The sequence below is a fragment of the Ipomoea triloba genome, chromosome 6, assembly GCF_003576645.1.
Source record: "Ipomoea triloba cultivar NCNSP0323 chromosome 6, ASM357664v1".
Taxonomy (NCBI): domain Eukaryota; kingdom Viridiplantae; phylum Streptophyta; class Magnoliopsida; order Solanales; family Convolvulaceae; genus Ipomoea; species Ipomoea triloba.
This window is the reverse complement of record NC_044921.1, coordinates 8352971-8424601: the sequence shown is the minus strand read 5'-3', so window position 1 is coordinate 8424601 and position 71631 is coordinate 8352971. Positions and strand designations below refer to the sequence as shown.

Here is a 71631-nt window from a genome sequence, read left to right as displayed (position 1 = left end):
AGTTTTCCTCAACAGAGATTGGGTGATTAAGTGCCCTCAACCAATCTTGTGCACAGACTAGGGCTTCCACAATTTTAGGAGTTAAGGAACTCCTAAAGGCATCTAATACCCTACCACTAGTACTGAATGCACCCTCAGAGGCAACAGTTGATATTGGAACAACTAGCACATCCCTTGCCATTTTAGATAGAATAGGAAATCTATCACTGTTAAGCTTCCACCACCTCAGCACATCAAACTCCCCATTCTCTCTATCTTCCACTATGTTTTCACTAAGGTAAATCTGCAGTTCAGTCTGCTTACTACTTCCACCACTCTCCATTCCCTGTTTTTTTAGCTGGCTTTTTAATCTAGATTGAGGATAACCAAAATGGTCCCTCGACTATGCCGTAATTACCAATTTAGTCCTCGACTACTATTCTTACTTAATTAAGTCCTCCTCAACTATACAATTTTTATCCAATTTAGTCCTCTGCTAATTTGCCTGTTTGTTAACTGTCAAAATTGAGGGCAAATTTGTAATTCAACAAGATTTCCTCTCCTCCAGTGATGTGGCAATTCTTCCCAGTCGATGAGTCGAAATGGTAGCCGATTCCGATGGCGACACCAGTGACCGATCCATTTACTTGCCGAGGGCTCACTAGATTGGAGTTAAGTTCTCCTAGTCGAAACCACATGGTAGTAGCAATGCCACAGAGAAGCCCATGGAGGTCTCCCATCAGTCTATGTAGAAGAGCTACCGTGAGTCGAGATCTTAGAGGTTGCAATTCCGCGGCATCATAGTTTACAGGCGAATTAGACGGTGGGAGTCCCACATATGGTCAGCTCCACATGGACCACACCAAGACTTGTTTCTTTCCTCTTTCTTCTCCCTTTCCAATCACGTACATTTTAGTATTTCACTAATCATCTTCCTGCAAAATTCAGGGAATACGAGAAACAAGTCTACCTAGGCACAAATCCTCAACCTCTCTTCCTCTTTCAATCACTCATATATTTTCATCAAATTCAATCTCACATAGTTAAAAATGGGATTTCGTTAACATAATCAAGATTTTGAAATAAGCTTGTTGTTTAGATATGTGTTGTTAGTGCTACGATAGGGTAGCAACCAAGTTTCAGAGAGTGGAAGCAAACAAAAATTTCAGTCTGAAAGAATACGAAGATGATTTAAAACAGGCAGGCCATTGGAGAGGAGGGAGAAAACTTGTAGAATTACAACTTTACCCTAAAAAACTTGGAACAAAATCAGATAAATCAGCAAACAGTGAGGGATCATTCTCTTCATAAGCTTCAAAGACCCTTTGGTATTGAACAGTAGTGTTGAGCATGATATATGTGTTGTTCCATCTTGTTAGAACATCAAGTTGTAATGCACATTTGGCTTCCACCCCAACCAGGTCAGCAAGCTCTCTAAACTTCTTGAGTCTTACAGGGAAATTCCTCACCCATCTCACAACATCCCTAACTTTTTTAACAGAAGGATCTGCAAATCTCAACTCCTCGTGGACCACTAAGTTCAACATATGGGCTATGCACCTCATGTGCAGATACTTAACCCTAACAGAAGACCCACCCCAAGACAAAAGCTTACTCTTGAAAAACCCCAAAGCTGTGTCATTTGAAGAGGCATTATCAATAGTAACTGAGAAGACATTTTTAATCCCCCACTCAAGAAGACAACTTTCTAGGGCTTTGGCTATGTACTCCCCCTATGAGAAGAAACTGGGACAAAGAAAATGATCTTTTTGTTCAGCTTCCACTGATCATCAATGAAATGTGCAGTAATGCACATGTAATTGATCCTTTGGACAGATGTCCATGTATCATTGGTCAAGCAAACCCATTGGATGCTTACCCTAAACAACTTTTTGAGGCTTAATCTCTCATCTAGGTAAATTTGGTAAATATCTCTAGAGATGGTCCACCTAGAAGGGATTTGAAACCTAGGACAGGCAACTAAAATGAATTTCCTAAACCCATGTCCCTCAACAATCCTAAAGGGAAGCTCATCTACAATGATCATCTCACATAATGCTCTCTTAAAAGCCTCTTGGTTGAAAACCCAAGTCCCGAAACCCCCTTAGATGATTCTATTCCAGAGTTAGAAACAACATTGAATTTGAAAAGGGTCTACCTTGTATCCTTAGAGTAAGGATTTTTGAGGCATCCCAACATATGGTTTCCCAAGGAGGAAGTGCCATGTTTTTTACTCTCACATGCAAAAACCTTTACACAATAAAGGCATTTGCCCTTAATTAATTTACCCTCAGCATCAATGATCTTTTCAAAATGATCCCATACTTTGGACCTAGACTCCACCTCTTTCCTCTTCTTAGTAGAAACAGCAGGATTAGAAGGCATAGGCAACTGAGGATCTCTCTTAGTGCCTTGGGTTTCTACTCCATGTTCCTCTTCAGTTGAGGTTGAAGGGTGTCCAGATGCACTGATGCTTTCCATCTATATATATGGGCATCAGTAAACAAATGTCCAAATAAATAAATAAAGCAGAAAGATTACAACATTACACACAGTCACAAACTGCACAGCATACACATAGCTTCCACCATTTTGTGTGTAAAATGCATACAGATATGAGATGGAAGATATATAGAATTCATAAACATACTGCAGACACACATGGATACATATTCAGTTAGATTACATATTAGACTTCCACCATAAAATCCATTATCAGGTTTGAACCTTCAAATCATCATGTTAATGGAATCGCCCTATCTTTAGGGGCTTAGGGCTCGGGGGCCTCGGCTCATTAGCTCATAATTAGGGCAATAGATTCACACATTCAAGCATTCAACAATTCAATCAACATATGTTCATAAACTTGCTTCCACCAATATGTACAAATTGAAACATAAATACAATATGTACAAATTTAAGGGTCCTATTACCATAAACTTGAACCATATATCAGGAATTTCAGAAATTCATCATATATATGGTTTTGCCCAAAAAATTAGGGCTTAGTGAGTGTGAGTCAGTGAGACAGTGACCCAAAAATTAGAGCTCACAGACTCACAGCCTCCCAGACTCACCATTACAACAAATTTACACACAAATTAGTGAAATCACAGCATCAATCATCAATAACACATTAACACATACTACACAAGAACCCTAGAAAAATAGTGTTAAATTACAGCATCAATCATCAATAAATTACTTGTTTTCTCCAATATTTTCCCAGACAATTGGGGCTTCAAACTGGGGCTTCAACTTCAACAAATCAACATAGGGATACCAGACACGGACACGGCTTCCACCAGACCACCACTTGCTTGACTACTTGAGGCTTCCACCACAACTCAACAGTCCACCGGCGTCTATTACGAACAGCGAACTCAAGTACGGGCTGTAGGGCTAGGGCTGTGCAGAACGAGAAGAACCCTCGAAGTCTCGAAGACTCGGAGACAAGAGAGTGAGAGACTAAGAGACTATCACTGTCTCAGAGATGGAGATAGAGATCACTACTTAGAGAGTCAAAGAAGAGAGAACGGAGAAGAATGGCCTGAGAGAACTCAGAGAAGAGAGAAGTCAGAGATGAGAGAACGGAAGGAGTGAGGGAGAAGAGTCGCGACAGCGCAGCTTGCAAGAGAAGGGTCTCGAATGACCAAACCGTAACCGTAACCCTAACCCTAACCCTACGTATATATATATATATATATATATATATATATATATAACCTAATATGTAAAATCACTATAAATTTGTAATGTTTTTATGATATTATTTGTGTATATTTTCTTATGGATTTATTATTATATGTATATAATATTTTAATTGGATTTATGATTATAGGTATTAATTTTAGGATTTAGAACTTTAGCTTTAAAAAGTTTGGTTAATTTGTTAACCGACCAATTAACCGAAAAAAATTTCAGATCGGTTCGGTTAACGGAAAAAGTTTTAAACACTTCGGTTAAAACAGTTCGGTTAACCGATTACACCCCTAGTCTTGATATACAAAACTAAACTATGAGACATTATCCCAATAATAATAATAATAATAATAATAATAATAATAATAATAATAATAATAATAATAATAATAATAATAATAATAATTAGTACCCATTTTGGTCCCTCGACTATTGAAAATGACATTTTTGCCCCTCTTGATAACGGTTGATGGACGGTAATTGTAACGGAGGACAAAATTGGGTATAATTTTACAAGTTAGAGGACTAAATTAGGTACTTTTATTGTCAAGGGACTAAATTACGCATTACCTAATAGTCGAGGGACTAAAATGGGTATTAACTCATTTATTTGAATTTATAAGATTTATATATTAGTGTTGAAATTGATTACTTAAAAAATTATATTAGGAAATGTCTAATAAAAATAGAAAGAAGAGCATGTATAATTGATATTATTTTAAGTAACAAAAATATACCATAATCAAGTGAAGGGAATCTCTATGTTTAATTACCATAGTAAGATTAATTAAAGTCTTAAAAATACAAGTTGGTAATATGGGTACGCTTAATTTCTTTTAATTATTTCTGTAATACGTGTATGTTTAATTTATAGTTTTGTTAGGAATATATTGTAATTGTTTTGATAAACCAAAAATGTAATATTAGACCCCATAATTTTATTTTGAGTCTTTTATAGGAATTACGCCAAGTACAAGCCTAGTCAATTAAGTGGAAATTGCAAGAGTATAAATTTTAATTTATACTTGTAAATTGTTCGCTTCCACTTTACAAATTGAGAATATTTTGAAGATTGGTCAAGTCTCGTGGACATCCTTGAACGTGAAAACATTTGGTTCGAATTGCATGAATTAATTCTTTGGGAGAATTAATTTAATTCAAGATGAGGATGTTGCAATTAAAGGTCAAAATTGAGAAGTCAACCAAGAATGGGTTCTCTCACAAATAAGTTTAGAGGCCAACTCAAAGCAAGGGATTATTTGGAGATGAGGATGACCTCTTGGGAGCAAAATGGCGTGGCTAAGTAAAACAAGAGGATGACCGTGTAGAAAGTCAAAGAGGAGGATGACCATGCAACACTAAATAAAAAATGAGGCTAACTCCAAAGAGGATGACTATGCACAATTAAGAATGAGGATGACCATGTGTATTTATTTAGCCAAAAGGCTGACCGTGGCTACAAAATGAAGAAGAGGATGACCTTGCTCAAGTTAAAGGTTGAGGCTGACTTGCTTTCAAGGCTAATTGAAGATGAGGATGACCTACATCTTATTTATTATTTAAGGAGGTCAACCTATCATTTATCTCATGCAAGGAGGCCAACTATATTATTTCGAGAAGAGGCTAAGTATGGGGTAATCAAGGAATAAAGATAGGATGACCTATTTTTATTTATTCTTAAGGAATCCAACTGCCAGCATGAACACTTCTAAAAAGGGAAATATTACTTTTCCTAATATGGCATGAGGATGACTCATGAAGGTGAATTAAAATATTCTTGCTACTTGGAGCTGAGATCAATTTGAGAAAAGTCAATGTACTTTTCGGTGACATTAATTAAGCTCAAGTAAGAATCACTAAGCAGATATATTTCAGAGCAACCTGACTTATGGATTATGGACAATTCAATTGTTCACACTACCAGAAGTAGGGGTGAGCAAAAAAACCGGACCGACCGAGAAACCGATGACCGATAACCGAACCGACCAAAAATTTCGGTTTTCGGTCGGTTATCGGTTATTTCCTTAAAAAAAATTCTGTCATTTCGGTTTTTCGGTCGGTTATCGGTTTTGGACCAAAAAAACCGATAACCGACCGAAAAACCGAGGAAGAAACTCATATATTTTAATGTAGCCCACTGGCTCATAAGGTCCAATACTCATTTATATAATTATATTAGTTTGTTGTTATTGTCACTTAGACCAAACTGCCCAACAGTCCAAACACATTGAATATAGAAAATAGAAAATAACCTAATTCCATTTCCCTCTTCACTTAGAGCCGCTAAGCGCTAATTCCATTTCCCTCTTCATCGTTCTGCCTGCTGAATCCTACGACCTGCGAGTCACAATTTCAGCCGTGCTCCCAGCTCCCTACTGGCCTACTCTACGTCGCTGACCTGTGACCTGCGAGTCGCGACTTCTGCCTGTGCGAAGTGCAAGTTGCGATTGTCGATTGATCATGCGGCCCATTAAGTTCTCTAAGTTTTCTTAATCTCAGGCTAATCTGCGTCTCTGCCTACTCAGTAGTACTCAGTTGCTTACTGCTTAACTGCTAAATTACTTAATTCTTATTGCTTAGTGACTCAGTGTAGCAGATTGCTTAGTCACTTAGTGTAGTACATTGCTTACTGCTAATGTGACTATAATTGTGTTATTAAATAAATATAGTGCATTGATACCTCATTAAGAGTTGTATTTTTGAAAATTAATATATATCCAGTGTTAAAATTTTTTTGAGTGTTCGGTTATATATAACCGACCGTAACCGACCGAAAATTTCGGTTTTCGGTCGGTTAGGTTATGAGTATTACTTCAGTTATTTCGGTCGGTTATGCGAAGGGTAATTTTTTTTCAGTTATTTCGGTTATTAACCGATAATCGACCGAAACCGACCGATGCTCACCCCTAACCAGAAGATAAACAAAGTCAAGGAAAGGTGGCTACAAGTTACAAGGTAAAATCATGTCAGTGATTAAAGAAGAACGTTGGAGGATCATCAGAAGCAAAATTCAAATTCATGTGACAAAGCCATCAAAGTTGACAAAAATCATTTGAAGACATTTAATGTTCTGAAGATACATAACGGGCAAATAGCTAATTTAGCTATAAAATCCAAGAAGACTTGAAGAAAAAATAGCACGAGACGAATGAGTAGCACGAAAACAACAAGTGGAACACAGAGATATCGGATTAAGCAAGTGCTAAGTATTGAGCTAAACACGAGAGAAAATCAAGTTTTAGAAAGAAATACTTTTATTTCTTGAGAAGAAGTGTAGAAGTGTAGCTTTGTGCAAAACACTCAGGGAAACTAAGTGTAGCTGTGTGCAAGACACTTGGTTGAGGAGTATAGCTTTGTGCGAGATACTTGGGGAGCGTAGCTTTGTGCGAGACACTCGAGAGCGTAGCTTTGTGCGAGGCGCTCGGGATTGAGTGTAGATTTGTGCAAGACACTCAGAGTTGGAGAAGTGCTAGAAGAGCACTGGTTCACTATTGTATCTGGGTGATTGAAAATAGTGAAATCTCTCATTGGAATGAAAGGAGAAAAGTGGACTAGGAGGATTACACCATCTCTGAACCACTATAAATCCCTATGTCCATTTACTTTACTGCTTATATATTTTGTGCATGCATATCTGATCATCACACACTTTGTCACATTAATTACTCTTGCACCTAGATTCACGTGACACTACATTTGCATGCAAAGCATATTTCATACTTATCATCATCCTGCTCAAACTATTATTAGCTATAATATTTCAAATCGACTATTCACTGCTTAGAATACTCATCATCATCCTGCCCACGTCTGCATGCAAGCCAAACTTTACATACTTATTATTTGAGTTATTCCAGAGGTTTCTAACGTGTTGCATGTAGTGAAGCTCTTCATTTTTACGTAACTTTGATTATAGCATTTTACCGTACTTTATTCCGCTGTGAACTCTATTTGGTTATTTGCTTTGTGCTTGTTACCTAGAGTTGAAATTACCAAAGTGTTATAATATTTTAAATTGTTTGAAAATTCTATTCACCCCCCCCCCCCCCCCCCCCCCCCCCCCCCCCCCCCCCCCCCCCCCNTTTTAAATTTTTTGAAAAATCTATTCCCCCCCCCCCCCCCTCCCTCCCTCTCTAGACTTTTCCCACCCTATTGGGACCAACAAGTTTAATAAAAGTATAATGTGTGAATTAATTTCTTAATGACTTCAAGGGGCCGTTTGGTTCACGGAATCTTAGATTACTCCAGGTAATAGGATTACCTCCAAGAAGGTAATGTGAAATTTTGGGAATGTAAGATTACCTGATGTGTTTGGTTAAAGTTATAGGAATGTAATATTAACTTGTTTAGTTGAAGGTTATATTTTAGGTTATATTACTTCAATTACTTAAATGCCCTCATAGAAATTGAAACGTGCAAATTGCAAGTCTCTTTAATTTTTTTTTTCATAATTCAAAATTTAACAAGATGCTTCTAGTAACCTCCTCCTCCTACTACTACTAATAACAACAGCAACAATAATAACAACAATAAATAATAATAATAATAATATTAATATTAATATTAATATTAATATTAACAACAACTACAATAATCTACACTTATAATAAGAGCCAATAATGTTAGACCCCTATCAGGAACTAAAAAATGTTGGTGTAATAGTCTGCTATAACATATTGCACTTTGTGTTCTTCTTATTGTGCAACCTCCAATTAAATTCCTAATATATCCTAATCTTTTATAATTTTACCAAATTCTTTCCGTTAAATATAACGGAAGTTTAACATTAAATTCTTTAGGCAATTTGTTTCTTTATTGCATTTTTCAAGCAAATTGGCAATATTCTATAATACAATTTTGTATAGATTCCTAACTTAACATTAGAATATTGAAGTCTTAATAAAATTCTATAATACAATTTTATATAGATTCCTAACTAAACTATTATTCTACCCAAAACAACAGTATATAAACCCCTCCCCTTCTCATTGGTATTCACCCAAACCTAACATATTCTGCAACACACCATCTACTTGATGACATTCTATAGGTATGATTGTCAAAATATTATCATGCTAATTCTATTATTTGTATTTACTCATAATGATTACAGTTTTTTTTTTTTAAATCAATGGAGGTATACTCATTAACTAGTATAGCTTCAATACCGTTATGTAAATATATCTATTGTATAATCTGTTCATCTATATTTGTATCCTTGTATGTAATGTTGTGGTTCTCATTATATTCCTCTATAATCTACACATTTTAGTTACTCCTAACTCCCTAATCTATGGTTTTTGAATTTATGTTGTAGTTCCCATTATATTATTTCATAACATCCTTTATGAACATATTTTCCATGGGACAAGGATATTAGTCATGACAAATACAGTAAAGTTAATTGATATTGACACATAAACTGTGGTTTGGAGTTGTACAGTTCATGTCATTAAGAAAAACGGCGAACCAAAAAACGCTATTGGAACGCTTGAGAAAAAGTATATGCTCATCATACTTGACGATGAAACAGTAAGTAAATAATAAAAAATTTCTCCCATTATTATTATTATTATTATTATTATTATTATTATTATTATGAAGATGCCCTCATACACCACTAACATCATTGTAAATGTTATATCTAAATGCAAAGAACTCGGGTTTAATCAATATTGTTTGATAATGACATTGAAATGTATGGTATCACTTTACAAACCAACAAATGGTACATCATCTCAAATGTCATTGTCAGACCTGTCCGGACGAACTATAAAATACTTGATCACAACTACAATTACACATGAATTTTAAATGGTCGGACTGGTGTCCAAACAAGTGACAATGATGACATACCATTTGCTCCCATGTAAGTGGTTTATTTGTTTCTACTTACTTTAGTTGCAATTTATTTATTTACAATTTCGTTATGTTTTATTAAAATATATATGCATTGAGACTTTCTTTGATTTTTATTAATTTAGCATTTTTTTCTCTCATTATTATATGACTACTTTAACCAATTGAAGAGCACTAATTTAAAAATACGTATTGGGCATTGATTTAATCGCGCAACGCGCGTGTGATAACTAATAATAATAATAAAATGGAGTTAATTCCACCAAAGGTCCTTTGTCTTTGGTGGCAATTCCAATTTTAGTCTCAGACTATCGTTTTTGCCATTTAACATCCAGACTATTATTTTTTGGACACTTTTAGTCATTCTCATGAATTTTCCTATTTTTAGTAAGGGTAATTTTGTCTCTTCATATTTTTTTTTATTTAATTGGTTTTCACCGGTTTAGTTAGATTAGGTTAAGCAAACCGGTTCTTCTAATTATTAGATTCAATCCACAAATTCATAACGTACTCAAAAAACCGAATAGAGACCAGAAACATATGCAGCTTCAACCTGATTTAAAGATAGACATCAATTCAAGATAATGTTAGTATTTTCGCACAATAGAGGCATTAGCTTCTTGGTATATTCATGGTCTACATTACGGTCAATAATGGGGCGACAAATAATTCTTTTTATCGATTGCGAACTCTTTTAGGGATTTAGTGATTTGGAACTACATATTTAGGGCGACAAATTTCCCCTTTGTTCTCCTCTATAGTAGCGTTGTACGGTCTTGTTCTTCGCCGGATGAAGGAGGATGATGAAGCCTTGAACTGAAGCAGATGAAGTTGCGTACGCAAGGGATTTGTGGATTGAATCTAATAATTAGAAGAACCGGTCTGCTTCACCTAACCTAATTAAACCGGTGACAACCGGTTAAATAAAAAAAAATATGAAGAGACAAAATTGCCCTTGCTAAAAATAGGAAAAATCATGAAAAGGACTAAAAGTGTCCAAAAAAGAATAGTCTGGGATGTTAAATGGCAAAACCGATTGTCTGGGACTAAAATTGGAATTGCCACCAAAGACAAGGGACCTTTGGTGAAATAAACTCTAATAAAATGCGTACAGTTGAGGTAATACATAGACCAACAATTTTAATAACTTGAACCAAACATGGTAATCTAAGATTACCTTGGTAATCTCAGATCTCTTGAACCAAACGCCCCCCAAATGTAATGTTCTTGCTGAACATTGATGACATGTTTGGTTGGATGTAGTTTGGGGGGAATTACAATTCAGTGAATTCCCAAACTACAGTGTTTAGTTGGAGGGAATTGCAATTCCGCAGAATTGTAATTCCCTCCAAATGATGAATTGCAATTCATGGGGTACGCCCCATGAATTGCAATTCGGTGGAGATGAGGGGCAATTTGTTTGTGTAAAGACAATTTTGCCCCTCCTCCAGTACACTGTTTTCTTTTTTTTTTTTTTTTTTTTTAAATTTTGAAAGAATTATTATTATTGTTATTATTATTATTATTATTATTATTTTGAAAGAATTATTATTATTATTATTTTGAAAGAATTATTATTATTATTATTATTTGAATGAATTATTATTACTCTACTTATTATTATTATTATTATTATTGTTATTATTATTATTATTATCAATATTTTTTGAAAGAATTATTATTATTATTATTATTATTATTATTATTACTACTACTACTACTACTACTACTACTACTACAACATCTACCACAACATAAGGGTATTTTAGTCATTTTGTCGCTTCTTACCTTTCAATTCCCTGTACTGCTATTTCTGCATACCAAACACTGTAATTCCAATTCATACTTTATTCATTGAATTGCAATTCCACCGAATTACAATTCTTTTCCCCCCCCTAATTCCCTCCTCCCAACCAAACGCCCTGTGAACTTAAGACCTCCCACTTACTAAAGCGGTGATCTAACTAACTAAGCTACAAGAGCTAGATAATAATTCCTTTTTATTTGTAATTTAATCACTTGAAATTTTTCACTTTAACTTTAGCGGCATATACTACGTGAAATAATTTGATAGATAGCCATTCTTATATTTTCAAACTAGTAAATTACTCGTGAGATGCATGGATAAATTTTTTTATTATATGTTTAAATATTAAAATTAATGAAATTATAAAAAAAATTCTAATATTTGAACATGTACATTTATTTGAATTTATAAGATTTATATATTAGTGTTGAAATTGAATGCTTAAAAATTATATTAGGAAATGTCTAATAGAAGTAAAAATTATATTAGGAAATGTCTAATAGAAGTAGAAAGAAGAGCGTGTGTAATTGGACCATACTCTAAAATGCAATGCTATTGTTGAGAGTTGAACTCAAAACCTCCCGCTTACTAAACAAGTGCTTTAACCAACTAAGCTACCAAAGCTACATAATAATTTATTTTTAATTGTAATTTAATCACTTGAAAATTTTTATTTTAACTTTAGCGGCATATACTACGTAAAATAATTTGATAGATACTCATTCTTGTATCATTCAAATTAGTAAAATACCCGTGAGATGCATGGATAATTTTTTTATTATATGTTTAAATATTAAAATTAATGAAATTATAAAAAATTCTAATATTTGGACATGTACATTTATTTGAATTAATAAGATTTATATATTACTGTTGGAATTGATTACTTAAAAATTATATTAGGAAATGTCTAATAAAAATAGAAAGAAGAGCATTTCTATATTCCATAATCAAGTATGTTTAATTACCATAATAAGATTAAAGTCTTAAAAATATAGGTTGGTAATATGGCCGTAATATGGGCATGTTGAATTTTCTTTAATTATTTCTGTAATACGTGCATGTTTAATTTCCTTTAATTATGTCTGTAATATGTGTACCATTAATTTTCTTAATTGATTAGATAAAATCTATATTAGTGCAAGTATAAAAAATAGTTTAATAAAAGTATAATGTGTGAATAAAATCTATATTACGACAATTATAAAAAATAGTTTAATAAAAGTATAATTGGACCAAATTTCTAGAAAGAATAATGCTCTTGTTGAAAGTTGAACCCAAAACCTCCCACTTACTATATGGGTGCTCTAACCAACTGAGCTACAAGAGCTAGATAATAATTTGTTTTTAATTGTAATTTAATCACTTGAAAATTTTTACTTTAACTTTTGCGGCATATACTACGTGAAATAATTTGATAGATTTTCATTCGTATATTGTATCATTCAAACTAGTAAATTACCGGTGAGATGTATGGATAAATTTATTTTATTTTGTTTAAATATTAAAATTAATGAAATTATAAAAAAAATCTAATATTTAAACATGTACATTTATTTGAATTAATAAGATTTATATATTAGTGTTGAAATTGATTACTTAAAAATGATATTAGGAAATGTCTAATAAAAATAGAAAGAAGAGCATGTCTAATTGATATTATTTTAAGTAACAAAAATATACCATAATCAAGTGAAGGGAATCTCTATGTTTAATTACCACAGTAAGATTAAAGTCTCAAAAATATAGGTTGGTAATATGATCGTAATATTTGTATGTTTAATTTCTTTTAATTATGGACACAATATGTGTACGCTTATTTTCCTTTAATTAACCACCGTAATATGTATATGTTTAATTTCGTATATGGGTAGAAAAATTTATCATTAATTCCAATAAAAATGATGTCATTTTATTATGATTACTATATGGTAATTAAGGAGTATATATTATTCTTAATTAATATTATGTTAATTATGACGTCCATGTAATCTGAATAATTATGGAAATTGAGCAGTATATATTATTGTTAATAAAATAATATAATATGTGTATGTTTAATTTTGTTTAATTATGGGCGTAATATGGATATGTTTAATTTCCTTTAATTACACACCATAATACGTGTAAGTTTAATTTCCTTTAATTATGTGCGTAATATATGTACCATTAATTTCCTTAATTGATTTGGAAATTTTATCATTAATTTCAAAAAAAATGAGGTCGTTTTATTATGATTATTATATGGTAATTAAGGAGTATATATTATTCTTAATTAATATGGGTGTAATAATATCTGAATTAGTGTATTAATCTGTGAATTGTGTTAATAAAGTAAATCATTGAGAGAGAAAAGTTCTTACAAATCAAAGTATTTTTCACTTCTCCCAGTTGTTTTGATTTATGGATACAGTACAGTATTTCAAGATTTAGTTTAGACAAACATTATTCTTTAAAAGTTGTATTTGTATTAGATGGTGTTTGTACTATAGTATAGTCTTAGTTCAATATCTGAAAATGAAGACTAAAGACAACCAGGTGTGAACTAGATTAGAAGACCAGTTCATGGTACAGTTTAAGACAGTTAAACAGTTAGAGGAAAAAAAAAAAAAAGAACTGTTATAAATGCCCACCATCTACATTCATGATTTCCAAGAAACTACTCTGCATATCCAGTATTCTTTGAAGGGCTTATTAGCGAAGATTATATTAAATGGAGCAACTTGATGAGTCTTATTCAAATGAAGTTGATATGGTGCTTGATGAATTCGGGTCGTCAACCACAATAGTGTACTCGGGAGAGCAACAGTTGAGGGGGAGCCTCGACTTGTAAGATTGGGAGATCTTGCACCATCTCTTCAAGAAACTGCAACACAAGTACGAAGCATGAGGATCAGTGGTGGAAGTTTGAAGTGTTCGCTTTTAATCGATTGTTTGGTAATCACGTTCAATTGATTAATGAATGAAGAGTTGGGCTAACCATATTGTGGTGTCCCTAGATGTAGGAATGGCTATTTCGAACTGGGTTACCAAACCTGATGTGTTCCTATGCATGTTTTACTTTCCTCGTGATGTTATCTTTGCGTGTTAATATCTCCTGCACCATGACTTGAACTAATTCATCGACTATGAAAAATAAGTCTATTACGCGTCTTTATTGTTTTGGTTATTAACACTTAGATTGGTATTGAGTTACTACATACGCAAAATTTCAAATTGGAATAATTATCATAAATTTTTTAATCTCCTTTAATTTTGGATGTAATATGTATATTATCAATTTCCCTAACTGATTAGATAATATATTATGGAAAGTATTAATTCATTAATTGTCATAATTTTTAAGATTTTATTCAAAAGTAATCAAATGAAGTGTACGGGTAATTGATATTATTTGAAGTAAAAAATATATAAAATCGTCGTAAGAAGGGAATCTCTATGTTTAATTACCATAATAAATTTAGATGTTAAATACGATTTGTAATTATCACAGGTTATTTATATGGTAAATAGTATATGGTAATTACCTATATCGATTACCATATTAAACGGATTAACATATGGATCAGTATTATAAAAAAAATGGAGGAAGCCTTTTAATTAAGATATATTAGAAAAAGTATCAATTAATTAAAATATGATAGGAAAATTATATTAGAGAAATTATATTAAGAAATTGATTAGCTAGTATCAATTCTGCTAATTTTTCCTAATTTTATATTTGTAATTACCTTTATAAACGATTTAATAGGAAAATTTAATTAGGAATTTATATTAAGAGTTTTCGATTGTTATTATTATTATTATTGTTATTATTATTATTATTATTATTATTAGGGAAATTATATTAAGAAATTTTGGATTATTATTATTACGGAGTATTATATTATTATTTTTATAATATTAACATAATAGATTTTATATCGAGGTCACAAAATTTAATACTATTATTTTATTTATTCAAATATAGTGATCATCATTTTTAACTAAAAATTATGCATCGGAAGACTTCAACTAAACCTACAATATTGTGCAATTAATGATAAAAATTAGTAATAATGGGAATCATCATGATATACGGAATGATACAATGACTCATGTTTAGCTTCCAACGCATCATTTTTAATAAAAGGAAGAATTTGAATGATAAAACAAAGAATCGAAATGAATAACTAAGGATTTATTCAAGTATAGTAATCACCATTTTTACGGAATTACATGAGCATCTGTAGATGAAGAAGATGAAGATTGCACACTCTGCAATCTATAAATGAGCATCCGTAGATTGCAGGCTCTTCATTTGTTTTACTGAATTATATGAGTATCGTCCGTATATAGAGAAGATCAAGATTGCAGACTCTACAATATGTAGATGAGCATCCTTAAATTATAGCCACTTCATTTGTTTTACCGAATTACATGAGCATCAGCACAAGAACTCATCTCTCTCTCTCTCTCTCTCTCTCTATATATATATATATATATATATATATATATATATATATATATGAAGATTAACAGCTAGTGACCTAGTGTGTACAAATCAAGTAAAACGAATTTAGGTTGTCTTAGTAGGAAGATTTATGGTAGCATGCTCCTAAATCACATCAATTATATTATTTTAACTTATAAAATACATTATTTTAGCTAACACATAAAGTATATTATTCTAACTCATAAAATACATTATCTTATCCCAAAAATTTCATTATTCTAACACATAAAGTATAATATATATTATTCTAATTTATAAAATACATTATTATTACACATAAAATACATTATTCTAACTCATAAAATACATTATATTTTTTCATAAATTTCATTATTTTAACATATATAAGTACATTATTTTAACTCATAAAATACATTATTTTTTTTCATAAATTTCATTATTTTAACATATATAAGTACATTATTCTAACTTATAAAATACATTATCATATTTCAAAATGTTCATTATTCTAAAACGTGCAATTTTTTTTTAAACATCAAAACGACGTCGTTTTAAACCGTAATTTTTATGGATCACAATCCACACAATAATTTGCCGGTTCGAGTCTATTATAACTATTAGGATTGACATATTTGCTAAACGGATGTTATTAATCAGTTAGGTCCTTCAACGGTTAAACATAGTTTACCTAATAATTTGCCTAAAAATACGGGGTGTGCTCATAACTTTGTTTTATCGACCATCAAAGTCCAGTCGAACACTAACGCCGTCAATATGTGGACCGACTCCTAAGTCTTAAACCCCTTAAAGGCTTTTCTCCGTTATAGCCCCACCGGAGATTTCTCAAACTCCGCTAGCAATGGAAAACCAAGAGGTTTTGTACGAAACCCTAAGCCCGCTCTTCGGCGACGCTTCTGCCGAGCAAACGCCGCCTGCATCTCCGCCGCGTTCTGATAACCTTGAGCAATATGTCGTTTTTCGCAACGAAATTTCTCTGGACTCAACGCAATGCCCCTCGCCGGAGGCCGCCGCGCAGGATTATTTTTCTCTCGATGCAGACGCAGAGGTCGATGAACTGAAGCTCAGTTCGCTCTCGACGCCATCTCCAGCTTCTGTACCGGTGCCGGTTAAGGAGCCGGCGAGGACGATTGAAGGAAACTGGTTTCGCGCCAACTGTAGTTTCCGAAGCCCTATGCTTCAACTCCACAAAGGTATTGCCTTTTGTTCGGTTTAGCTTGAATCAAACCACAATAGGCTTCATTATTCCTGTTAATTCTCGCTAATTGGGACAATGAGCATTTAGTTTGCGTTTTATAATGCCCCATTGTGAATAACCGCTGAACAAACTTACTATACAAAAGAAACTGCGAGTCTCATTCTCTTTGTTTCAGTGACTACAAAAGTACTGTCTAAGTCAGGTTTTGGTAATTTGAATAAAGTTTGGTTCCTAACTTGTTGTCTGCAAGATTGCAGAAATATTAGACTTTTGTGATTTCCTATCACCAAGTCAAGAGGAACAAGCAGGACGGAATGCAGCAGTAGAACGTGTGTTTAATGTCATCAAGTATATCTGGCCCAAAAGCAAGGTCTCTCTACCTTATAATTAATTAATATTATGCCACCTCTGTCTTTTGTTCACTATAAGTATAGCCCTGCTGTATGTCTTATCTATGAATTCATGAAGGTTCCTCACAGAGAAATGTCTACTTGTATTTCGTTTCAGCCAGAAGTTTTTGGGTCTTTCAGGACAGGGTTGTATCTTCCATCTAGTGATGTTGATGTAAGTTTGTTCTTACTGTTTACTTAATGTTAATAGTGAACCTATTTCATCTAGGGCTTTCAGATCTGTTGAGGTCCATTTTTTGGATATATGATCTTAACTGCTAGTACTAGGACTTTGATCTGTCTCTATGTTAACCTCTGCTTGGAGTCCAGAAAGAATGCCATTGGCCATTGCTGTAGTGCTGTTAGCCTTAGCTGTTAAAATATCTCTTGGCCAGTCCCTTAGGGGAAATTTAATAAAAGTGGAACAGTATAGAGAATATTAGCATGGCCATTGTGTGAGGATAACACACTAAAATTGAGAAATTGTTCGAAATTATACTTGTCATTATGTGTGTGTGTGTGTGTATCTTGGCCAATACCACATGCAGCTATACAGACAAAAATTTAGATTATCGTTTTCACTTCTAATCACATTCTCAAGCTGTATGGTCTGCAAAATGATCCAAAATCTTTGCTTCTAACCTCTTTATAAGGTGTTTCAACACAAAGGGTTAAAGGCTAGGGGTCTTCCCATTGGGGTTTCTCTCTGATGTACCCCAAAAGAGACCTCTTTATAATGATTCAAGACTCCTTGAAACAAGAACATGTACTTGAAATAGACATTATAATTAGTAGCATTTCTTGCTTATTGATCAAATATACTAAGAGAATTGATATCTTATGGTGGTGAAAAAAAGTGCATTTGGGATGCAGAAAGCTTATGTCTTTGTCATCACAACAATGCTTGTTTGAGTTGGTGTTCTGGTATTGAAATTCAAATAAAAATCTGGATGGCTGTTGACTTGTAGGTTGTTATTTTGGGGTCAGACATCAGAAGTCCTCAAATTGGGCTACATGCTCTGTCCAAAGCCCTCTCACAAAAAGGAATAGCCAAGAAGATACAGGTAGACTCCATTTTGGTGTAAGCCTCACTACCAGGTGACTTCTTAGTCCTGTTCTTATACTTTTGCGTTGTCTAAAATCAGGTGATTGCCAAGGCTCGTGTGCCAATAATCAAATTCGTGGAAAAAGAAAGTTGCATTTCATTTGATATAAGGTTCGTATCCTCTCACTTTGCCTTTTTGTTTTATTTTCTTTGTATAGTTTTGTTCTCTATTTAACTATCGCCTACTTTAACCTGATTACAGTTTTGATGTACAAAATGGACCAAAAGCTGCAGAATTTATTACGGTGTGTTATTTTATCTCCTCTAGTCCCTAGGCCAACTATACTAACAAAAGAAGAGATATAGACTACTGTAAACTCTAGTTCCTAGTATTATTTTGTTTCTGATACATTCATGATTTCTTTCAGGATGCTGTCTCTAAATGGCCTCCATTACGTCCTTTGTGTTTGATTTTGAAAATTTTCTTACAACAACGAGAATTAAATGAGGTGGAGTGGTTTTCTTGGCACATATTGTCAACATTTTCCAAGTTGTTTTGCTGACAAGTGATTTTCTGGTTCAGCTATTCTGCTCTGATATTCTGCTCCCTTACATTGTAGGTGTATACAGGTGGGATTGGATCCTATGGTCTTCTTGTCATGCTCATAGCAATGTTGCGGGTAATTAACTGAATCATGATTTTGAACTGATTGCATTGAGATTAAAACTCTCTGTAATGTATTGTTTTCACTCCTTTAAACTGGTAATCCGAAGTTTTTAATTTTCTAGATGCTATGTTTTTCAGAATCACCGTGATTTTCAAGCTTCTAGGGAACAGAATCTCGGAGTGCTTTTGGTAAGGTTCTTTTCATGCACTCAATCTTGCATTCTTGCCTTGTTTGGCCAACTTTGTACTCATTATCTGAGAAATAAAAATCACTGTAGATGTGTTTATCTAAGAAAGACCACTCTACCTAGTTAAACTGTTAACATGTAGGCAGTCATCATCTCTTGAAGGCAAGGAGGAAAGGAATTGCTTTTCTCCCCCTTTCTTTTGTGTGCAAACTTTGTGGGGTGTTATTCAACTATGGCCAACTCTATTGTGGTCTGTGGAAGGTGGTGAAGCTGTGAATCTTTATCCGAAACACATCATCTGCTAAATACCAAGACACAGGCATTCTCCAGAGGACACACACAAGCTGTACATAAAGGAAAATCCTAGACTGAATCTAATAAACCTAGTTCTTATATTATCAAAATGATCAATCCAAATGGTTTCTTACTTTATACTAAAAACATGTTCTACTTTGAGGCTTGTCAAGACATGCAATAATTACCTTTATTTTCCTTGTCATCACTGTGCCTGTTTCCTTAACCACCTATCCATTAACTATTTTTTTCTTGTATCTCTAAGTTGTGACACTGACAGTATAGTTCTGTGATTTCATAGCTTGATGGATTATTTCCACTTTTGGACTTCTTTAGTTCTTTATGGGGATTGGAAATGATGTGTTCCTCTTATATATAGGTAAGTTTCTTTGATCTTTATGGACGCAAACTGAATACATCTGATGTTGGGCTATCATGCAATGGAGAAGGCACCTTCTTCCGGAAGATCACTAAAGGGTATGTAATTACAAATATCATAGCACACCATTGTTTATTTGTTTCTGTTCATAATTTGATATTAGATCCTGCCATCCTGCAGTAGAAGCAACCTAGAGTGAAATTTTTATGCTTTGCCTTTTCCTGTTGCTTAGGTTCTTAAGCAAGGGAAAGCCATATCTCATATCCATTGAGGACCCACAGGTGTTTGTTTGTTTTTATTTATTTATTTCGTGTTTACATCTTCATGGGATTAATTCAAGAAATCACTGCATGTGGGCATGTGGCATAATTACTTACCACTTTCTCATTTTGTTTTACTGGTCTGATGGGAGTGGGGCTTGGAGTGAAGCCATTATAGATTGGCATTCTAACCTTGTGCCACTCCCAAGGCATTCTCTACTCTCTAGTCAGTTATAGGGGCACGGGGGTTATTTTAATTGGTTCTAATTGAGGGATTAGTTGCCTGCTTCTACATTACTCTTCTCTGGCCTCTGATATTTCAATCCTTGGGTGACAACAGACACCAGAAAATGATGTTGGAAAGAGCTCTTTCAACTATTTCCAGGTTGGTTCCACATTCTACAAGAATATTATTCTCTTCATCTCTCTTCTCGCATATCATACTGTACTAATCCCCATTGAGGGGAGGTGCTTCATAACATGTGTCCCTTGGCATTTATTTGTGTATATTGTTGCGTGAAAAATCTGTTGTGATTTGTTTATGTAATGCTAGAGAACTATTCCAATTCTATTCATCCGAACTCTTTGAATCAACATAATTCTATTCTGGTGGATGGTTAACCCTGGAGCTTTTGGTAATACTGTTTGTATTGAAATCCACCTTGACATATGATTTTTTGTCCTTGCCCTTGTGAATTTGAATTGGAATTCCAAGCTCCCATGTGATAAAGAGTAAGGAACTTGCTGATGATTAAATAACTTGGAGATCCTTTGTTTTATGTGATTTGTATTTGCAAAAGCACTTAGTACTCTTCTCCACAATTTGTATTTCGATTAGCACTTTTGAGGAGTCTCCCAAGCCCATGACCTCTAATAATCTTTGAACCAAATAGATTTTTGGATATCTAGCAATAATCTACTAGCATATCTTCATCTTTGCTGGAAGTTTAAATACACGTCTCCATACTTGTGGACCTGCCGTCCTAGGAAAGTAATTATTGAATCAGTTCACTTATGACACAGTTGCTTCCATTGAAGTCACTTTAAGAGCAATCTACTTGTGATGTTACTGCAGGTTAAATCTGCTTTTTCAATGGCTTTCACGACTCTAACAAATGCAAATGCCATTTTGGAGTTGGGTCCTTCTAGGAGTATACTCGGCATGATAATAAGACCAGACGAGGTGCTATTAGTGCGGAAAGGGGGGTCTGATGGGGACACTACGTTTGATAGCTTGTTGCCAGGTGCTGGGGAGCCCCTGCCCCATAGTGATACGCAGGACATTTATTATAACTGGCAGTTAAACGACGAAGATGAAGAACTGCTTCCTCGAGGCAATGGTATTGTGGAAGATATGACTCCACCATCCTCGAGTAAGAAGAGAAAGAAATCAAAGGAGAAGCAGTCTTCTAAGAAGAAGATGAAAGACGATGGACACACAAGTAGTAGATCAAGGAAAGAAAAGAGTTCAAAGAAAAGGCGCTGGAAACACGAGGGTTCATCACCACACTACGCCAAGTGATTCAGTTTTTGCAGTGTTTTTCATCTGTGGTGTATGTCTGATAATATTCCATGACCACAAGCTGGAGACCTGCACAAGTTGGTTGGCAGAAGGCTCCTGGACTTGTGCTGCACATCTCCAGCTCCAATCCGGCAGAAATGGATATAACTTAAAGAAATTCTTCCAAAATTTTGATTTGATGTTGTATAACAGAGTGCTGGTACTTTTATCTTGCTTTGAAAGTATTAACTGAGGAACAAAATTTATTTTTCACAAGTACTCTATTGTTGTATTCAGATTAGAAAAAAAGAGAAGCTTTTCTTTTTAATAATCCAAAATTTTCAGCTTTGTCATACTATATCTTATATCCCATATCCCATAAACTTGTACCAACGTTGTCGGATTATATCTTATATGATTATATATTCTATGAACCTGCTCTAAAGCCCAGCCCTGTGAAGAAGGTATGCCCAAACTGAAAAACAACAAATTTTGGTGTACTCTGCCCAGTAGAATTGACTAGCAATAAAGAATGAATCTGCGCAGTAGAATTGAGTCAATTGACTAGCAATAAAGAATGAATCTGCGCAGTAGCCATTGTATTTAACGACAAATGTGGATGTTTTGATAAAAGAGGACTAAAAGTGGAATACCACCTACAGGATTAATATAGTCATCTTTTCTTGGTATAAAATTGTCAAAAATTTATATGTAACTGTTAAAATTTTGATTTTTTGATTTTGTTTTTGTTTTTCTTTTTAAAAAAAAATATAACAAATTATTTATCTATTTGATAATGAGTTTCAATTAAACTCTTGAACTCAATTAAACCCTACAAATTAAGCTTTTTTACCATTAACCTTCTCGTACATCAACTTATATTTACTTAATTATTAATATATAATATTTCTTAAAAATTATATCTTCTCGTTGTAAATTATATATATATATATATATCTTCTCCCTTCTACTACATCTTACTTTTTTGTTCATCTACCTCTGCCCAACGCCTCTATCATTGAAGTTGTCACCACTACCCCATCACTGCCACATCTCCAATTTTTGTTGTTGTTTTTAAAAATATTTTTAAGACAAATTTTTCCTCTCGCCTCTTTGCGAGTTTTTTGCCTCTTGCCGTCGTTGAGCAGTTTTAGGGTTTCTGTCTTATTGCTTTCATCGCCGTTCATTATGGCGGATCCTGACATCGCTAGTTTGTGCGCAAACCCCACTCTAGCAGATGTTGATGACGATGATGTTACCATGCAGCTTCCGAACATTCCTATAGAGCCTGGAGACGAGGAACAAGTGTTTTATGCGGTTGGATGATTACTCACAGATAAGCCTGTTAAGTTCCAGTCTTTCCAAGATACTATGGCTGGGGTGTGGCGACCCGGGATGGGAGTAACTATGAGTCAATTGCAACCAAACAGGTACTTGATACGTTTTTACCATGATGTAGATATTACGAGAATCATGAACGATGGGCCATGGAGTTTTGAACAAAGTTTATTGGTGATGCATAGACTCTTACCAAATGAAGATCCGGAGGAGGTAGTTCTCCAACACTCGCAATTTTGGGTACAAATTCATAATCTGCCAATAGGTTTCCGATCTGAGGCTGTTGTCAATGCCATTGGGGCCTTCATAGGATCTTTTGTGAAGTCTAATGAAAGGAATTTTGATGGCTCCATGCATACCTTCTACCGAGCCCGTGTCTCCATAGATGTTATGAAGCCATTAAAAAAATAGATGCGATTAAAGAGAGATAATGGAGCCTGGGCTGTTGTTGACTTTCGCTACGTCTCCCCACATTCTGTTTTCTGTGCGGGGTGCTGGGCCATGGAGATAAATACTGTCATAAGGTGCTAAGGGGTGTGGATCCAGCCTTGGAAAAGCCATATGGATCTTGGCTAGGTGGGTGGCTCCGGCTTCTAATGTGGAGAGAAAGTCCTGGAATGCACCGGCTTTTGAGAGTTAGGAAACTATGCTAAAAAGTGTGAGGGGTGAACAAGGGCCTAGTGTGGGTGTCTCATCAGACGAGGGTAAACAAATTGTGCTCCCTGGTATACCAACTTCCAGTTACAGTATATGCATTGAACAGAAAAAACGGAGATTTGGTGATGAGGACGTGGGCATGGGTACGGCAGTCACAATCATGGATTATGAAGCTGTGGGTTCAAAAAACGTGGAGACGGCGGGTTTGGCTCTTGAAACCNGCGGGTTTGGCTCTTGAAACCCGCCACGAATCATGAGTGTTATAGCTTGGAATTGCTGGGGGCTTGGCAACCAAACGACAGTTTGTGTTCTTGCGGACTTGGTTCGCACTAAGAGGCCGAGTTTGTTATTTCTTATGGAGACGTTCCTTAATAAGCACAAAATGGAATTTGTTCGCAGCCAGTTGGGATATAAGCATATGTTGGTGGTCGATTCTCAGGGGCATAGAGGTGGTTTAGCTCTATTATGGGTTGATAATATGGAGATTGAAGTTACTAGCTATTCGCACAATCATATTGATGCAACAGTTATATTAGATGTTGGCAGTCCAGAGTGGCGCTTCACTAGGTTTTATGGCTTTCCAGAAAGACAACGCAGGCGTGAGTCCTGGAATTTACTACGCACCCTAGCTGGTTTAAGTACTTTACCTTGGGTAGTCATGGGTGACTATAATGATTTGTTACATAAGAATGAGAAAAGAGGTAGATTATCACATCCTGAGTGGTTATTGCATGGTTTTCAAGAGACAGTAGCAGATTGTGGACTCAATGATTTCCCATTCACGGGTTATCAATATACGTGTGTGCGATCACGAGGTTCGACATCGATGATTCGATGGTGCAGGAAAAATTGGACATGATACTTGTCACGGATACCTGGTGATGGTAATAATGGTTACCAGAGTATTTTTGTATTAGTATTTCTATAGTGTTGAGTACAGTGGTGAAGTGTTGAGCCCAGTGTTTGTGTTCAATACAATGCTCAATTCAGTGTGTGTTCTAGTCTAGTAAGAATGCCGTCCCTCTGCAAGTGTTGTGAGCGTCTTTTTATCTTCCTCCGTGCAGTAACGGAGCATCAATGCTAAGGAACTGAGCCGTTTTAGCATTAGCCATTGAGTATTAATGTTGAGGAGCTGAACCGTTGAGCATTAATGCTAAGGAGCTGAGGAGTCGTTGAGCATTAATGCTGAGGAGCTGAGGAGCCGTTGGAGTGGACATTAATGCTGGGGAAAGATGCTTGTTTGATGTCCGTTCACTGTCTTCGGGTCAGTGCTGATGCCCAATTATCTTGTCACCAGTCCTCCCATTCCCTAGCCAACGAGAGTGACTGAGGTGGTTTGGGAGTAATTAAGTGTCCAAATTTTTTTTTGAAGAGGTCGACCCTCAACAAAGAGTAACTGAGGTTGTGCCTCAGCTAAGACTGGCCGAGGTCGGCCTTCGCCAAGTTGGTCGAGGTCGGCCTCGGCCAAGGGTGGCCGAGGTCGGCCTCGGCCAAGGTGTGCCGAGGTCGGCGTCGGCCAAGTTGGCCGAGGTCGGCCACGCCTTGACCCAGTTCCATTTTTTTTGACGTTTTTGCGTGCGAGCTCACCTCGACCGGTCAAAGGTCTGTTCTCCCGTCAGGTAGCTATCGAGATCGGATCTCGTGCCGCCCCTAAGGGACTAGAGTGTGGTGTTTTTTGAAACCAAGCCTTCGGCTTGACTCAAAAAACACTCTCCCGTCAGGTAGCTAGCGAGATCGGATCTTGTGCCGGCCTTAAGGGAATAGAGTTTGGTGTTCTTTGAAACCAAGCCTTCGGCTTGACTCAGAAAAACACTCTCCTGTCAGGTAGCTAGCGAGATCGGATCTCGTGCCGACCCTAAGGGAATAGAGTCTAGATTTTATATTTTTATTTTTATTTGTTATCATTGTGGCCGAGTTGCAGGACCTCGGCCACAGTGCCAGAGGCGCGGGGCCTCGGCCATGGCCTAGGTGATGCGCCACTTGACAAGCAGGACACTCTTTAAAGAAGGCGACGCCACTTGATGAGCAGGACGCTGCTTGAAGAAGGCGACACCGTGGATGAGGAGACGACACCATTGAGGATGCAGCGACGCCGTGGATGAGGAGACGATGCCACTTGTTGAGCAGAACGCTGCTTGAAGAAGGCGCTGCTAGAGAAGGAGGAGGCGACGCCGTGGATGAGGCGACCCCATTTTATTTGTTATCATTGTGGCCGAGGTGCGGGACCTCGGCCACAGTGCCCGAGGCACGGGGCCTCGGCCATGGCCGAGGTGACGACCTCGGCAAAAATTGGCCGAGGTGACGACCTCGGTTCAAATTGGCCGAGGTGATGACCTCGGCATATTTATTTTATTTTTTATTTTTACGTAATTTGAGAGGTGACGCCACTTGAGGAGGCGACACCGCTTGAGAAGTAGGGGCCGCCGGAGGAAGAAACGCCATGGATGCGGAGGCGACGCCATTGAGGATGTGATGCCATTTGATGAGCAAGCGCCGCTGGAGGAGGCAACACCGTGGATGAGGAGGCGATGCCGCTTGATGAGGAGGACGCCGCTTGAGGAGGCGGATGCACCAGTGGAGGCGACAGATGCACTAGTGGAGGATGCAAATGCACAAGTGCAGGAGGCGGATGCATAAGTGGAGAAGCAAACGCACTTGAGGAAGAAGCAAACGCACTTGAGGAGGATATGACGGACTTGAGGAGGCGGCGCTGCTCGAGGAGGTGACGTAGCGCTGCTCGAGGAGGTGACGTTGCTCGAGGTGGTGACGTTGCTCGAGGAGGTGACGCTGCTCGAGGTGGTGACGCTACTCGAGGAGGTGACGCCGCTCGTGGAGGCGACAGATGCACCAGTGGAGGATGCGAATGCACAAGTGCAGGAGGCGGATGCACAAGTGGAGGAAGCAAACTCACTTGAGGAGGCGGCGCTGCTCGAGGAAGTGACGTAGCGCTGCTCGAGGAAGTGACGTAAGGTGGTGACGTTGCTCTAGGAGGTGACGCTGCTCGAGGTCGTGATGCTACTCGAGGAGGTGACGCCGCTCGTGGAGGTGACGCCGCTCGGGGAGGTGACGCCGCTCGTGGAGGTGACGCTGCTCGTGGAGGTGACACCACTTGAAGAGGTGACGCTGCTCGAGGAAGTGACGCTGCTCGAAGGGGTGACTCTGCTGCTTGGAAGTCCACGGCTTAGATGGGAGCCGCGTTCACTCGGTAACGCCACTGCTTATAAGTCCACTGCTTGGATGGCAGCAGCGTTCAGTAGGTAACGCCACTGCTTACAAGAGGTGAACGCACAAGTGAAGGAGGCGGACGCACTTGTGGAGGAAGCGCCACTGCTTGGAAGTCCACGGCTGCTCGAGGAGGTGACTCTACTGCTTGGAAGTCCACGGCTTGGATGGGAGCCGCGTTCACTCGGTAACGCCACTGCTTGTAAATCCACTGCTTGGATGGGAGCAGCGTTCACTGGGTAATGCCACTGCTTACAAGAGGTGAACGCACAAGTGAAGGAGGCGGACGCACTTGAAGAGGAAGCGCCACTACTTGGAAGTCCACGGCTTGGATGGGAGTAGTGCTCACTTGATAACGCCACTACTTGTAAGTCCACTGCTTGGATGGGAGCAGTGTTCACTTGATAACGCCACTGCTTGTAAGTCCACTGCTTAGATGGGAGCAGCGTTCACTGGGTAGCGTCACTGCTTACAAGAGGTGAACGCACAAGTGAAGGAGGCGGACGCACTTGAGGAGGAAGCGTCCATGGTTGTTGTTGAGTTGGCTGCGGAGATCACCCTTGCGGTGATCTCCCACGCGGTTACTGTTGAGCTGTTTACGAAGATCACCCGAGGGGTGACCATTGAGCTGCCCATGAAGATCACCCGAGGGGTGACCATTGTTCACTCGATGAGAACCATGAGAACTGCTGGATTCGGGATGACCATTGTTCACTCGATGAGAACCATGAGAGCTGCTGGATCCGGGATGACCATCGACAGTGATGAGATGAGCTGGGTGTTTTGTGATGTGTGAAGTTTGCCTGAGATCTGATCTCGGCTCTCAATGAAAGCACCAATGACAGTAATAATGAGTACCGGAGTATTTTTGTATTAGTATTTCTATAGTGTTGAGTACAGTGGTGAAGTGTTGAGCCCAGTGTTTGTGTTCAATACAATGCTCAATTCAATGTGTGTTCTAGTATAGTAAGAATGTCGTCCCTCTGCAAGTGTTGTGAGCGTCTTTTTATCTTCCTCCGTGCAGTAACAGAGCATCAATGCTAAGGAACTGAGCCGTTTGAGCATTAGCTGTTGAGTATTAATGTTGAGGAGTTGAACCGTTGAGCATTAATGCTAAGGAGCTGAGGAGTCGTTGAGCATTAATGCTGAGGAGCTGAGGAGCCGTTGGAGTGGACATTAATGCTGGGGAATGATGCTTGTTTGACGTCCGTTCACTGTCTTCGGGCCAGTGCTGATGCCCAATTATCCTATCACCTGGCTATCTTTGTTTGAAGGGGCTTCTACGAGCTCAATCACATGTCCATACAGTGATCACTTGCCCATTCTGCTAACTCCCAAGGTAATAGTACATGCCCCTTGACGTAAGAGGTTTTGTTTTGATAATATGTGGCTGCGTGAGGAGGTTTGTCGCGAAATTGTTGAGCAGAGCTGGGGTAAAACTATGGGATTGGATATTCTGGAGAGAGTAGGTGTTTGTAGTCAGGACTTATGGAGGTGGGGGCGCAACTACAATAAAGACTTCCTTAAGAGGATTGATCAATGCAAAAATCAACTGGACCTTCTTCGAGATAAGAGGGATGTTGTGAGTTTCACTGAATATGATCGTGTGGAAAAGCAGCTGCTCACACTTCTTGAGCAGCAACATATGTTTTGGAAACAAAGAGCGAAAGAGCACTAGTGGAGAGGAGGAGATTTGAATACTAAATTCTTCCACAATTCTGTTAAAGCACCGAGGAGGCGTAGCAAGGTGGTAAAGTTGAAAAATGAAGCAGGGTTGTGGGTTGAGGGCACGGATGAGGTTGGTACTATAATGGTGGAATATTTTGCAGAACTGTTTAAGGCTGAGAATGGTGAAATGGATGAGGTGATTTCATGCATAAATTCAAGGGCGCAACCTGAGGATAATATTCAGTTGGTTCGACCATTAAGTATTGAAGAAGTTCGGGTTGCGGTATTCCAGATGCATCTTGATAAATTGCCAGGACCGGATGGATTTGGCCCGGGATTTTTTCAGCATTTTTGGGAATTAATTGGGAGGGATGTGACTTCATTATGTCGTCGATTTATTGAGACTACTCGCCTTCCAAATAAATCGAATGATACTTTTATTGAATTAATTCCAAAGAAACAGAATCCCGAATCTATGAAAGATCTATGCCCCCATCGCACTTTGTAATGTCCTATATAAGATAACAGCTAAGGTTTGTGCAAATCGTATGAAGGCCTATTCTTGATAAAATTATTTCAAGTGCATAGAGTGCGTTTGTCGCTGGGCATCTGATTACTGATAATATCATGCTCGCGTATGAGGCCTATCACTTCTTCAAGCGAAAAACCCGAGGGAAGGTGGGGGTCGCGGCTCTAAAGGTTGACATGAGCAAGGCTTATGATCGAGTAGAATGGGGCTTTCTTCGTGCAGTTTTGAGTAAGATGGGTTTTGTTTAGAAATGGGTTGATATTCTGATTGAGTCGGTCAGTTCTGTTAAGTACCATATTCTCCATGAACAGTGGCAGTTGGGTCCTATTGTACCAGGAAGGGGGCCACAGCAGATGATCCGCTATCGCCTTACCTTTTTCTGTTAGTGGCTGAAGGGTTAAGTTCATTAATTGATCAAAGAATGCGCATGGGTTTCTTGCATGGTATTAGTGTTGCTCGGAATGCTCCACCTATTTCCCACTTACTCTTTGTGGATGACTACTTTTTATTCCTCAGAGCCAATAGTATGGAGAGTCAGCAGATGAGGACGATACTTGATGTGTATTCGGCTGCTTTAGGCCAACGGATAAATTTTGATAAATCCATGGTATGTTTCAGTACCAATGTATCGCAAAATGATAGACATGACGTGGTCAACACTCTTGGTATTAGTGAAGGCGATACTACAGGAAAGTATTTAGGATTGCCATCGCTTGTGAGTAGAAAAAAGAAGGTGATTCTGGGGTATTTAAAGGATAATATCTTGAGCCGCGTTCGAAGTTGGAATTCTCGATTTATGTCACGAGCAGGTCGTGAGGTCTTGCTTAAAAATGTCCTTCAAGCTATGCTGTGTTACGCCATGATGGTCTTTTTGCTACCGGTTGGACTCTGTGCTGATATTGAATCCATTCTGAATAAATATTGGTGGACCGGAACAGTGGGAAATGGCACAGGCCTGCGATGGAAATCATGGAGTAGATTATGTGTGCCGAAGGAGAAAGGCGGTCTGGGGTTTAGGCGGATTCGGGAAATGAATTTGGCCCTCTTAGGTAAACATGTATGGCATTTGTTGAGTAGACCAGAATCTTTAGTAGCCCGAGTATATAAGAGTCGTTATTACCCTAATAGCTCGTTGTTTGAAGCCAATATTGGGAATAATCCTTCTTTTATTTGGAGGGGAATTATGGAAGCAAAAAATGTTATTCAATTTGGTTTCCGTAGATGTGTGGGTGACGGGAGAAACACTGTTATTGGCATAGATCATTGGTTAACAGGTGCGGAGGATCCACATGTTAGTACTGAATTGCATGAATCAATTCGCAGTGCCCATGTCAACTCATTATTGAACGAAGAATGCTCTGGTTGGGATATTGAGTGCGTGAACGACATCTTTAATGAGAGAGATGCAGATATTATTTTAAATATCCCTCTGAGTATGCGTAAACCCCATGATGTTTGGGTTTGGAATGGTGAACCCAAAGGTGAGTACTCAGTCAAGTCATGCTACAGACAACTAGTTGGTGAGTTCCAATCAAGTGCACCTTGGAGCTTAATTTGAAAGATGCATGTACCTCCTAAGGTAAAATTGTTTTGCTGGCAGCTTGCCAATTCAGTTTTGCCTACAAGGGATGCATTGATGACTAAGCATGTTGTTTGTAATTTAATGTGCCATATGTGTGGTCAGCAGCAGGAATCAACAAAACATCTTTTTATGGATTGTCATTATGCTGCTGCCTTATGGACGTGCATGGGACTGCCTTCTCTAAATGCGCAAGGTACATTACAAGAGTGGTTTTTTGAGTTATTAACTAAGCTAAATGAAGACTTGCGCTGTCATTTTGTAATGCAATGTTGGGGTTTGTGGGGTAGTAGGAATGACATGGTATGGAAGGGGATCCCTTTTGCGAGCAGTAACGTCACCGACATGTCTCTTTCATTTCTCAACAATTGGAGATCTGCGCAAGAAACGGGCGGGGAGATAATGGATGATAGGCATGAATCGTGTAGTTAGAAATCACCAAGTGCTGGCCGAGTTAAGTTAAATACTAACGCCGCCTTCAATGAGGAGAATAATGCAATGGGGCTAGGCTGGGTTTTACGAGATGATGAGGGTCGGTTTTTAGCCGCGAAAGGAATGCGTATCGCTGGGAAGTATGAAGTTAAGGTCGTGGAGGCGATTTGTGTTCGAGAAGCTTTGAGTTGGCTCAAGGGGACCGGTATGGGAGGTGTGGATGTGGAGATGGACTCACAACTGGTTTATTATGCTTTACGTTCAGACTCTTTCAATTCTGTTTTTGGTTTTATTATTTATGATGTTAAAGAACTGGCATCCACGATTGATGATGTACACTTCTATTATGTAAGGCGATCTGCGAATCGTGCTGCCCACAATATTGCTAGGGAAGCCGTTTCTTTGTCAGGTTGCAGGGAGTGGTTTGATACTCCTCCTCTCTATCTTGTTGCTTGTCTTGATGATGATTTAATGAATTAAACTTTTTTTCCAAAAAAATAAAAATAAAAATTTAAGACATATGTGTTGGTTGTTGTTGTTTATAAAATTTTATTTATTTGTCTATGTGTTGGTATGAACTTGTCATTCGTTTTTTTTTTTACCTCATTTTGTTGTTGTGCACTTCATTTGTCACTTTTGTTAATAAATAAGTTTGTTGTTGTGCATTCTTTGTTGATTATGTTTTGCACACTAGTCATGTCTCGAGCTTTGTTTTCGACCTCTATGGTTGTTCCCTCCAGTTTCACACTTTTGCTTTTCTTTGGTACTGTAAGTGCATTCATTGTGATCTTGTTTTGCATCCAGGTCTTGTCTCTTGGTTTTGATAATCCCACCCCTTGCTATGCTTTATATGAGTTGTCTCCCATGTGATTAAATTACTTTGTTGTGCATTTGTGGTGATTTTATGTTTCATCGAGGTCATGTCCTTTGATTTTGTTTTCACCTTAGCTATGGTGCACTTTAGTGTCTTTTCTTGTTCTTTATGCAATTAGTTGTTATGCATTGTTACTGTTTATGTTTTGCATCCTGGCCAGATGGGTTGGTTTACAGTTCTATGTTAGTTGTTTTGAATGCATGTATTTTTCCACGTTAGTTACTATGGTGTGTTGGTCCTCATTTCAAGCAATAAGAAGCAGAAGGTTCAGGATGTTGGGACTAGCAGGAGGGGGTGGGGTGTTGATCGCCTGATAGTGATGATGACTTTGTTACTCCTCCTTCGGAGTTTGTGGGCAGACCTCCGAACTACACGGAGGAACATAGGGAAGCTAGTACACAATAGTGCAATACTGCTAGTTTGCCGAGTTTATTACCGAAATGGTCCCTCGACTATTGCGAAATTACCAATTTGGTCCTCGACAATTTTTCGTGCCCAATTAAGTCCCTCAGTGAAAATTTTTCAATTTGGTCCAATGGACTATTTCAGTGAAAAATTAACTACCAATTTGGTCCCTTGACTATAGAAAAATTATCAATTTGGTCCCTTGACTATAGCAAAATTACCAATTTGGTCCCAATTTTAACGACAAAATAAACGGAGGACTAAATTGGTTAAAATTTTCAAAGTCGAGGGACTTAATTGGGTACGAAAAATTTTTGAGGACCAAATTGGTAATTTCGCAATAGTCGAGGAACCATTTTGGTAATAAACTCTAGTTTGCCAATAGGGCAAAATAAAGAATTTTAGACCAATCCAATAGCCTAACAAAACTCAATAGAGTGAATAGAGAATAATCGACAATTTATATCATAGATCATTGTCTACATACTCGTAAGGTACACAAACTTTCATAACACAAGACACAAAAAATTACAACACAAGACACAAAAAATTACAACACATCCACATGCTATATACTTACTTATTTTTAAAATCTAATATAGGTACATAATTTGTGTTATAGGCACAAAATTTCACAACATAAGATACAGAAATTTATAACATAAGATACAATGGCTTACTTGTTTCAGGTATAGAATTCATAACCTTAAAGTATAAATTTCATAACACAAGAAACAAAAATTCACAAAATAAGACACATACACATACACCATGGTCCATAGTGTACTGCGAACCCTGGTTCATGGTATAAGGATTGACAATAGCCCTACCCCTTCTCTGGTTCTCGACTTCTCCATTCTCCGTCTCGACTACGACTAGACAGCCACTCTTCATCTCTCCCTCCGTAGTCAGTCGGAGTGCGCCCTCAGCGACCCTCCAATCATGCCCTCTGCCCTCCGCTCCTCATGAGCGAGACTCAGCGGCTGCAACTCGCCAACTCCTCCGTGTCCACGTCCAGTCGTCTGTTGGCCCACATTCGCAGCCATTAGTGCCACAACAAAATTGTGAACTCCGTGTCTCTGCCCTAGCGAAATCGTTAATACACCGTAATTATTTTCATATTAAAATTAAAAGGAATTTTATACATTATATGATTTGCTGCGACTCTCTAGATTTCATACATTAAATTTTTACATATTTCATACAAAATCATCACCTGGCTTTAATTGTTTGAAAATTAATTCTGGACTTTGTGTATAGACTTTTTTTGTCACTGGCTTTACAATGTGTCATTTTGTTAATCATTCAACTGAAACGATCGATTTTTTGATAGATTACATGATTTACTTCGATCTGTTATGACAGTAAAAAATTTCTATCCGTTTTTTGCTCATTCCTAGCCATGACAACCATTAATATATTTATTAAAAAAATGATAGGAAAAATACTTTATTCCCCTCCTAAATTTCATTTTCAATATTTTTCTTTATGGTGTAAAAAAAGTAATTACGGACTAGTTTTTTTTGTCGTCTGACGAATAAATAATTACTCTGTCTATCCCATTTTACCTGTCCTATTTACTATTCATTGGTCAAATCAGCTCTTTCTTTATTGTTTATTTTCTATAGTAATTTTTTTTATTTTTAAATTTAATTTTTTGTGTTTAATAGTATTTTTAATGTAATTTCTAAATATATAAATTTTATATATTAATGCTAAATTTAATATTATGAAAAATTAGATTAAAAATAACTTCAGTCAAGCGTCGTTAAACGAATCAGACAATCAAAATGGAACGGAGGTGTAAGGCCTTTCCCATTAGCCAAATTTGACACAAATTTTTAGGTGAAAAAACTATCTCATGTGTTTTTATACAATTGGGGGTGTTGCATTTTGGAGAAGTTTTTCTCCTGCAACGCCCCCTTTGTTGTCAGGTTTTTTGATTAGGCCTTCTCTAATAGTTGAGAATTTGGTGTAGTTTTTGAGGAGATTTTGTAAGTGTGATTAGGAAAGAGAAAATAGGGGTATGGGAAAAAAAAGAAAAGAAAAAATAAAACAAAATTAAAAAACAAAAATAAAAAGAAGATAATTTACGCGTGCACGCACCCGCCTGGGCGCGAATCTACGCCTCACGAAAGTGAGGCGCAGTTATTGTGCAATCAAGTGGGCCCATTGGGGCTGACAAAACCTTTGATATTGCAGGAGAAAAGTCTTCCTTATTTTTCCTCTTCCCAATTGTATAAACAATTCACATGTCAGAATTTTGTCTTAAACTTTGTGTCAAATATGACTATTGGGGATGTCCTTAAAGAAAAAAAAAAGAAGAAAATGAGCTCTGACAGAACCATCGGCTGGGGCAATTTAAATTGTAGGCGGCAATGTTTGTTTTGTTTTTAGTTTAGAATTTAGAAGCATGCTGGCCATTGCAAATACCAGCTTCTTGGTTTTTGTTTTGTTTTGTTTTGTTTTTTTGTTTTTTTTTTAAAAATTTTTTTAATTTAGTTTTATTAGCTTTTTAATATTGTTATTCAATTTTTTAATAAATTAATATTGTTAAATTTATTATTATATAATTTTTAAATTTAATAATGTTATTAAATTTATTATTATTAATTAAATTAAATAGTTTTATTAATAAATTTATAATTATAATTATAATTATAATTTTTAGAATGCTAATAGATAAATAAATTATTAAAATATAGTAGAGTAAAAATGGTGGTTCCACAAAAAACGAGAAAAAACTTAAAATTAATATGGAGAAGAGTTTTTATGATTGAGTGAGATAGTTGATGATGATGTGAAAGTTGGAATTCACAAAAAACTAGACAAAAAACTTCAACTATTGAGGAAGGCGGCCTTTTCCAATAGTTAGAAATTTGGTGTAGTTTTTGAGGAGATTTTATAAGTGCGATTAGGAAAGAGAAAATGAAGTGGAAGAAAAAAAAAGAAATGAAAAAAAATAAAAAATAAAATCTAACCAAAGAAAATAATAAAAAAAAATTAAATAGTATTACGCGCCCGCCTGGACGCGAATCTGTGCCCCACACACATCGAGAGCAGTTATGCTCTCATTTGGTGGGCCCCATTTTGAGCTGAAAAAATTTTTTTCTTGCAGGAGAAAAAACTCGCCTTATTTCCATCACCCCATTTGTTAACAAAATTACTTCTAAGGGTGCGTTTGGTTCGCACATGGGAATCGGAATCGGAATGGGTATCAAATACTTGGTAAGGGTAATGGGTTTTGGTGAAAGTATTTAACATGTTTGGTAGTTGGGTGGAATGAGAATGATTATTAATAATTGGGGAAGAAATGATGAAGGAAGATGAAACCCTTATTTAATAAGGGTATGGGTTTTGCCATTAATGGGATATTCCAAACGCATAGTAGCATTCACAAAACCTATCAACCAAACACTAACAATCACTTTGATACCCATACCTTATGCCTAAACCTCCCAACCAAACACACCCTAGGATTTTATTTCTTAAACTTTGAGCCAACACCCCCTATTGGAGAGGGGCTTAATAATTACGATAAATTTAACAAGTAAACTACGATGTGTCTGTGTGTTATTAATTGGTCATCGGCTGCCAGTTTCTGGAGCTAATCATACTCCGTAAATTCAGGTGGAGTGCCCTGTAAATCTTCCCCACGTGTTTCCTGACGCTGAAAAAGCGCAATGCCGATGTGCAACTCGTCGTCGCCGCCGTCGTCGAGCTCGACGAAATCGTGGCTCGTTCACGCTCTGGTGGCCGGAGCCGCTGTGGCCGTTGCTTTCGGCGCTCACAGATACTTTCTTAGATCTGGGAAGTTCCGGAGTCGGGTCATCGGAATCATACCCGCTCGTTTCGCTTCCACTCGGTTCCCCGGTAAACCGCTCGTAGATATCCTCGGCAAGCCCATGATCCAGGTACTATCGCGAATCACCTGCTTTTGCTTCTTCTCTGATCTTATTATGAAGTGCAGTCAATTATGAGATATTCGGGGCATCTGCATTAATTAGTAAAATTCTTACAGAACTCAAAATTTAAGTGCGTATAGAAATTTTTGTGTATGGCTTATAGAAAATGAGAGGTGTTAGACGGAATCGAGTGGAGCGAAATTCACATAGAGTAGAGTAATTTTTTACATGTACCATATTTAGAGTTACATATAGATATGTTGCTTGTAAACTTATGTTTCATTATCACAATTAATAGCTACGGTGGGGTCGACACATTGTCAAATCATTTAAATCTTGTATTTTTACTTTCTGTCATAATTATTGATCATTGTTCTGGTTAATCTAAAAAAAAATGGTGTTTAGAAAAAAAATGGAAGATTATAGCTTAAGATTCACCATTAACCTGCTGCTGATATCTGAATTGCAGAGAACATGGGAAAGGGCGAAATTAGCTAGGGCATTGGATCAAGTTGGTATGTGCTTCATTTGATGTTTTTGGGGATTTCAATTTTCAATACAGTGTTTATGGGGAATTGTTAATGTATTGTTCTTTGTTTGATAGTTGTGGCGACGGATGATGAAAAGATTGCTGAATGTTGTAGGGGGTTTGGTGCTGAAGTCATTATGACTTCTGAATCATGTAGAAATGGTAAAATCACTTCAATTGGTACTAATCTGTGGAGATTTGACTTTGCATAATGCCTTAATAACTGTATTTACTGATAGTTAGTTGTTGATTTCTAGGAACTGAGCGATGCAATGAGGCTCTTCAAAAGCTCGAGAAGAAGTATGACATTGTTGTTAATATTCAAGGAGATGAACCACTTATTGAACCCGAAATAATAGACGGTATTGTGGAAGCCCTTCAGGTAAACTTTGTCCTGATGATGAAAACTACCTTGGATTTGTATTTATGTTGTACACTTGTACTTAGTTTTTTGGAAGATGAATGTAGTTTTGCTGCGTGTTTGTTGCATTTGTCAGCTTGTGTATACTTCTCAGGTTCTCCGGTATATTTGAAGTGGTCACATAATGGGGTGTAAGAGACCCTACATAGCTGATTACTTTAATCCTTCAAACTATTAATTGATAGTTTATGGCTTTATGCATTACTGATTAAACACGTTAGTTCTAAAATAAGGCATGGAGGGTTATGACTTGTAACCATGTCTATTCTCCCTTCCGGTTAGCATGTTATATGTCATTTGGTTTGAGGAAGACTATTATCCCAGCTCATACAATGTTGGCTTTGTCATTGTCTCATTGATGCAGGCTGCACCGGATGCTGTTTTTAGCACTGCAGTCACTTCTTTGAAACCTGAGGATGCATTTGATACAAACCGTGTGAAATGTGTAGTTGATAATCGTGGTTATGCGATCTACTTTTCTAGAGGGCTTATCCCTTATAACAAGTTAGTCTGCTTTCTTGTTGCATAATATGGATGTGAATCAAAATTCTTGTGATAATTAATTATTCCCACCCTTTTCACAGGTCTGGCAAGGTTAATCCTGATTTTCCTTACTTGCTCCACCTTGGAATTCAGGTAACCAAATTGACCTGTCGTGATTCCCTTCATTATTATATGCCATATTAGACTGTAAGTAAATAACAATCCACTCTAATTCCTTTCCAGAGTTATGATACGAAGTTCCTCAAAATATATCCAGAACTGCAACCAACCCCACTGCAACTACAAGAAGATCTTGAACAATTGAAGGTCCTCGAGAATGGATACAGAATGAAGGTGCTTGTTTCTTTCTTTCTTGTGTTTGACATCCTGGAAAGGTTTTAGCAATTTAGTCACTCGCCTGAACTTGATCCAAAATAAATAAAAACAAAAAAAAAAATAGACCTCCTTTTGGTTGTTCTAGAGAAAGATGAATATCTAGTAAAGCAATACCCCATTCCCATTATGCCCAATATCTCATTCGTTTTGTCTTGATATGAGTTTCCTCATTTATGTTATACTATTATCCATTAACAGTTGTTATTTATACTCGGTATAATGCATTGGTGTTCATGTCGTTTTTCAGGTGATTAAAGTGGATCATGAGGCTCATGGTGTTGATGCCCCAGAAGACGTAGACAAGATAGTGGAATTCATGCGTGAACGAAACTTGTCCTAGTAAAACTACACCAAACCGGCTATTTGTGGAGTTACACCATTACATACAGGTTAAGAGCATGCTTTTCACTGTATATCAATATATCTTCTCAAGCAAAGAGTGAACTTCCCTTGTATAATCAGTACATCAATGTTTTTGAGTTCTTGTGGTGCAGTGATGTCTGTCTTTTACTTTTTATTATTTATTATTTATTTATTTATTTATTTTTGGAGATTGCCCATTTGGGTAATCCTAGAATTGGACCAAAATAAGGTTTCTGTTTGTAAAATTAAAGATAATTTTATTATGTTTTCCTTCTCTGTTGCCTGGAGAGAGAGGTTTTAGCATTTTGGAGTTTGAACGGCTTAGGATTTAGGAGTTTGAAGCAAAGAGAGGTGTATAAGGGGTGGTTTGGGAGAAGCTTTTTGTATGTAATACTATGATGTTTGTTTTGGTGTTTTTACTCTTCAACTTCATCTTAATCCATTTCTATGTCTGTCTTGCCAAGTCATAAAAGAGAGCTTCGAGTAAATGAGTAATATTACATGTTTTGGTTGGCTGGACCCATGTACATACAAAATTTAAGTATATAAAAAGAGTTTATTACCGAAATGGTCCCTCTACTATTGCGAAATTATCAATTTGGTCCTTGACAATTTTTCTTGTCCAATTAAGTCCTCGAATTTGAAAAATTTAACTAATTTGGTCCTTTGTTTATTTTGGTGTTAAACATCCGTTAAATTGTGACCAAATTAGTAATTTTGCTATAGTCAAAGGACCATTTCGGTAATTAATTTTTGACTGAAATGGTCCCTTGATTATAGTGAAATTACTAATTTGGTCCCAATTTAACGGATATCAAATGGTAAAAATAAACGGAGAATCAAAATGGTTAAATTTTTCAAAGTTGATGACTTAATTGGACAAGAAAAATTGCTGAGGATCAAATTGGTAATTTCGCAATAGTTGATGGACCAAATTGTCGAGGACCAAATTGATTTACAGTTGTTTCTTGGAGGTGTGCCACACCTGGGTGAAATTTGCATTATGATTCTAGCCATCAAAGAATCATAAGGAGGTAAATTAATCTAGGTTCTTACGAAGAGTCAAACTTGAAACATTGTGATTATCAAGTCAACTATATGACCAACTTGAGTTGACTAAACCTGACACTAATAAATGTTAAATAATTAAGGGTGTATTTGGTTTAAACATTGGAATCGGAATGATAATAAGAATCAAATAATTGGTAATTACGGGGATTACGCCCCAAAAAAAAATAAAAAAATTAAAAACATTTTCCTTAATACATACGGTAACGGTATCCTTGGTTTCATCCCGTTTTCTTCTTCTTCTTCTCCTCCTCTATTAATTCCGTCTCCCCCAATCCTTACCTCCTCCTCTGTCTCCGCCGCGTTCTCTCACTGTCCAAATTATTACTCCCTCTCTCTCTCTCTAGATTTGCCATTTATATCTCCTTCCTCCTAAGAGTCACCGCCGGAGTTCCGAGCGCCCTGATTTTTCCATACTGGTGCTTTTCTCAATTGATTTCGCGTAGCGGTATGTTCTTCAATTCTTCTCTTATTTTTCCTCTATGCGCTATATGTTATTTCTTTTGGCGTTGAATTTCTAGGGAATGTGATGTGTTGTTGGTGAATTTACCGATATTGCTTCGGATAATTGGGGTGCTTTCGTTGCTTTTGCCTTTCCTTTTTCTGAGTTTAGTGAAATGTTCGAAATTAGATATAAATATTTGAGCTAAATGGCATGTAGAATTGTATTATGTTTTTAATTTCTTTAAAATTTCTTATTCTGTAATTATTGTATTCAGCATGACTACACGAGTGGAAGCTAATCTACTGAACCAAAATTCTGCAAATAAATAGGGAAATAGGTGTTAGAAAAAAAATCCCTTTATGGATCTCTAGTGTGATTGAAAATCAATATGGTTATTGCCACAACCCCTTTGTGTTTATGTAGCTTTAGAATCTTGATCTTGGCCTTCATTTTGACATTTTTTAATATATGGTTTGTTGCACACTTGCACATTGTATTCCGTAAGGCTTAAATCTCTGTGTGTGGACCTAAAGGTTTAAATTTTATGTCAGCTCTGGTAATCAAGAAACATTATGCCCATTGGTAGTTAATGAAACTGGAGAATGACATATGATGGGAACAGCTCTTGATTTAAATACTGAGTTCCATAATAATAGTTATGCTCAGGGATATTAACATTAAAAATGACTGCTGATGGTGTCTTGATGCATCCGACTTATTTGATACTAGGCTTACATTATCCCAAAGCTGATAGAATTGTGTACATCTAGGATTAGTTAGCTAAGGGTTTTGTGTTATTTGCGGAATTCTTTAATATGAGATGCTTAACATTGCCATGAACACACACAATAAGGTTTCTTGTGTACTGTGTGCACTTTCAAATTGTGAGTTGAGACAATGTTTGCTAGGGAATGACACTTTTTCTCCATTTGAACAGATCTCATGGCATTTGAACAAAGCTTTGTTGATCCAATTTTGCAATTTGATACTGATGGAGCTGTTTCCATTAGTAAACAAAAGAAGAGTGAAAGTTCAGCTCCAACAATGGGATTAGAAAATGCTAATGGCTGTTTTGATTGCAACATATGTTTTGAGTCGGCACATGATCCTGTGGTTACACTTTGTGGCCACTTGTACTGCTGGCCTTGCATTTACAAGTGGCTCCATATGCAGGACACCTCCCTTGAATCAGAAGAGCAACCTCAGTGTCCTGTTTGTAAGGCTCATATCTCAAACACCTCATTGGTCCCTCTCTATGGCCGCGGTTCATCATCATCAGACTATGAATCCAAGAAGCTTGAACTGGACTTCACCATACCTCAAAGGCCACCAGCTCTCAGCATGAACACGCCACTGCCAAATTCACGTCCACATCAGCAACTTCCACCCAATGCTTTACACCAACCACCACCACTGTTCCATCACCAACAATACTTCCCTCAAGCCTTTGGTAGCTATGCATCAATTGGACCTTCTAGCTTCGGGGGCACAGCAGTTACCAGTTTCTTCAGCCCCACTGTTGGTATATTTGGAGAAATGTTCTTTGCAAGGATGTTTGGTAGCACTGACACAACTGTATTTGCTTACCCAAGTGTCTCAGCTGCTGGTGGCCCTAGAATGAGAAGGCAAGAAATGCAGGTGGAGAAGTCTCTTAACAGATTATCCATCTTCCTCTTGTGCTGCTTAATTCTATGCCTTCTCCTATTCTAAATTTAAATTTGCCCCTGTATAGTTGTATCAATTATGTGACTGTGCTTCCAAACAGTCAAGGATATAAGATATTAGCCAAATACTCAGCTATTCAAGACGTGTTATAGCCGTGTCCTAGCTATTGGCTTTCATTGACACGACGTTTTTCCCACTTTGACTATTTGATGGCCTCGAGCTTGTCTTGTGCCACGTTATTATTATCTACATGTTTCAAACTCGGGTGCAATTTGAAATGCACGGTTTGCAGCTATTGATTGTGTTCTAGTCTTCTTTCTCTATTGTCATCTTTTGAGTTCTGATCAAGATTGCCATGTTTTTTCATGATTCTGTTGTTCTGCTGCCTTATACCTAGTTTGCGTCGTGTTTACTTGATGGAAGCATGGTAGGGGGTTTTATGTTTGGTCAGGCTGTGACTTGGTGAAAGTTGTGGAAGTGTGATAAATTTCTCACTTTTGTCAAGATTCACCTGCCATCTTGACTAAAATGAGTTAATCTGGTCTAATCCGGGCTTTCGTTTGGTAAAGATATGATGGATACGATTTAATAGGTATTTTTAACTGTTTATGTATTTTTTTATTGCGTTATGGCCATATAGGTAGGTTTTTTACGTTGCTTTCTTGCAAACGGTTTCTTTATAGGCTATGTTGCGTGATTTTAGAGAATTATAATCGTGATTTTAGGGATTTTTTTTGGTAGTTTCATTTGTTTTTCGTCTGTATTTGTCCTTGTTTTTCTTTGTTCTCCTTTCGGTTTTTTTTTGTTGCTGGTGATGATTGATCGGCATTTATTCTCTTTGTTTTTTTTTTTTTAAGGTTTTCTCCTTGCCCTGTGATCCTAGCCGACAAAGGACCACAAGGAAGTAAACCAGCCTAGGTTACCCATAGCTGACCGGCTCAAACCCAGGTGTTTGAGGATCAAACCTCCGACCTCTCGGCTGTAGGTAGAGCACTCTTTGTTTTTTTTTGGATTCATTGGAGTGTAGTATGCTTTTGATTAGGTTGTTTGTAAATCTGTAATTTTAGGGGTTTGCATCGTAGATTCGTAGGCTGTTGAGAAGTGTATTGGTGTGTTAGGTGTAGTGTAACATATGTAGTGTAACATAAGGCCCACCCCACAGTGGGCTTTTGCGACCTAGCCCACAAACTTACTCTTTTTTCTTCTTTTTTTTTTGCGAGCTAGCCCAACATAAGGCTGTTGAGGTGGGCAAATTATTGTGTGGACTATGGTCCACACAGCTGTGTGGACCATAATAAAATGTACATTTTTAATGTACTAAATGTACATTATTTTTATACACAAATAATGCATATTCCCTGAATATAATGTACATTATTTTTATATTGAATGTACATTATTTTTATACTGAATGTACATTATTTGATAGTATGGTCCACACAATAATGATTGGTTGAGGTGTGTATTGGTTATTTGGTTTGTTAAACACTAATAACTAACTAACCATTAAAAACATACGATTGCCAGACAAAAGGTTTCATTTTTAATCAAGGTTCCCAATCGACTAGAAACTGCCAAATAAATAATATAAAATACAAAAAATAAAACCTATTAGATTTGCTAAAATCAAAGACGTAAAAATGATCACATGTTCTCACCTAACATAGTGTTCTCACATGATTAGAGTGGCTGCCTACATGTGATCAATGGAATTACTTAGAATCCTTCTTTTTTTTTTTGAAAACTTCTTAGAATCCTTCTTTTTATTCCTCTTTTGATGTTTTGCTTAATGATGTTAGAAACTAGCAGCAAGTTTCCAAATTTATACTTTTTGTTCGCTAAGCGGTCCGCAAATAGAATTACACATACCCTTTCCTTATCTGACTGCTCAGATTGTTTTCATGTTCCTTTCCCTTCCATTACTTGTGGCTTGAGTATGGATCTTACTTAATGAAATCTCTTTTCGTTTAAAAAAAATAAAAAATCGTTAGTTGATCTTTCACAAAAAAATTCTTTCCCGAAAATTGTGCAAACAAAATGATACGGGATATCAAATATTCCCTTCAAATACTTGTAAAGAAAGTGTCATTCATCTCAGAGGACACTAGAAGTGGTATTGTCAAAGCGGTTTGGCTCGCCCCACCACGAGCCTAATTTCTGTCGGGTTTTTTCAGGTCGGCCTGCGGGCTAGGGTTCATGCAATCCTAACCCGCTCCACGCGAGTTCGCGGGCCTTGCGGTTTTTTTTTTTTTTTTTTTTTTTTTTTTTTTAATTCAAAGTTTAAAACAATGAATAGAGTTTACAAATACTAACATTACGAATTTGCAATCCAACTTTATAGTCTAACAAAAATTAATATTAATTCAATGTTCAAAAAAATAAATAAAGTCTACAAATAATATTAATTTTTTCGTATTTAAATATTTTAAAAATTGCATTATATATATATATATAGATTTTGGTTCAAATGCGGTCGTGCTCTCCCGTGCGGCCGTGCGGTCACACACCACTCAATGTTACGAAATACACCACTCAATGTTAAGAAACACACCACAATGAAACACAATGAAACACACCACAATGTTAAGAAACACACCACAGTGCATATTTGTGTGGTGTGTTTCTTAACATTGAGTGGTGTATTTCGTAACATTGAGTGGTGTGAACCGCACGGCCGCACGGGAAGGCACGGCCACACCTGAACATGACCCTATATATATAATATCTAAAAACATAATAAATGTGAATTAAGGTTATACCCCTCATTTATGTCCGTTTTTTCCGTTAAGTTTTTTTTATACATTATGCTATAAAAGTTGTACTACATAATATTTTGGACAAATATATCCCTACCGTTATAACTTCCATTATCTTTTCCACTATTGTTACTATGCACATGCATCCACCATATATTTTCTTATCTTATTCAATAATAATAAAAAAATATACACATTAAATATTAGAGTTATATGTTAGTTATTTTTTAAAATATAAATATCTAATTTATAAAAATATTTTACATTATTATTATTATATTATTATTATTTACTATATTAAAATTTAAATAAATTTAAAATTTTAATATAAAATACTAATATTTGGCACCTATTTTTTGCGCATCGCGCATAAGAAAAACTAGTAATATAATATTTTACAAAGCAAACCACCGTACTACCTTGTTCTGTATAGCATATGCATATTTAATTTAATTTTAATTAGGGGTCGGGCCCGCAGCCCGCGCCAGTTAGTCCACGCGAGCTCCGAGCCTTAGCGGGTCAAGCTCGTTAGGTCCGCAATTTCGCGGGCCATTTTTCTGTGGCCCTAACCCTCCCCACCGCGGGGCGGGTGCGGGCCAGCCCACGGGCTCAGTCACTTTGACAGCCCTAACTAGAAGGAATTGGAGCTTGGCACTTGAAGTTGAAGCAGGCAGTCTGTTTACCACTTCGACATGATTATTTTTTGACTCTTTGTTAGTTTGTATTGTTATTAGTTATTACTATGTCTAAACTTTGACACTTTGACATTTGCATTTGGCAATTTTGACTTTTGTAGTTTGTACTTTGTAGTATTTGGATTATTGCAAGTGGCAGTGGAAGTTTGTAATTTGTAGCATTTGGAATTTTAGATTATTGCATGTGACAGTGGCAATTTGTATTATTTGGATTATTGTATATGATTTTAGATTTTGTATTTCAATTTTGGAGACTTGGATGCTGAATAATTGGTCAATTTTTGGTTTGTCGGTAACCGACCGAAATCGACAGTCAATTTTTCAGTCGGTTATAGCATTTAGGTTGGTTGATTTTTATCGATCTTGACTGTAAAAAATATCCAGTAAGTTAATTGGTTATTTGGTCGGTTATGTAACCGACCGACCGTTTTCCCACCCCTAGTTGAACCTAGTTGATGGAGAAAAGGAGCTTACTACGGGTTTTCTTTATAATTCTATGGATGAAGCCAAAGAAAAGATAGCAAAGAACTTTGGTGGAGAAGAAAAAGATTACAAGGAGATATGGGATATCATTGATGAAAAATGAGATCTTTATATGCACCGACATTTACATGCAGTTGCCTACTATCTAAATCCCCATTGCCATCATTCTCCTGATTTTTCTACACATCCAGAGGTCAAGCTTGAGTTATTCCATTGTTTAGACAATCTCATACCCAATAGAGATGAAATGGAGAAAGCCGACCTACAATGTAGTGTTTTCCATAGTCGAGAAGGATTTTTTGGGTTGGTTCAAGCTAAGAACACAGTCCACCAACGAATTCCTGGCAAGTTAAAATTTAAATTCTTATTTAAAAAGTTAAATATGAGTCTTACTTAATTTAGTAGATTTAAAAAATTAATATTATTATTTTTTTAGTTGAATGGTGGACTCAATATGGAGATGGCACTCCTGAGCTTCAAAAGTTTGTAGTCAAAGTGCTAGGTTTCACTTGTTCTTCATCTGGATTCGAACGCAATTGAAGTGCATTCAATCAAGTACACACCAAAAGAAGAAATCGCTTGACCACTATGAGGATGAATGCTTTGGTTTATATTTTAGACAACAAAAAGTTGAAGGATAGGCACTTGAAGTTGAAATCCTTAGGAAATGATGAAGATAGCTTGTTGATTGATGAGTTGCCATCGAATGATGAATGGCTTGTAGGTGAAAATGATGAAGATGCTCCCCATAGAAGTGTGGATGACCTTGATGTTGATGTTTTTTTAGGGGGAGCCATCACAAGCAACTCAAACTCAACCACGTGAATCCTCAAGCAAGAAAGCTAGTGCAAAAGGGTCAAGTAAGGGAAAAGAAAAATTGAGACTAATTAATGAACATGAAGAAGAATGGGAAGATATTGATAATGGTGGTGGAAATAAGGATGATGAGGTTATAGACTAAATGATTCTTCAAATGAAGTTTCATTGTGATTTATAATTTGTTTGTTTGTTTATTACTTTAATCTTAGATTGTTATGTGTTTGTTTATTTTAGACTTTATATTATATTTGATGTCTTGTAGTGTGTTTTCTTGAGACCTTTACGCTTTTAGCTAATGAAACTTTTTTTTGAAATAAGCTAATGAAACTTTAATCTTAGGTTTTGGTGAATTTTATGAATAATGTTTACAGCTTATTAATATATTTTGTAAAAAAATTGAGGCTTACGCCTCGAAGCTTAATCCTTGCCTCAACATTACAAAACGCCTCAAGGCTCACCTTCGTCTTTTAAAGCCTTGCATACGTCTATGGTTGTGCTTTCAAGAGAGTATAGCTTTCCGCTCATCTGACATGACATCAATGAATTCTTCAGTATTAAGTACATAGTTTTTTCCATTTCTTAATATCAAAAGTGAGGATTTTAATTGAATTTTCTATTTGTAATATTGTGATTTTTTTTTTCATTTCTTAATATTAATAGTGAGATGAGTGAAATTTTGTTTTTAGCATTTTTTTTTAATATTAATAGCGAGAATTCTAATTGAATTTTTTATTTGTAACATTGTGACTTCTTTTTTTTTTTTAATAGTGAGATGAGTGATTTATAATGTGTTTTCCTGTCAAACTATTTTATCTGATTAATTACGGAGTATGTTTTATATTTTATTTTAAATATTTTTATCTTGATGTATTTCGGCTTTTCATCTCTAGTTAACAATATTTATGACTTGATCTCTAAGTGTTTCATTTTTTTTTAAAAAGAATATCTCGTTAATTTATCTTTCGCCCCCACTGACAAAATTTTCTGGATTCGCTACTGCTTGCTAATCTTTCCAGATTCCACAACACATATGCAGCTTCAAGCATCTCAAGGGAATCCAAGAGTCGGTCATTGTTGTCCAACTTTGCTATGTTCACATATTACTGGCATTAGTCAATGCTAAAAGAAGCAGCTATTCACAAGTTACACGTTTGCTAATCCTTAAATCTAAGTAGACATTCAGGCAATTAACAACATAAAGAGGGGAGACAAGAGGATGTGCTTGTACATCATCGTAGCTCAAACATTAAAGAGCAAGATATCGCTGCAATCCTTTTCTTCTTGAGGATGATGACTGACCGGAGCCACCTCAAGATGACTGGTAGGAGTCACTGCAACCGCAATGGGCTTAGTGGAGTTTGTGAAAGGAGCTAAGAAGCTGTCTTAAGAGCATCCATATCAGTGAGGTTTTTTTTGTGATTTTTGAGGAGTTTTTGTAAAAGTGATTAGGAAAGAGAATATGAGATGAAAAAGAAAAAAAAAAAAAAAAAAAGAAAAATGAAACAAATATTAAAAGCTATCATTTCTTTCTATTAGAACGGAATATCTGTTCATAACTACTATCTCGTCTCCACTGAGGCTCGAACCCACCACCTCCCGTATAAAAAGAAGGATTTGATGCCACTAGACTACAAGGTCTCTTATGATATGATTTTCTCACGGAGCGGCTTTTTCCTTTTTCGTTTGAATACTAAAATATTCACACTTTGAAATCCGATTTAATATTATTCATCTCGGAGAAAACACCCAATTTCATAAGCAATTAAATACATTTAAGAACTAACACAATATAACTAAAATTAAATTTCTGGAATAAAAGTCATTATTAAACACAAGAAGAAAGAGCTAATACCCAATATAGTCCTCGACTATAGTGATTTTACTTGATTTAGTCCTAAATGACTTTTTGTACTTGATTTAATCCTTGACTATGATGGTTTTACTTAATTTAGTCCTCTGTTAGTAACTCTGTTTGTTGGCTGTTAAAAGAAGGGTCAACATGTTAATTTCTCCTCCCTCTTTTTCGGTTAGATTACCTCCACTCCATAAAATTTATGAAACATACTAGCTGCTAATGTAATAAAACATAATAAGAGTAATTATTTCTTAAGCAAAAACTTGTTTTGGTAAATCAATCTCGAAAATCTATATCTCTAGGAAATGAATGGGGTTTGAACATGAATCTCTATAGACTCGAATACAAGTTTGGCCATTACACAAATACTATATATAAACCATTTTAACATTTTCAACAATTAGTATTGATTTTATGAAGAAGAAGGGGGGCAATAAGGGAGGAAGAAATTACCATGTTGACTCTTCTTTTAACGGTCAACAAACGGAATTAATAACGGATGATTAAATTGAGTAAAACCATCAAAGTCGAGGACTAAATTAAGTACAAAAAGTCATTTAGAACTAAATCGAGTAAAACCACTATAGTCGAGGACTATATTGGGTATTAACTCCAAGAAGAAACAGCCAACAATATTCCAAAAATATTTAAAAAGATGAAGACAGACTAGACTACCAAAAATTTTTAAAAAGATGAAGACAGACTAGACTAGTTCATCCTTTCGAACACTCTTCTCCCAATCACATTTATGCATTTACAGTAGCATGTAGCATGTAGTGATCTCCAAATCCTAAACCCTAAACCCCAAACCCCTCCCTGAAGCATCATATTCTTGGTTCTCAATGCTGTCAGTTTCACAACCCAGGACGGAATTTCTATCCAATTCGAAGGCGTTCGCGCCCCGAATTCCATCTAAATCAACAATTCCGTACAAATTAACCGGAAAAGCGATCTCATTTCGTGCCTATCCCACATTGCGGTGCTTCAACCCAAACAATCTGTTCTCAGCAATCAGCACAGTCAGGGATGCCAATCTCGTCGTTCCGATTCTCGACGAGTGGGTCAGTGAGGGGAGAAAGGTCAAAAGCATCGAGCTTCAGCGCCTCATTCGTAATCTCCGTTCCCTTAAGCGCTACTCTAACGCTCTCCAGGTTCTTCTTTTAAAATGCCCTTTCTCCTCTTTTTGCTTTGCTTTTCTCTTCTGTAATCCTGAGTTAAGTGGAAAACTGTGTCAGTTGTTGGAAGATGATTTCTGCTTGACCCATTCTCCCAAAACTTGGATAACTCTAGAATTTGTAAAATGTTTACTGGGTTCTATGTCAAGTTCTAGCTAAAAGATGTGTTGTTTTGGCTTAGCATATGCCATTGTTATTGGTTTGTCTGGTTTATACTACATTGCTACTACTTTTTCCCCAGAGGTTGTTTTAAGTGTTAAAAGGTTCAATCTTTGATGATGGGAAATCAAGATTCCTAGCTGTTCACCTGGTAACCACAAGGTTACATGTTCAACTCCAAGCAACCTATTGGCCTTCTTAGTTTGATCCAGTCAGCTATGAAAAACCTAGACTGGTTTCTGCTTGTGGTCTTTGCTGGTTAGGGTAGGGTCACAAGGTATAGTTTACCCGGTGCACACTCTCGAGCAGTGGCTACGGGTTTCTCGCGTCACCAAAAAAAATAGATTCATCTAAGGTAGTTTTCTTGAAGATAGTTATTAGATAAAATGGGTGTTGGTCCTGATTCGTGTAAACATATGGAGTAATTTGTTGCTTAATATTGATACTGAACTATGTTGACGTTCTCTTGAGTTTCTTAAAATCTTTTGACTTATGGGAAGTCCTGAATGTTTATGATTTGTGATGGTGGTGCAGTATATGTTGTCAGTTATAATTTGTGTTGATTCTAAATGAACAATGGTGGCAGGTTTCCGAGTGGATGAATGGGAAAGGTCTGTATCCATTTTCGTCGAGTGATCAAGCTGTGCATCTGGATCTTATAGGGGTGGTTCATGGATCGAAAGCTGCAGAGGACTTTTTTAGTAAACTCGGTGACAAGGAGAAAAACGAAAAGACTTATGGTGCTCTCTTCAATTGTTATGTCAGAGAAGGGCTGTTTCTGAAATCCCTTTCCCTTTTCGAGAGAATGAAGGAAATTGGTTATGGTTCCTCCCCTCTTCTTTACAGCAATCTCATGTGTCTTTATAAAAACGCTGGCAAGCTTGAGAAAATCCCCCACGTGTTGTCGGAGATGAAGGAGAATGGCATTCCTACTAATTACTTTTGCTATAACATCTGCATCAATGCTTATGGAGAGTTATCTGATCTTCATAGCATGGAGACGCTCCTTGAGGAAATGGAAAGGCAACCTCACATAACAATGAGATGGAACACCTATTCCATAGTAGCCCATTTCTATATAAAGTCCAACAAGAAGGAGAAAGCGCTTATTTCCTTAAAGAAACTAGAGGGGAATCTACGGAAAGATGCATTAGGCTACAATCACTTGATTTCGCACTATGCTAACCTCGGGAATGTGGAGGAGATGTGGAGATTATGGGGTGAACAAAAAACCGTATGCAAAAAACATATTAACAGAGACTATATCACCATGTTGGGTTGCTTGGTGAAGCTTGGTGAGCTCGAAACAGCCGAGAGACTGCTAAAGGTGTGGGATTCTTCCTGCCACACCTACGATTTCAGGGTTCCGAATACTCTTCTGATTGGTTACTGCCAGAAGGGATTAGTTGAGAAAGCGGAGGAAATGCTCCTCGATCTGGTCAAGAAAGGCAAGCAGCCAACCCCGAACAGTTGGGCTATAATCGCGGCAGCCTACATGGGCCAGGGCAGCATGGACAAAGCTTTTGAATGCATGAAGAAAGCTGTATCAGTAAGTAAAAACAACAAAGGATGGAGGCCAAAACAGGAAGTGGTTTCAACCATAGTCAGTTGGCTTCAAGATCAACATAGGGTTAGGGAGTTAGATGCTTTCATGATGGCATTAGATAGGGTTCCAAGATATAGAAACATCTCCAGTAGAGTAAAAGACCGTGGGGTTTACCCTGTGCACACCCTTGGTTAGTTAGTGGTTGAACCCTGTGCACACCCTTGGTTAGTTAGTGGTTGCGGATTTCCCTTGTCACCTAAAAAATGTCAAGAAATGAGACATTTTATTATTTGTTTGTGTAGCTTTGAATTTTTCTCAGTTTTTGCCTTTTATTGTTTCTTGTACACATGCCAGTTTTGTTGCTTCAGATTCAAAGAATGAAGTTGCTTAAAACAGTGGTGAATTGTTGGCATATTTTGAATGAAAATTGGAATCTCACTTACATTCATACAATTGAGTCTTGGATTACTGAAATGTGGGATGAATTGCCGAGAACTGTGATTGAAAATGTCGTTGTTATTTGCTGGGCAATATGGGAGAATAGGAATTCAATGCTTTGGAGAAATCAATTAAAAGACCCTTCTACTTTGGTTAATCATGCTGTGTATTATGTTCAGAATTGGAAGACTGTCCGTGGTGCGGTTTTGCGGCCTTCTCCCTCCAATCCGCAGATTGAACATCCTCTTTGTTGGGAACCCCCTCCACGGCCTTTTCTGAAACTCAACATTGACGTTGCTATGGATTTCTATGCACAGAAAATGGGTTTTGGATGGAGCTTACGGGATGATTCGGGTACAGTGCTTGGGGTTATGATGTTTGCGATTGGGGCTAGGGAGGCATTGAGTTGGATCAAGTAAAAAGGATGGCGACAGGTTATCGTTGAAACTGATGCTCAGGTTGTAACCACAGCGGTACATTACAGGGGTAACATTACTCCCTTCCCTTTGGTGCTATTATTGATGAGATTAGTCTACTGTTGAAAGAGCTTCCTTTAGTTCAATTTCGTTTTATTAAGCGTACTGGTAATATGCTTGCCCATACTCTGGCTAAGCAAGCTTTATGTAATGAGAGGGAAGAGCGGTGTGAGTTTTTCTGTTCTCTTCCTCGTTTTATTTCTGATGTAGTTGACATGAACTTTTTACGAGATTAATGGATTGGTTTGGTTGTTTTTCAAAAAAAAAAAAACAGTGGTGAATTTTTGGATTAATATTCATAACACTAATATTCGTAGATCTTAATTGGAGACTAGAATTCATACCAATGCACAGAGATAGATGGATATAAGAGATTAGACTTTCTTTATATACTGATTTTACAACCGCATATGAGAAAATTACTCTTAATAATAACCATCCACCACGAAAAAGGGGAGAAGGAATCGGTATTAGTGAGAAGGAATTGGTCATCCAAAAAAATAGGTAAGAAAGTTTAATATTAACTCAATCACACTAGTGCTGGCCGATGACAAATCTGATGACTTTAATGTGGATGCATGTATTTAATTTAATAATAATAATAACTTTATTTTGGGAAGTAATAATTAAGAAGAATGGTTTGGGGTTGTTTGGATTAGAATACAATTAATGATATGATCACAACAAGATTGTGCTTCCTAATAATAATCTAGTAAAGAGTATTTCCTAATATTCTCTTTTGCTTTCACTTAACAGAATATTACCATATCTTCCAAGTTAAATTTTGACCCGCAAAACATATATGAGGTAAAAGAGGGAAAAAAAAAAGGAAAAAAATAAGTTGAAGAGCAAATCATATTGAATTCAAATTATCAATTATTATTATTTTTTTGCTTGAATAGTACAGTATAATTTTATAATCCTTATCAATAATTTTTTTATTATAATTTTTTCTACTAGTAAACTAGAGACCTATAGAACTCAAATTATCAAATATTACGTAGTATTATTTTTTTTACTTGAATAGTATAATTTTATAATCTTTATCAATAATTTTTTATTATAATTTTTAAGACCAGTCAACTAGAAGAAACTCTTTTTTATAAACTAGAAGAAACTCTAGTTGTTTTATAACTCGGTTGGGTTATTTACTTAAGAAAGTTATTTAATCCACAGATTGAAAATTGTATTGTATTTTAATTAAAAGGAGTGATTTCTGGTGTGGCATCCCCAACCTCATATTTTGCAGCGGATTCTATGGGGAATTAGGGTTGTGCCGTTATGTACATATTTGTGCATTTTGGGATTTCTAACTAAAAGTCGCGAGGCATGCGGTGTTAGGTTTTGAGTGGAAAGAGGGGGGTTCCGGCATGGCTTTGAATCAAGGAGGAAGCTTTTGTAGTGGGATCAACTTTCAGAATAGGCGTTTCTCGGAAGATCGCCCTGATAAGAATCGCGATTGTTTTGGTAAATCCTGGGGTTTGGATTGCGGGAAGGGGAATTTTCAGGGCAACAGGAAGGAGGAGATCCGTAATGCTTCAGATGATGATGTTGCGGATTTGCTGCCTCAGGATCCATTTGATATGGATATTGATACCATAGAAATTGGTTTCGTGATTGATGAAATTGGGGTTGGGAAAGTTGATGATCAGTTATTTGCGGGATTTGATTTTGTATTGAATGGTAGCAAGATGATTCATTCAGAGTCAGGTGCCGAGAAGATGAATGACAACTCTGGAGTTGGAGCCATGGATTTTGGAAATGGTGAATTTGATGGCCATGTCTTTTCGGATTGTGAGATGGAGGAGACTATGGATTTCAGTTATGAAAAATATTGGATTTTTTATGATGAAATCAAGCGTGAAGGATTTCCTAGAGAGGGTTTCCAGGGTGAAGGAGGTGCTCCTCCAGATGCTCTGCCTCTGGCCTTTTATTGTCTAGGTGTTGAGGACCTTCTCTCTGTTGAGCAAGTTTGCAAATCTTTGCGTGATGAAGTGCAAAACAATCCACTTCTATGGAGAAACATAAAGATTGATCACCCTTTGAGTGATAAGATCACAGATGATGCTCTCCTGCAGTTGACGAATCGGGCCCAAGGACATCTCCATTGTTTGAGTCTTGTGGAGTGCTTGAAGATCACTGATAGTGGCTTGAAGAATGTGCTTGAAAGGAATAAAACACTGACAAAGGTCAGTATATTCAATTTTTACCCTTTGGATTGATTCTTTGTGCATGTTAGATCCCCGCTTAGTACTAATGTGCATCATTATTGTCATTCATGGTTGCTATGTTGTTATTCTGTTAAAATGTGAATAAATGTGTATCAATTTTGTGCTATTTTCACTTTATTTGTATGAAACTATGATAATTGTTAGGCTATTATGCATTGGCTTTGAAATTTTGGTGCAGTTAAATTGATTGTGGTTACTGTTCTGCAGTACATTTGGAATGTAATTTCTTAGTTTTAGTTTCATTCTAATCTATATATAGCAGGCAATAAAATAGCAACATAAATGATAGAATATGGGAAGAGGACTGTGAGTATATTAAAACATTACAAAAATAATGCAGTTCTTTGTGGCATAATGGCCTACTTGCTGCAGATTGAGCAGAAGTGAGAAATTTTGTCCTGGTAGCTAACAGCAGTTACTTGAATGCTTAAATTGAGTTGAGATGTTCTGTTTAATTACTCTATTGCTAGAAAGGTTTTTTTCTTCTTCTATTCTTTCTTCTTAGGCTCTAATCAAAATGGGTATCTACTAGGACAAGTTTACTATTTTTAATTTCAGCTTAAATGAAATGTACTACCATTGTGGATTCTAACATTGAATCCTTTTCTAGGATTTTGGTAGAACCCTTTTCTTGAATTAACACCTTTTCCCCCTGCAGCTTAGCATAGCTGGATGCACAAAGCTCAGCATTGGTGGGCTTCTGTCGAACTTAAAGGTTTATAAGTACACAGGAAATCTTGGGATAAAGTGTCTCAGAATTGGTGGACTGTTCGGTGTAACGAACCAACACTTTGAAGAGTTGAAGTTACTTTTAGGTGTGAATAACAGCCAACTGCCAACTGCCCGTAAGCCACGGTTTTACCAAGCTGGCCAGTTGTATCTCTCTGTTGATGATGAGGATGATCACGCTCTTGACATTGAAACATGCCCAAAGTGTGAGCAACTCAGACTAGTTTATGATTGCCCTGCCGAGAGTTGCCAAGGAGATCAACAAGGTACCCAGTTATGCAGGGCTTGTACTTTCTGCATTCCTCGTTGTAAAAGTTGTGGCTGCTGCTTAAGCAATCGTGATTATGAAGAGACATTCTGTTTGGAAAATCTTTGTTCAGATTGCATCCAGAAGTTTTTGCCAAAGCACTCATTTTTCCACCCACAGGCAAGTTACCGTTTCTTCCTATGTGGCTAGAAAAGTTCAAACCAATTGTCAATTTTGATGCTTCTTCTGGTCATGGAAACTGGATGAATGGAGGCTGCATATCTGGCTATACAATGTTCTATGGGAAGCTTTTAAACTTTTAGGACGGGCTAGATTGAAGCCATTGGATTTTGCCTATTATGGGCCCTTGAGAGCATAGAGCTGGAGGGAAAGAAATAAAAGAAAAGCTACTCTCATTGCCAGCTGCATTTTGATAGACTTATCTTAAAGAGGGGAGCAAACGCGTGCATAACAAGTAGTGAACTGCTGAAAAACTAGCTCGATGGTTTTCACGAAGATGGGACAGTAATTGCGTTTAGACTTGCATCCTACACCACTGCTAGAGAGCATGATTAGACAAGTAGTTGGCAGGTTTGTGAAAGCCAAGCATCCTTTTCTGTTATAAACTCCGCGAGAGAGACGTATAGCTGAGCTGTGATTGTGGTCGACGGAGAAGCTAACATCATCGACAGACAAGCTGGATTCTCACACACAGTGACACAGGGATCACAATTGGAAGCTTGGAGTTGGCTCATGTGTTTAACTAAAAATGTTTTGTAATTGTATGTTCAATACTCAAAACTCTTGTCTGATCAGCCAGTTACCATCTGTTTGTGGGGGGTACTACTACTACTACTACTAGGCATGGATTTCATGTGACAATAAATTATGGTTGTGGTAGTTATACAGTCCCAAGTCATTTCCTTTTGACTCTGCTTTTGTCGGGGCTTTGATTTTTACTGTAATGGCATATTTCGTTCCGTCTTCAATTCTTCATGATCTTTGATTTTTACTGTAAATCGCTGAATCGGTGACCATCACTGCCAGCCGCCAGGTGCCAAGATTCTTGTTGTTTCTATTCCCTTATCATGCTATTTGTAGTTTTGTTATGGTTTTATGAGTGTACATGTTTAATAAGATTGATAAAGTTTCAGTAGTACAGAGTATTATGGCTAACCGGCAATGGCTTATTAACAAGGCAAACAACTGAACAAGCCATATTTTGGGAAGAGCAAAAGGTTTTCTGGAGTTGCCATAGTAATTTTGGGATGTTAAAAGGGTGAAGCTGTAATATTTAATTACTAGCATAATGTTTAAATGTCTTTCTAGAATTTGCTTTTAAAGATTTCTTGGGAATGTTGAAAATTTTCATTGTTATAATTTATTCCAAATTGGGAATGTAAACATCATTTATAGTTTTTCGAGTTCAGTTCGCCTAACGTGATAATAATCCGACCGAACTATAACCTGATAATAACCCGAATCAAACTACCCGAACCCGAGGCATATTAGTGTAATTTCGGTTCGGTTTTCGGTATTAAAATATAGCACCCGAAACTTAGCGTGAGTCGAACCCGAATTCAAACCGTGCCCAACCCTATAAGTAGCAGTACCATAAATCATGAGCACATTGCATTGTGTTATGGCTTTTTTACACCAAAAATAAATAAATAGATAAATAAGAGGAAAATTTTATCTATTATTATATTCGTTTTTCTATGATTAATATTTTTAACTTTATAATTATAATTTCTATTTTTTATTTAAAATAAACTCAAAATTTTAAAATAATTTCAATTTTAAATTTCAAATAAGAAATTGAAACAAAAATTTAAAAACATCTCTACAAAATATTTATTAAAAAAAAACACTCAACGGTCAAAAAATTGTGATAGTTGAGTGCATTAATTTTTTTCAGTCGTTGCGACTGAAATCTCAGCCGTTGAAGCTAATTTATCTTTCTTATTTTTTAAAAAAAATAGTAAAACAGAGGGTGGGGGGTTGTTGTCCCCTATCATCTGAGCATCATTTATGCGTAAAATGACTATTGTGTTAGTTTTCTTTGAAAAGAATTGTCTCTCCGAATAAAACATTATTCTCAATTTTTCTCCCCTGAAATTTTAACATTGAAAATGCCCTTCTACTTCCTCACTTTTACTTGATTTAACAAACAATGATTGACTATTTTCATCATGTTAGTACTCAAAAAAATGTTCACATCATGAATTTGAGAGTGAGAATAGAAATTGAGAATAGAAAATAAGAGTCTCATAATATTTTTTTCAATTAATAAATAACAAAAAAATATTTATTTTAATGTAAAAATTCAAAAAAATACAAATAAATAAACAACAATATTGTGAAGCAAACTAAGTAAACACCACTGGAAAAGTCCAAAAAATTCTCTTCTCCATACCATCACCATTGACATCATCATCTTCCCATTTTTGTTGAAGTATCAACCCAAAAATAAATAAATAAATAAATAAAAGCCACCACATTTTGAATTATAAGCTAGTAGCTGAAATTTGAAGAGCGGTTAAGCTAGATGTTATGCTTAAAAGTGTTTGGTAAAAATTAGCTTTTTGATAAGCTGATAAATGTAGAAAGACTAAAAAGGACATCTTCATAAAATTTAAATATGTTTGTTTACATATTAAAATATAAAATAATGAAGCTAATATATTTTAATAAAATATAAAGTAAGAATATATATTTGAAAATATATAAAGTAAAAAAAATATTTGTAGTTTATAAAATTAGTTAATACAAAAATTAATGTTCAAACACACAAATGTTTAATTGAAATTACAACCAAACATAATGAAGAGAAAAGACCAAAAGGATTTTAATTGGGAGGGGTAAAAGATGTCATTTATTTAAAATAATAAGGATAAGGATGAAAAAAGTTAAGAAGCTACTAGTTTATTTTTGAAAAGCTATCTAAAGTAGCTTTTCAAAATAAAGTCTTATTTTAAGCTACTAGCTTATTTTGGGAACATTACTAAACAGAACTTATAGCTTATTAGTAGATTAAAATAAGAGTTAATTCCAGTAATGGTCCTCCGACTATGTTGATTTTCCAAAATTAGTCCCCGACTTTTAATTTGGACAATTTAGGTCCCTTGACTTTCAAATTCTTTCCAATGTTGGTCCTTTTGTCAAATTTTGATTAAGTTTAGGTCAAATGAAGGGGTAAAATTGTCCGTTCACATGTTTAGTGTACTATTACTCGTATTTTTCATGTCCTTTATGTTGTATATATGAATATAATCTCAGTCGAAGTCTCAATCTAAGTCATATAATGAGATTATATTCATATATATAATGTATAAGACATGAGAAATATAAGTAATAATATACTAAACATGTGAAAGGACAATTTTACCCCTTCATTTGACCTCAACTTAATCAAAATTTGACGAAATGACCAAAATTGAAAGAATTTAAAAGTCAAGGGACTTAAATTGTCCAAATTAAAAGTCGGGGACTAATTTTAAAAAATCAACATAGTCGAAGGACCATTGCTGGAATTAACTCTTAAAATAAGCTATAAGCTCTGCCAAATATAGCATATATATATATATATATATATATATATATATAAGTCTTAGGTAACAAAAATTGAGTTAAATCCCAACCATTGATCAGTTCAAATCAACAGTTCAAAATGAAGAAAATTTTAAAAAAAGTGGTGATATTATGGTAATTTTATGTAAGTTCAAATGCTTTTTGTCTTTGTATGCATTATTTTTCTTCTTCAAGTGCACATTTTTTCTTTTTTGAGTGCATATTTTCTCTTCTTCGAATGCATATGTTTGTCTCTTCGAGTATATTTTTCACTGCAACAAATTACAATAATTTGAACTAAATGACACCAATGATCTTACAAATTAAAGAGAGATGACTACCTTAAAATTTTATAATATATATTAAGGTTGAAAGTAGATATGGGGTGCATAAAAATAATAAATAAATAAAGGAGTTGATCAATCTCCTCGCAGGGGAAGTTGATGGGGCCATGAGTGCTTTGAGGCCATTAAATTAGAGTAGAGAAGTCATCATGCTGGCGGCCATTTCCATTAATTAGAAACAAAAACCTGTGATGTTGAGGGTGCATAACTTTGAAGTGCACATTTTTTTTTTTTGGGGTGTATAGTTTTCCTTCTTTGAGTGCATAACTTTAAAATTTCAAGTGCATAACTTTGAGCCTTCAGATGCATAATTTTAAAACTCTAGTAGGGCGTTTGGTTGGAGCGAAGGAATTAGGTGGGAAAAGAATTGTAATTCTATGGGAAAATAATAATGCGAGAATAAAGTGGAAGTTTAAATTCCAGTGTTTGGTTTGTAGGAATAAAATTACTGAAAATTTCAATTTTAATGTTTGGTATACATGGGAATTGAGAGAGAATAAGTACTATAAAGTCTAAAATGCTCATTATTATTATTATTATTTATAATTGACAAATTAATTCACAAATTGTTAGAATTGTTGCATAGAAAAATGTAAATGTTGAAGAGTTCTACATATAAAGAATTCAAAGGAACATACACTAAGGTTGCTGTATATAAACAATGCATATAAAGAATGCAAATTTTGAATAGTTGTTGCATACAAAGATTTAAATGAACATACACAAAGAGAAGTCGAAGAATAATACAAGCTATAATTTATAAGGGAATGTTAGATATCAATTTTAGGTTAAAAATGGAACGGTAATTTTGTCTTAGGATTATCTTTTTTTTCTTCCTAAAATTCATGGAATTAAAATCCCAGGAGGGCCATGGGATTCTAATTCCATAAAAATGAGGGAATTGCAATTCCGTAAAATTACAATTCCCTCCAACCAAACGAAAGAATTTAGTTCGGAATTAGGTGGGAATTAAGTAGGAATGAAATTTTAATTTCCTCCAACCAAACGCCCCGTAGATGCATAACTTTAAACCTTCAAGTGCATAATTTTGAACATTCAGATGCATAATTTTAAAATTTCGAGTTAATACCCAATATAGTCATCGACTATAGTGGTTTTACTCAATTTAGTCCTAAGTGACTTTTTGTACTCTATTTAGTCCTCGACTTTAATGGTTTTACCCACTTTAGTCCTTTGTTAAGAATTCTGTTTGTTGGGGGTTAATAACAAGCTAAGGTTAACATGGTAATTTCATTTCTATTTTATTTTTTTATCAAATTAAATATTAATTATATATCCTAATTTCTCTCCCTCTTCTCCGTCTTCTTCTGTCGCCGATACAATTCCCCCTCCCCCTCACTCTTCTCAGTCTTCTGCCGATACAATTCTCCCTCCTTTCCTCAAGCCCAATAAACACACAGCAAACTCACCGGAAGCGAATACAAAGCAAACCCATTAGAAGCAAACACACGGCAAAGCACTACAACGATTGTTGAACCTGTTACCCATTGTTGGCACAGGGAGCAAACGCCGAACTGGAAGCAACACACCATGGGGGATTCAAGATGAAGAATTGGATACAAATGCACGACAAAATACGGTACCCACAAAAAAATATTGTTAGTAGTTTTTTTTTTTTTTTAAATGTGGATTTAACTCATTTCTTACGGGTTGTTAGATCAAACATGTTTTAATGTGGATTTAACTCATGGGGGATTCAAATCTGTTTAAATTATGAAGGTGTTTGTGCATTGGATGCAAATATATATATATATATCTATATATATATATATATATATATATATATATATATATATATATATATATATATATATTAAGGAAGTGTGTTGTTTGTTTAGAAATTAGCTATCTGTCAATGTGTCTACGGTATGTTTTTACGGCCTGAGGAAGGGGTTGAGGGAACTGTATCAACTATGCAAAAGAGGGAGAGAAATTAGGACATATAATTAATAATTAATTTGATAAAAAATAAAATATAAATGGAATTACCATGTTAACCTTGTTATTAACACCCAACAAACAGAATTCTTAACAGAGGACTAAAGTGGGTAAAACCATTAAAGTCGAGGACTAAATAGAGTACAAAAAATCACTTAGGACTAAATTGAGTAAAACCACTATAGTCGAGGACTATATTTGGTATTAACTCTTAAAATTTCATATACGTAACTTTGAATATTCTGGTGTATAACTTTGAACATTCTGGTGCATAACTTTAAACATTTAGATGCATAACTTTGAACCTATGTGTGCATAACTTTGAACCTATGGTGCAAATGATCATCAAATATTGTTAGAAGAATTTAGTTAGTTTTTGAAGATATGATTAATTGGTAGTTTATCTAGAAACTAAATGAAAATGCACTTTATACAATTTCATTGTAAATGAGAATGCAAGAACTTTGAAGTTATTGCCTTGAATTCTCAACTAAAAATGTTGTAATTTGTGTTGTCAGAGTGCGAACTGCAATGACATCATCTTTTGATTCATGATTTTTTTTTTTTTTTTTTTTCGCTTTTGGTCCTATGACTTTAGTGCTTCTGTCAATTTAGGTACACAACTTTCATTCTTGACATAAGTAGTGCTTGACTTGATTTTTCTTTTTTTTTTTCACTTTTAGTCCTTTGATTTTTTCCCTCACTTTTAGCCCTTTTGGCCATCTGAACGACAACTTTTAATTGGAATCAACAAACTATTGTGCCATTAAGGGTAAAAGTGTCTTTTGATAAAGCCCTAAAAATATTTATAAATAAAATCAGAGAAAAAATAGAAAAAAGAAACGTTATTTGCTTGTTCTACTTCGTTTTTTAAGCAACAACTTTTAATCGGAATCAACAAACTGTTGTGCCATTCAGGGTAAAATTGTCTTTTGATAAAGCCCTAAATACATTAAACGTTATTTACCCTTAATGGCACAACAGTTTGTTGATTTCGATTAAAATTGCCGCTCAGATGGCCGAAAGGACTAAAAATGGAAAGAAAATCAAAGTCAAGCACTACTTATGTCAGGAATGAAAGTTGTGTACCTAAATTGACGGAGGCACTAAAGTCATAGGACCAAAAGTGAAAAAAAAACTCTCTGATTCATGGATGTGAGAATTTAATAATGCTATAAAGCTTACTGATGAGATTAACTCTATGATAAAGGCTAGTCCTCCTTCGGGACTTGAAACACAACAACTTAAAAGCTTTTTACTTATTTATTTAATTTTCTTTCATTCTAGGTGGTTGATCTAGATTAGATCAACAACTCAAATCTCGCCTTATTTTTTACTTCTCGCACTTTATCTCTTCCATATATTTATATGATGATAAAATGAGAACAAGGGCTTCCTGTAAAAAAAAAATTAAAAAAAAAAAAAGAAGTGAAGATTGATTTCAGCCGTCCATCATGATTTATCAATGGTTGAAAATTTTAGTAAAAACAGATACAGGTCAATTTTATAATTATTACATTTTTTTAAGAGTACGGTTCATTTTATAATTATTACAAATTTGAAAGTTTAATAATAGTAAGATCTTAGTCGATTTCTCAATATGGAATGTAAGAATATGCCCATATTTTTACATGATAGGTGTGCAATAATTATAAAATTAATCATGTATTTTTTTTTACTAAAACTCTCAATCATTAATAAATATTGATGAAATCAATTTTCACGTTTTATCTTTCCCTATAATCCTTATTCCCTTACAACATGTTTAGTTCGCCTGATAGGCCTAGATTAGAGTAGAATTCTTGAAAATATGCTTATTTCTTTGTTTGGTAATGATTTTTATTCTCACGAGCAATGTTACTGGGAATTAGCTATTCCCTTTGCAAGGGGAATTACTATTACTAGACCCACCCCTGTTATTAACCTATAGGTTAATTTTCTTATTTACAACTTTACCATTAATTAAATCTAAAATATGTTTAGATCACAACACTCTCAATCAACTATACACATCTCTTTCAGATTCAAGCTCCTCAACATGTATTTTTCTAAATTTATTTTTTATATATAGTTTATGTTTATTGACTTTGTGGTGAATGTATATGACATTTACTTCCCAGGTGAAAAATGCTCACAAATCTTAGAGATTAATTTCGTCCGGTCCGGACGTACTGCTCTTTTAAAAAAATACACTTCAAATGAACAAAAATTGTGCACTTGAAACCACAAAAACATACACTTGAAGGCACAATAATGTGCACTTGAAGGCCAAAATTCTGTACTCGAAGGCACACAAATGTGCAATCGAAGCAATTTATGGTATTAAAAAGGGAAGTTATTCAACTTAAGTGTTATTGAAGCAAGCAATCACCCTTATAAATCGTTTACAAATCTCACAAATTTCCATTAGAAAGTTAGTTATACGTTGTTGAAAAGAATGCAAAAAATATAGCAAATATCGACTCATAATTGTGTTCTACACTCGAAGGTAAAAAGATGTGCAATCGGTGCAATTTATTGTACCAAAAAGAGAAGTTATTCAACTTAAGTGTTATTGAAGCAATTACCCTTACAAATCGTTTGTAAATCTCATAAATTTCATTAGAAATTTAGTTATATGTTATTGAAAAGAAGGCAAAAGGTTTAATAAACATTGGTCAATAATTATTCACTTGAAGACACAAAACTGTGCTGATAAAGTTAATTCCTTCGATCTCCTTTGTACGTATAGAACACGTAGCAACATCTAGGGAAAGTGTACGTATGAAATTGCATACAAAAGATATAGAGAGAAGATGGCCAAAAAATTGGCTTGAGAGCCTTTTATTCTTTCATATTGTAGAGAGAGAGAGAGTCAATAGAGAAAAAAAGGCCCCCTTCACTTGAGTGTATGGCCTTTATATGAGCCTAGAAGAAAGACTTTGACCCGAATCGTTTGACCTCAACCCGACTACAAAACGACGAGGGTAAGGACCGTAGAGAGAGGTCAAACCCAGGGAATATTGCCTATCAAGTAGCCCCCCGAGTTCGAGCTCTGACGTCAAGCTAATAAGGAAGGGTTCGGGCTGGAAAATCTGATTGTACAGTCCGTGACTTACGCCTGCTACCTCGTTAAAAACCTTAGACTAAGAAAAAACCCAGTGGAAAAAAAATCTTAGCAAAGGAAAAAAGAGCACAACCTTAAGTGCCAATGAGGTAGAGTTCGGGCTGGAAAAACTGACTGTATAGTCTATGACTTACACCAGTTGCCTCGTTAAAAACCTTAGACTAAGAAAAAACCCAACGGGGAAAAATCTTAGTTAAGGAAAAAAGAGCACAACCTTAAGCACAATCTTTGGGACTATAAGGGTCATCCGAACTCTACCGATCTCGAGATCGGATTTGCGATACGATTGAGGGGTCGAATTTTACCGATCTAGTGACCGAATTATTAGTTATGACCGGGAGGTCAAATTAATCACGATTTAGATATTTGATTTTACCAGTCGAGGGATTGGACTCACCTACGATCTTTGGATCGAATTTTACCAATCAAGAGATTCGATTCCACCAATCGGGAGATTGATTTTTTAATGAGATTTATCGATCAAGTCTTACCAATCAAGGGATTGGATTTATTCACGGTCCAAAGATCTCTATTGATCTTACCGATCATAAGTGGGAATGCTTCTCCCAATTCCCTTTACTCGGCTAACTAGTCGTAGTTGGTTTGAGCTCGGTCAAACCTCGACCCGGATTACCTAGTGGTGGTAGATGGTTTGAGCTTAGTCAAACCTCGATCCGGATTACTTGGTGGTCGTAGCGGGTTTGAGCTCGGTTAAACCTCGATCCGAATTACCCTGTTACAAGATTGTTCTTAGCCGATCGCTCTCGGTTGGTTTTGATTACCACGTTAATCATTATGATGGGTTTTTGAAAATCAAAATGATTTGAATAGGACATTTTTCTCCTTTTTATGCTCGATTTACGAACCGAGAATCCAAAGTGGAGGGATGCTAGGAGACCCGAAAGTCTAATGAGACCGTGAAGGTTAATATGCTTGGGAAGTATGCTATGGTGTGCTACAGTCACCAATGTCACTTTGCTCAGGGAATGCATTACGGTCGGGAATTGCTTTAGTGAGCTCCGTAGGTCGAGGGAGTTGCCCTACAATCCTATCAATGTAGCCCCCCCACTCCCTATGTTGCGAGAATCGTCAGCACAAAAGAGTAGATATGATGGCATCCGGAGTTCGTTTTCAATTTCGACTACGGTCGGAAAGTGACTTATAGTATCGATGGTCGATTTACCTAATTTGTAGGACTTTGGAGATTCACGAGGTTTAAACTTACCAATCAAGGGATCGTACCTCTTAACACGATTGAGGGGTTGAATGCCACCAATCAAGTGATTGGTTTTTTAACGTGACACAGGAATCAATTTTTACCAATCAAGAGATTGGATTTACCCAGGGCGGGAGGTCTAACCTGGCGGACTTTTATGCCTACTACGTAGGGCTTACACGAGATATAGTCTCGGGCTCACCAAGCCGATAGTGGCGATGCCGACCTAATCGGGTTTATAGCGCCGGTGGTAGTAATGCCGACCTAACTGGACTTAATTGCCTACTGCGCAGGGTTTATGTCGAGATACGGTCTCGGGCTCATCGTGCTGATGGTGGCAATGCCAACCTTATTGGGCTTAAGGCGTCGATGGTGGTAATGCCAACCTAACCGGACTTATTTGCCTATTGCTATTTTCTAAATACAATTACAATGCTCTAAGCTATACAATTTACAATTTAAAATTAGATTACAAATTTTACAAATTCTAAATTTTTCTCTCTTTGTCTTGACTTGCAGCCACCATAATCTGCCATGCATGTTTACAATACCCAAAGTTTCCAATTTGAAAACTTCCATTGAAATTTCTCATGCTCACCATGCTTTAATTTTTAGAGCACCAAGATAATGCATTGCGTGCCATGCCCACACTTCACAGCCACGGCCTAAATCCACCATTCATTGAAATTTTCCATGCTCATAATGGTTTAATTTTTGGAGTACCAAGATAATGCACTACTATGCTCACACTTCATAGCCACCGCCCAAATCCATCATTAGCAGGCCGGAAAGCCGCCCATACCACCCAAAGAGACTGCCAAGAACACACCACATCAGATGGTGGTGACGACTTCTACTTGTTGGTTTGGGTGTTCTGCTCCGCTGAACAAAAGGGGAAGCGGGCCATCAACCTCTCCGGCGGCTCCACCGCCAAGGAGAAGTTGAAAGTTACCAAAACTTGTTGCTCTTGTTCATGGGATGGCAAAGATGTGGGAGTCCATGTGTAGAAATCATGAAGACCAGATGAGGATCGTAATGGAACTCTCATCCATTGATATCTCTGCAACCCCCATGGAAACAAGCAAACACCATCAGCCACACACCATACAACTAGCTAATGTTATTAAGACTTAATAAGAGAGTGATGAGTGGCGAAGATGGCTGTGACGGAGAGAGAGGTTTTGTGGTGGGGTCGGTTGTGGGGGTAAAAGACAGTAATAGGACGAAAATCAAAATAGTGGACAAAAATATGATTTTTTAAAAATTGGGACAAAAATGGGAAAAACTCATTTCTCAAATGCGTTTCTTGTCAGAGCCATTCAAACACAAAGCAAATGGGACTTGCGTATCTCGAGGCTACAGTATATCTATGTGTGTATATACATATAGTAGATTAGGATTATTATAATTTCATTCATTCACAATTTCTATATTTTCATATATAATTTACTCCATTCGTCCCATTTTATGTGTCTGGTTCAGTATGATGAGAACTGAATATTGTATTGATTCAATTGAACAATTACAATGATGAGGAATAAGAGATATATATACAAGGGGAGTCTCAGGTAGAGTAGAATAGCTAGTCCTAACGTGACTCAAACTCAGAGAGTCCTAATACTCCCCCTCAAGCGTAGGGTAAACTACTAACCTGAAGCTTGTCCCTAAGAAAAGAAAATCTAGGACTAGGCAAAGCTTTTGTAAAGATATCAGCTAATTGATCTTTTGTGGAAATAAAGTTAACCTGAATATCTCCATTGGCAACCCTATCTCTAACAAAGTGGTAGTCAATCTCCACGTGTTTAGTTCTTGCATGAAAAATTGGATTCGCACACATATAAGTAGCACCAAGATTGTCACACCATAATTTGGGAGTAGGGATGCCATCAATTTTGATCTCACGCAGCAAGGACATGATCCATATTACCTCAGCACAAACATCAGCCAAGGCTTTATACTCAGCTTCCGTGGATGATCTTGAAACTGTCTTCTGTTTCTTGCACACCCAAGAGATAAGATTGGTGCCAAGAAACACTGCATACCCACTAGTAGATTTACGGTCCTCAGGACAACTAGCCCAGTCAGAATCAGAGAAAGCATGAAGCTCTCTAGAATTTGACTGAGTTATACGCAAGCCGAATGAGAGGGTGCCTTTGACATACCTGAGCACTCATTTTAGCTGCTCCCAGTGAGACAATGTTGGAGCATGCATATGTTGACACAATTGATTGACCGCAAAGGATAAGTCTGGCCGTGTAATTGTGAGATACTAGAGAGCACCAGCCAAACTCCTGTATTTCGTTGGATCTTCATATGAATCTGAATTAAGCAATGGAGTTTTCGATGCAGAAATAGGAGTTGCGAGAGGTTTACAATCAGTCATTCCAGCCCGTTTCAAGATGTCTGACATGTACCGCTGCTGAGAAAGAATAACACCATTGCTAGTTTTGACTAGCTCAATTCCAAGAAAGAAACCAGGTTCACCAAGATCTCTAATTTTGAAAGCAGTAGACAGTTTAGAGAGTAAATCAGACACTAGTAGCTCATTAGTCCCCATTACCAAAATGTCATCAACATATACTAAAAGATACACACATGCAGAACCACGAGAGTAATAGAATAATGACACATCAGTCTTTGAAGCTATAAACCCAATAGAGAGTAAAAAAGTATGCAGCCGATTAAACCAAGCTCGTGGAGCTTGCTTTAAGCCATATAAGGAACGCTTCAACAGACAAACGTGATCAGGCAATTGAGCATCAGCATACCCGGGTGGTTGACGCATATAAACAGTCTCAGCCAAATCACCATTCAAAAATGCATTGTGTACGTCAAGCTGCCTAACCACCCAACCTAAGGAAATAGTCAAACTCAAAAGCAATCTGACTGTAGTGGGTTTCACAACCGGACTAAAGGTGTCAAAAAAGTCCTGACCAGGAACTTGATTAAACCCTTTCACCACAAGTCTCGCCTTATGCCTCTCTATTGAACCATCAGCTTTACGTTTAGTACGAAAAACCCACTTACACCCAATCACATTCATACCTGGGCGAGGAGGAACTAGAACCCAAGTCTGATTGTGCAAAAGCGCATTGAACTCTAGATCCATTGCCTCTCGCCATTCAGAAAATTTAACTGCCTGAGTGTAGCAAGTGGGCTCGGTAGGACAGGCCTGAGCAGAGAGAGCCAAAAGTGGAGCCACAAACCGACTCCTCGTAGCCATTGCATGGGAGCGAACAGTCGGACGTGTGGACTTGCCACGGGGTCGTCCTCTTTGACGAGTAGGAGCAGCAGTGGTGGTGACAGGAGAATCAGCCTGAGCAGAATCAGCAAGAGAAGATGGCAATACCTGTAAAACCGATTCAGCCCACGGCTTCTGCACAGAGGGAGGAGATGGCACAGCAACCCTACTAACAAAGGGAAACACATTCTCGTCAAAGTGTACATGTCTGCAGATATAAATCTTATTAGTCGTTAAGTCCATGCATATGTACCCCGTAAAAGACTCAGGATAACCTAAGAAGACACAAGGAGATGACCGATACGACATTTTGTGATGATTATAAGGACGCAAGTGAGGATAACAAAGACAACCAAACACACGAAGAAAAGAGTATGAGGGAGAAGATTTATGCAACAATAAATGAGGACTGGAATTCTGCAAAACACTAGATGGCATTCTATTAATCAAGTAAACAGCAGTTTCAAAAACAAAGTCCCAAAAACGAGATGGAACAGACGCACGAGCCATAAGAGTAAGACCAGTTTCGACAATATGCCTGTGCTTCCTCTCAACACGACCATTCTGTTCATGAGTGTAGGCACAGGATTGTCTATGATTAATCCCTAACTGAAGAAGAACAGTATGTAACTTTTTGTATTCAACTGCTAAGTCAGACTGAATAGCCTTAATTTTGCGATTAAATGACCGTTCAACTAAGGCACGAAACTTGTCAAAAATGGCATACAAGTCAGACTTCAATTTCATAGGATAATACCACGTGTAACGAGAATGGTCATCAACAAAAAGAACAAAATAACGATAACCAGAAGAAGACAAAACAGGAGCTGGTCTCCAAATATCAGTATAAATCAAATCAAGAATATTCGAACTAACAAAGTCTACACGTGGCAAAGGGAAACGAGCAGACTTGCCCAATTGACAGGCAAAACACAAAGAAGAAGTACAACGATTATTGCGACTAGAACCACTAACAGAACAAAAAGGAAGAATACGATCTAAGACTCGTTGATGAGGATGTCCCAAACGATCATGCCATACGGAAGAGGAAGCACAGGACGAGATAAACGCACGGGGACTGTTTTTCGGAATGGGCAGCGTGTAGAGACCACCGCAACTATTGCCGCGAAGAAGAATTGCCTTGGTTGCTATATCCTTCACAACAAAAAAGGATGGATGAAACTCAAAAAAGACTTTATTATCTTTTGCAAAGCGTTGCACAGATAAAAGAGAGGAAGACAAACCAGGAACATGTAAAATATCAGACATCCTAAATACTTTAGACGAGGTAGAAAAAGAAGCATGACCAGTATGACTAATAAGCAAACATGTACCATCACCAACTCGAAGAACATCACCACCAGTGTACTCTTCAGATGTAGAGAGCGCAGCAATATCAGGGGTCGCGTGATTTGTCGCCCCAGTGTCTGGAATCCAAAGATGCGAGTCAGACACAAGATTCGGCGCATCCTCAGCATATGTTAAATGAGCTTGGAGTCCACGGCCAATTAAAGAAAAGCAGGCTGGTGCAAGATGGCCATAATTGCCACATAATTGGCATTGAGGCTGCCAATTACCACCACGTCGCCCACGTGACCTGCCACCACCATGCGAGCCACGTCCACGCTGCACACCACCGCCCTGTTGCTGCTGCTGGTCGGCGAAAGCAGCACCGCCACGCGACGGAGTGCAACCAATTGCGAGGTACATGACTTCCGACGAAAGTGAAGATATTAACATGCTAAGGACCGCCTGATCTTGGCGCACCCATGGAGCATGCAGCGGGTTGGGTAGAGCAGCAGCAGCGGAGGAGCCTTCAAAAACGGGAAGAAAACGATTAGGGCAAGAGTTCGTGCCATCAACGAAACCCATGAGGTCGTGCCCACGAAGAAACGGAATACCCTGTGTCCTCCAAAACAAGAAATTCTTGTTCGTTAGCTTAATGCTAACATAGTGATGCGCAGCAGACAGAGAAGCGGCTGCTGAAGAAACCGCAGAAGAAATAGCTGCATCAGAAACGGTCCGTTCGGAAGAATTAACAGAGCCGTCAGCCATTGGAAAATAAACCTAGGCTAGCTGATACCAGATGAGAACTGAATATTGTATTGATTCAATTGAACAATTACAATGATGAGGAATAGGAGATATATATACAAGGGGAGTCTCAGGTAGAGTAGAATAGCTAGTCCTAACGTGACTCAAACTCAGAGAGTCCTAATAAGTATATCTATGTGGCTTGACTAAAGTTATTTTTAATTCAATTTATCATAATATTAAGTTTAGTATTATTATACAAAATTTATATATTTAGAAACTATATTAAAAATACTATTAAACAAAAAAAAAATCAAATTTAAAAATAAGTAAAAAAAAATACTAAAGAAAATAAACAAAGAAGAAAGAGTTGTTTGACCAATGAATAGTAAGTATGACACATAAAATGGGACGAGGAAGTATATATTTTTTCCTATCTAATGCAAGTTCTGCGTAATATTTGCATGTGCGTGTGTGTGTGTATAAAATTCAATTCGCGTGCGATTGATCTTCTCAGGAGCGGTTGTGCGGTGAGAAGAGAGCTATTGATCTTGCCAAAATCAACACACAACAAAGAATTGCACCAATAGACCACAAAATGCTCCATACACCAAAAAATGCAATGCACAATAAACAAATGCACCAGAGGGGAGGAGGTCTTCAAGTGCATGTTTTTGTGCTTTCAAGTGCATAATTTTTGTTAATTTTAAGTGTAATTTTTTTTTAAAGAACAGTAGATTTGGATGAATTTTATGGCTGAGATTTGTGTGCATCTTTCACCTGGGGAGTCCTTTGCACCGAATCCTGGACACACACATACGGTAGATTAGG

At 36.6% G+C, this 71631-nt stretch overlaps 6 protein-coding genes and 1 non-coding gene across 7 annotated transcripts; all 7 read left to right on the top strand.

Annotated features, from left to right (window-relative positions):
• Positions 1-16540: 16540 nt before the first annotated feature.
• On the top strand, positions 16541-22097 carry LOC116023254 (terminal nucleotidyltransferase 4B). The gene is made up of 13 exons (XM_031264241.1): positions 16541-17014; positions 17277-17389; positions 17527-17583; positions 18377-18472; positions 18554-18624; positions 18716-18758; positions 18882-18962; positions 19074-19133; positions 19259-19309; positions 19982-20079; positions 20214-20262; positions 20582-20626; positions 21317-22097. The coding sequence occupies exons 1-13, from the start codon at positions 16663-16665 to the stop codon at positions 21761-21763; spliced, it is 1563 nt and encodes a 520-aa protein (XP_031120101.1). The 5' UTR covers positions 16541-16662; the 3' UTR covers positions 21764-22097.
• On the top strand, positions 17803-17905 carry LOC116023845. The gene has a single exon (XR_004099436.1). It is a non-coding gene; the product is annotated as a U6 spliceosomal RNA (small nuclear RNA).
• A 6672-nt stretch (positions 22098-28769) lies between the features above and the next one.
• Positions 28770-31167, top strand: LOC116023435. Its single transcript, XM_031264436.1, has 5 exons — positions 28770-28910; positions 29216-29384; positions 29468-30637; positions 30841-30931; positions 31029-31167. Exons 1-5 carry the CDS (start codon positions 28770-28772, stop codon positions 31165-31167), a joined length of 1710 nt encoding a protein of 569 aa, XP_031120296.1.
• A 4870-nt stretch (positions 31168-36037) lies between these two features.
• On the top strand, positions 36038-38813 carry LOC116022069 (3-deoxy-manno-octulosonate cytidylyltransferase, mitochondrial-like). The gene is made up of 8 exons (XM_031262621.1): positions 36038-36360; positions 36821-36866; positions 36956-37042; positions 37138-37262; positions 37666-37805; positions 37886-37937; positions 38028-38138; positions 38428-38813. The coding sequence occupies exons 1-8, from the start codon at positions 36130-36132 to the stop codon at positions 38518-38520; spliced, it is 885 nt and encodes a 294-aa protein (XP_031118481.1). The 5' UTR covers positions 36038-36129; the 3' UTR covers positions 38521-38813.
• Positions 38814-39839: 1026 nt separating this feature from the next.
• Positions 39840-42042, top strand: LOC116021804 (E3 ubiquitin-protein ligase RMA3). Its single transcript, XM_031262283.1, has 2 exons — positions 39840-40059; positions 40994-42042. Exon 2 carries the CDS (start codon positions 40999-41001, stop codon positions 41764-41766), a length of 768 nt encoding a protein of 255 aa, XP_031118143.1. The 5' UTR covers positions 39840-40059; positions 40994-40998; the 3' UTR covers positions 41767-42042.
• A 6992-nt stretch (positions 42043-49034) lies between these two features.
• Positions 49035-51636, top strand: LOC116022005 (pentatricopeptide repeat-containing protein At4g21705, mitochondrial-like). The gene is made up of 3 exons (XM_031262544.1): positions 49035-49480; positions 50250-51399; positions 51434-51636. Exons 1-3 carry the CDS (start codon positions 49172-49174, stop codon positions 51436-51438), a joined length of 1464 nt encoding a protein of 487 aa, XP_031118404.1. The 5' UTR covers positions 49035-49171; the 3' UTR covers positions 51439-51636.
• A 1661-nt stretch (positions 51637-53297) lies between these two features.
• On the top strand, positions 53298-56419 carry LOC116022948 (F-box protein SKIP14-like). The gene is made up of 2 exons (XM_031263869.1): positions 53298-54312; positions 55013-56419. Exons 1-2 carry the CDS (start codon positions 53494-53496, stop codon positions 55538-55540), a joined length of 1347 nt encoding a protein of 448 aa, XP_031119729.1. The 5' UTR covers positions 53298-53493; the 3' UTR covers positions 55541-56419.
• Positions 56420-71631: the final 15212 nt, after the last annotated feature.

What these genes read in the sequence shown, in the direction of transcription:
- LOC116023254 (XM_031264241.1), top strand. Translation starts at nt 16,663, where the DNA reads ATGGAAAACCAAGAGGTTTTGTACGAAACCCTAAGCCCGCTCTTCGGC. An exon ending in TTCCATCTAGTGATGTTGAT is followed by an intron (nt 17,584 to 18,376) that starts GTAAGTTTGTTC and finishes GTTGACTTGTAG; the next exon opens with GTTGTTATTTTGGGGTCAGA. An exon ending in TTCCGGAAGATCACTAAAGG is followed by an intron (nt 20,080 to 20,213) that starts GTATGTAATTAC and finishes CCTGTTGCTTAG; the next exon opens with GTTCTTAAGCAAGGGAAAGC.
- LOC116023435 (XM_031264436.1), top strand. Translation starts at nt 28,770, where the DNA reads ATGGTGGAATATTTTGCAGAACTGTTTAAGGCTGAGAATGGTGAAATG. An exon ending in TTGAAGAAGTTCGGGTTGCG is followed by an intron (nt 28,911 to 29,215) that starts GTATTCCAGATG and finishes TCAAGTGCATAG; the next exon opens with AGTGCGTTTGTCGCTGGGCA. An exon ending in CTTTCTTCGTGCAGTTTTGA is followed by an intron (nt 29,385 to 29,467) that starts GTAAGATGGGTT and finishes CTCCATGAACAG; the next exon opens with TGGCAGTTGGGTCCTATTGT.
- LOC116022069 (XM_031262621.1), top strand. Translation starts at nt 36,130, where the DNA reads ATGCCGATGTGCAACTCGTCGTCGCCGCCGTCGTCGAGCTCGACGAAA. An exon ending in TCGGCAAGCCCATGATCCAG is followed by an intron (nt 36,361 to 36,820) that starts GTACTATCGCGA and finishes TCTGAATTGCAG; the next exon opens with AGAACATGGGAAAGGGCGAA. An exon ending in TAGGGCATTGGATCAAGTTG is followed by an intron (nt 36,867 to 36,955) that starts GTATGTGCTTCA and finishes TTTGTTTGATAG; the next exon opens with TTGTGGCGACGGATGATGAA.
- LOC116021804 (XM_031262283.1), top strand. Translation starts at nt 40,999, where the DNA reads ATGGCATTTGAACAAAGCTTTGTTGATCCAATTTTGCAATTTGATACT.
- LOC116022005 (XM_031262544.1), top strand. Translation starts at nt 49,172, where the DNA reads ATGCTGTCAGTTTCACAACCCAGGACGGAATTTCTATCCAATTCGAAG. An exon ending in GCTACTCTAACGCTCTCCAG is followed by an intron (nt 49,481 to 50,249) that starts GTTCTTCTTTTA and finishes CAATGGTGGCAG; the next exon opens with GTTTCCGAGTGGATGAATGG.
- LOC116022948 (XM_031263869.1), top strand. Translation starts at nt 53,494, where the DNA reads ATGGCTTTGAATCAAGGAGGAAGCTTTTGTAGTGGGATCAACTTTCAG. An exon ending in GGAATAAAACACTGACAAAG is followed by an intron (nt 54,313 to 55,012) that starts GTCAGTATATTC and finishes TTCCCCCTGCAG; the next exon opens with CTTAGCATAGCTGGATGCAC.